This window comes from Dryas octopetala, chromosome 2 (genome assembly GCF_963921425.1).
Source record: "Dryas octopetala chromosome 2, drDryOcto1.1, whole genome shotgun sequence".
NCBI classification, from domain to species: Eukaryota; Viridiplantae; Streptophyta; class Magnoliopsida; order Rosales; family Rosaceae; genus Dryas; species Dryas octopetala.
Genome location: NC_141367.1, coordinates 9,390,366 through 9,451,313, shown reverse-complemented (window position 1 = coordinate 9,451,313; position 60,948 = coordinate 9,390,366). Strand labels below are relative to the sequence as shown.

The following is a 60,948-nucleotide window of genomic DNA, read 5'->3' as shown; positions in this document are numbered from 1 at the left end:
AAAATGTCACGTGGACAAAAAAATAATAAAAAATGAAATAATTATTTTAAAAAATTAAAAACACAATAATTAAATTAAAAAAGAAAAAGAAAAAATGTAGTTGTAGGCTTGCAGCCCTCCTCTCTGCTCCTCCCACCCCTCCCTCCGAGACCCACCCAACCCAGCCACCCACCCCTCCTACCCCAGCCACCTTGCCGCCAACCCCACCCACCACGCCGCCGACCCACCCCCTCTCTTCTCTCTCTCTCTAACTCTCTCTTTCTCCCCAAAACCCCAGCCCCGAACCCTCCTCCCTCCGCCTCCCTCCGCCTCCCTCGTGTCGGCCACCCAACCTAGTGACCCACCCACCTCTCTCCCCTCTCCGGCTACCAGCTCCATCTTTCTTTCTCTCTCTCTCTCTCAGATCTGGATGAGGAGGGTGGAGCTCGGGGCAGGGTGGGTCAGGGCTGGTGTTTCGGGGAGATAGAGAGAGAGTGAGGCAAAGAGAGAAAGTAAGGGGCAAGGAGAGAGAGAGGAGAGAGGCGGGGCGGGGAGAGAAAGGGGGTGGGTGACCGGGTGGGTCGGCGGCGTGGTGGGTGGGGTTGGCGGCAGGGTGGCTGGGGTCGGAGGGGTGGGTGGCTAGGTTGGTGGGTCTCAGAGGGAGGGGTGGGAGGCGGAGGGAGGAGGGCTGCAAGCCTGCAAATGCATTTTTTTCTTTATTTTTTTGTTTTTTTTAATTTAATTATTGTGTTTTTAGTTTTTTTAAATAATTATTTCATTTTTAAAGTTTATTTAATTTTTTATTTTATTATTTTTTCGTTCACGTGGCATTTTTTTAAAGTCATGTCAGTTTGCTACGTAGGCAGTTAACGGCCTTCCCGACGAAAAAGTTGACGGAAGTACCTGGGTGTGCAAAATCAATAGTTGAGGTACCTATGAGGAACTTTTTTTTATTGGGGTATTCAAGTGAAAAACGGTGTATACATGAGGTACCTGCGTGTAATTTGCCCCTATTTTTATATCGTAATACATTTCATTGGGGTATTCAAGTGAAAAACGGTGTATACATGAGGTACCTGCGTGTAATTTGCCCCTATTTTTATATCGTAATACATTTCATTGATGACTATTTGTATGTCATGATTTATTGTATATGGTTATGGATGACTGATTGATCGGCATGCATACTTAAGACTTAATTAGAGCCCTATTAAGAACAATTGGAGATATATGTATATAGATCTCATGTGCGAGAAATTTTTTTATATGTTTATCTTTAGAATTCGTTTTGAGATTTTTGAGACTAAACATTATTTGGTCATCAAATATTCATGACATGAATATAGAGTTTGAAGAACAGTTGAAGATAACCCAGAATACAGTAATGTCTTATATATCTTGATGAGCAAAGAGCAGATTGGTAAGCAATTGAGACGCAACACTGTTTTCTCTCTTGGCGATGGTGGTTTTAATTACAATTAATTAATGCTGTCTACCTTATATATTATTATTACTGTGAATTAACTAACCACAGTCTGGGCACTAGATTTGAGAAATTAAGTCTGAAAACTCTTTATTTTTTTTGGGCTTATTATGATTTTTGCCCCCTGAACTATGATCCCATTCCTAATGTGCCCCCTGACTTTTTAATTTTATCAATTTACCCCCTAACAGTTACAACGTTAGTCTAATGTGCCCCTTCGTCCAATTTTCGTCTCAACTTCCGTCTATTTTGCTGATGTGGCAGGGTAAATTGGTCATTTCGACCTCCCTGGACCATTCAGCATCCCAGCCTTTTCCACCTAGACAGCCCCCAAATGCCACATACCCACATGTGGGACCCACCCGCTGCCAGCTCAGCTCACGTAGGGACCCAGTCTTATTGGGTCAACTGGATCGATCTCCATCAAACAACTCATCGCATCCCCTCCGTTTTCAGAAGATTCTCTGCAATTAGGGTTCCATCATCGCATCGCCCATCGCCTCCTTTCTTCAGAAGTGAAGCCGAGATTCTCTGTGGGATTTTGAGCTGATTTGGTGAAGTGAGGTCTGAAGATTCGTTTGCCAGACAAAAGTAAGTTTTTTTGAACTTTTGGAACTGTTAGGGTTTTCGACTTTTGGAACTTTTGGAACTGTTTGGTTTGTTTTATTGTGTATCGATGAGTGGTGTGCCATGTGCAAGATTCTTTGCATTTTAAAGCTTTTTTGAACTTTTGGAAGTGTTAGGAATTGTTTATTGCTTTAGACCCCAGTTTTCAACGATTGTGGTCCATGGTTGGTGTGGTGTCGTGTACTTGTGTAATAGTGGGTTGGGGGTTTAATTGGGGGTTGTTATCTGCCATTCAATATTGGAAACAAAATTTGTCTTTTACCTGGTGTTGCAACTTTATGGTTTTAGATTGGTTGGTGTCGTGTCTTTTAGTGCATAAATGAGGAGGGTGGTGGAACATACTTGCAGTGAAAAAAACTTAATATATGCTGCCAAGGGTTGTTACACACTTACATGCTGCCAAGGGTTGTTACACACTTACACCTAATAAATTTCATTAAACATACTTGCAGTGAAAAAAACTAAGAGGAGGGTGGTGGAACCTGCTGATGGCGAAAGGGAGAATGTGATTGAGGTGGAAAGTGAGTCTGAAGATGATAATGTAGATGATGGTGAGTCTGAAGATTATAATGCTGAGGAGAGTGAGCCTGAAGATGAAGATGATAATGCTGAGGAGGGTGAGTCTGAAGATGAAGATGCTAATGCTGAGGAGGGTGAGTCTGAAGATGATGAGGAAGATGATGCAGATGATCCTTTGTTTGAGGATGAATTTTATGGGGTTAGTGATGAAGAGATTAGGCTAGTGAGGGATGATGATAGGCTATTTGAGGGATACATAGACCCCACTGCTGATGACAGAGACCCTAATGCTGAATTGGATGATAATGTGGTTTCGGATGAGGAAATTGATGATGAGGTGAGGACACCAGACAACTCATCAGATGAAGATCTTCCTCAGCAGGGCACTGCACTTAAAAGACCAAAGAGGAGCTGCCCAAGTTTCATGAATTCAATGAGGATGTAGACCTAAAGGACCCTCATTTTAAGTTGGGAGACAAGTTTGCCACTGCTAATTTGTTTAGAAGGGCTGTTAAAGAGTTCTCACTGAAATGTGGTAGACAAATTGATTTTGTGAAAAATGATAAAAATGCAGTAAGGGCAGTTTGTAAGAAGAAGTGTGGGTTTGTTGTGTTTGCATCCTCACAGAATGGTAGTTCTGAGTTGTATGTGAAGACCTTGGTGGGCAATCATGTTTGCAATAAGGAAACAGTGAGCAAGCATCTCACTGCAGATTGGCTTGCAAAGAGGTATATGACTCAACTTGCTTACAACCCGAGATGGGAGCTGAATTCTTTCAAGGAACAGGTCCTAAATGAGACAGGGATAAATGCACAAGCCTCATTGATCTACAGAGCAAAGGCTAAGGCCACTGTGTTACTTGAGGGAACATATATGCAACAATATGGACAAATGTGGGACTATTGTGCTGAGTTGTTGAGGAGAAATAGGGGAAGCACAGTGATATTGAAGACATCTGGTGGTGAGCAAGATGCTATTAGGTTCCAGAGGGTGTACATTTGTCTTGGTGCCTTGAAGAGAGGTTTTTTAGAGGGATGTAGGCAAGTAGTTGGGCTGGATGGGTGTCACATCAAAGGACCTCATCCTGGACAGATTCTAAGTGCTGTTGGGATAGATGCCAACAATGGCATGTACCCAATAGCATATGCTGTGGTTGAGGTGGAGAATTATGAGACATGGTACTGGTTTCTGGAGCTGCTGGGGGGTGACTTGCACATTGAAAATTCGCATCATTGGGCATTTTTAAGTGACAAGCAGAAGGGACTTATAGATGCCATCAAGGATCAGTACCCCGAGTCAGAGCATAGACATTGCCTTAAGCATTTATATGCTAATTTCAGTCAAAAGCACAAAGGTTTGGCATTGAAGAAGCAAATGGAGAAAATAGCAAGGGCCACCACACTGGAGTGGTTTGATGCTGAAATGAAGAAGATGCTTGAATTGGATGAGGCTGCTTTTAAGTGGTTGCATGAAAAGGATCCTAAGAATTGGGCTCTTTCTCATTACAGTACCCAATTCAAGTGTGACAAGATGCTTAACAACTACTGTGAGGCCTTCAACATGGCTATATTGGAGGCTAGAGATAAGCCCATTCTGACTTTGTTGGAAAGGATTAGAATGTACTTGATGTTGTTAACAGCCACTAGAAGGGCAGGTGTTGAGAGATGGCATCATGAGGTAGGTCCTAGGGTGGTTAAGAAATTGAATGACATTAGAGATGAGGCAAGGTGGTGCATTCCAAGACCAGCAGACAAGCACAAATACCAGGTTATCCAGCATGGTGGCAACAGGAGCTTTGTGGTTGATTTGGTCCAGCATACTTGTTCATGTAAAGCTTGGGACCTAAGTGGGCTGCCATGTGTTCATGCTTGCTCAGCTATAAGCTAATTAAATGGGGATCCCCTTCAGTATGTGGACAATTGTTACAAGAAAGATGCTTACATAAGAACCTACAGGGAGCTGATTGAGCCAATGCCAAGTAGTGATCAGTGGAAAAAGACTGGAAAAGCCCCAATGCTAGCACCACTTTACCACAAGCAGCCAGGTAGACCTAAAAAGTCAAGGGTTAAAGCACCAAATGAAAGCCCCAAAAGGCCAAGTCAAGCTCACAAGCTGCAAAAGTTTAACTTCCACACAAAGTGTGGTAATTGTGGAGAGATTGGGCATAATGTTAGGAGTTGTAAAGCAAGTGTTGGGACTCGGGGCAAAAAGCAGGTAAATAATGGCCTTCTCATTTTTTCATATGTATATGCAATCTATTGTTGGGATTTGGTTCTCATTTTATCATGTGTACATGCAGGCTGCTAAGAGTGCAAGGACCACTACAGATGGAAGTGCACGCAGGCCCACCAAACTACCAGTGAGTGGACTTGCCCCTTTAGTGTTGTCCTGTTACTTGACACTTTAGCATTTAACTTTGGCTGTTTTTTTTGTATGTTTCATGTAGTTCAATAGACAGACCCAAAACAATGGAGAGGGACCATCAAAGAGAACAAATCCATTGAGGAAGGCAAGATGTGTATCACATATGAGCCATCAGGAGGGTGAAGGGCCTTCAAATAATGTCCAAAAAGAAGGGCCATCTCAGCAGGACAACTTTGAGGGTCTATATGAATATGACAACTTTGAAGGTCCATCTCAGCAAGCCACTCAAGGTCCATCCCAGCCTCAGCCATCCCAATCTTGTGGAGACCCCCAACAACAAGCCCAACCTTATGGAGACCCCCAGCCTCAGCAAGCCCAACCTGGCACCAAGAAGGGCAAGAATAAGAAGCCCAAGACTGCAAACCAGCTATTCAGGGAGAAGTGTTTGAACTTGCAGAGGGCCACATTTGGATGGTTGGATTGATGATGTTAAGACAACCAGTCATTTTTTGAGAACTTTGATATGGGTGGCAGACAATTGTCAAGATGATGTTGGTTTTAGGCTCATTTTGTAAAACTTGCATATTGCCATGTTTTGTGTACTTTGTAAGCAGGTGTAGATGTTTGGATGTCTTGTGTTGGTTTTAGGCACATTTTGTAAAACTTGCATATTGCCATGTTTTGTGTACTTTGTAAGCAGGTGTAGATGTTTGGATGTTTGGTTTTAGGCACATTTTGTGAACCTTGGAAGGCTTGTGTTGCTTTTCGGATGATTGTATGCAGGGTATGCAGGGGTTGCAATATATAATGTCATATTACTGCAAAATTCATGTCCATTTATTTTCACAGAAAATCTATGTCAATTTATTTCAAATAGGATCAACCATTAATTCATGTCAATTTACTGTCCAAACCCATGCCAATTCACCTTAGTTTTTCATACTATTCATTATCATATTCATGTCGTTTTCATACCATTCCTAATCAAATTCATTGCATAATATGGAAAGAAAATCTAAATAATATATACATTGTCAATTTCAGTAAGTAATCTGAACTGCAGTTTGATTTCCAATTGGCATTTGATTTCCAATTGACATTTGACTGCTTAGTAATTGCCATATGAGATGTCAATAATCTGAACTGCAGTTTGATTTCCAATTGGCATTTGATTTCCAATTGACATTTGAATACTTAGTAATTGCCATATGAGATGTCAACTATCTGAACTGCAGTTTGATTTCCAATTGGCATTTGATTCTCAATTGACATTTGAGTGCTTAGTAATTGCCATATGAGATGTCAACTGTTACATTACGGAATGTAAATTACTGCATTGATATAAATAATTCTTACACCCTTAATAGCATAATAACCAACAAAATTCCCCAGGAGACAACCATACATTGTCAATTTCATTACAAACCCAGTTGGATATTTTCCATACTTATGCCCTTAATAGCATATAGCCAAGAAAATTGCCCAGGACACAACCAGGGCAACCCACAAGCGCTTTTCTCTAGCATTCTCTCTTTCAACCATTACTCTAGGACCCTCAATACCATTAAGCCTTCTCCGCAGCCCATTGATCACATCCCTTGAACGATCGCACATCTTTGGATCCAGCCACACGAAAAAACCACAACCCGTGTTTTTCTGCAAACCCAACCATTATTATCTCTAACTAAATTATTAAACATAAACCATGAACCAGAATCAACCCATAAATCTCACCCCACTCCACTTTGGACACCCATGAAACCTCCTCCCTGGATTCAAATCTGTCCAGGAGGTGGATATTCGTGCAACCAATCCACAGTGGCAGCGCAGTGATGATTCACCATCAGCATCTTCGTTGTGCGTCCTGCTCTGGTAGCTTCGATGGCTGCTGCTTCGACTCATTTTGAAGAGAAGAGAAAATTGATGAGGGAGAGAGGTAAGCTCGAGCTGAGATAAAGAGATGGGGATTGAGGAGATAAAGAGGGCCAGCTGAGCTGAGCTGGCAGCGGGTGGGTCCCACATGTGGGTATGTGGCATTTGGGGGCTGTCTAGGTGGAAAAGGCTGGGATGCTGAATGGTCCAGGGAGGTCGAAATGACCAATTTACCCTGCCACATCAGCAAAATAGACGGAAGTTGAGACGGAAATTGGACGAAGGGGCACATTAGACTAACGTTGTAACTGTTAGGGGGTAAATTGATAAAATTAAAAAGTCAGGGGGCACATTAGGAATGGGATCATAGTTCAGGGGGCAAAAATCATAATAAGCCTTTTTTTTGTTAATTAATTCATATGGTTTAATTATATCATAATCATCGAACATCTAAGAGTTAACATTTCTTTACTTACTTTTATTGTTATTAATCTTGAAATCACATGGGTCGTGACTCTCAAGCAATATTTGGTAATAATATAAACAATGATCACTGCACAAGGGAAGGTAACTGGTAAGTTCTGCACGCATTTTCAATCGATCTATATATATAAACAACGACCACCCATAGCGTTTATTATTGCAATGTCCATTAAATAATAATAACCAACTGGTGAACTAGAAAACAACGTGGGTGTGTTGGCTGGGCATCTTATCCAACTCCTTGTGCATGTGTTTCCAGGATCGATGCATCTCTATTGGCCAAGCGTGAACCATTTGCTGTACCAAAATAAAATAACCAACTGGGTGGTGGTTTGAGAAATGTTGGAATTTTGAGTGAGTATTTCAAAATACATTTAGTTGTTAGCTTCACCTTTTGTGCCGTTTGATTATTCTTAAACATCCAAAGTTATTCACATCTTTTCTGTACGTTACCACTTGTTGGTGGAATTGCAAAGTTGAATTAATGTTTGCAACAGCCACCTTAATGACCCAATTAAACGTCCTTAATTGCCAATGTCTCTTTAAGCTCAAGCTATTTACACATTCAATCATCTCTTTTCTAGTGTCACATACACATGGTTTATATCGATCTATCCTTGGATATGACGCTAGTGTGTGTGCATTGTGACCTACAATGGCAAGTTGGCACTGGATCGGACTTGGTCTTGGCTAGCTCGATAGATGATATTTGTTACTACAGTTTGATAATCCAACAGACATATTTTCCTTGTATGCATTTTGGTGGAAAGTGTGTCACTCCTAATCCTTGCTATTGAGTCAATGGGTTTTTGGAGCTGCGTAGGTTTCCAGCTTTGCATGTTGAAATTTGGACAATGTTGATCAATTTGTCGTGGATAGTAGCTCCACAAGTCATATAGTACCAAGAAACTGTTATTAACTCTGCTAACCAGTTGAATTTTAATCTAGCATATTAACATATGCATGTGCACTCTAAGAGGTTAATCCATCGAATTAGTATTTGCAGACACACTATTTTTAGGGCAAATTACACGCAGGTATCTCAAGTATACACAATTTTTCACTTGAGTATCCCAATAAAAAAAAGTTTCTCAGAGGTACCTCAACTAGCTACTGATTTTGCACACCCAGATATCTCCGTCAACTATTCCGTCGAGGAGGCCGTTAACTGCCTACGTGGCACACTGATATAGCTTTTAGAAAATGCCACGTGGACAAAAAAATAATAAAAAATTAAATAAACTTTAAATAATTAAATAATTATTTAAAAAAATTTAAAACACAACAATTAAATAAAAAAAAAAACAAAAAAATAAAGAAAAAATGTAGTTGCAGGCTTGTAGCCCTTTTCCCTCCTTCTCCCGCCCCTCCCTCCGAGACCCACCCAACCCAGCCACCCACCCTAGCTTCGACCCCAGCCACCCTGCCGCCGACCCCACCCACCACGCCGCCGACCCACCCCCTCTCTTTCCTCGCCCCTCTCCTCTCTCTCTCTCTCTCTCTCTCTCTCTCTCTCTCCTCAAAACCCCAGCCCCGAACGCTCCTCCCTCACGTCGGCCACCCAATCTAGTGACCCACCTACCTTCCTCCCTTCTCCGGCCACCAGCTCCATCTCTCTCTTTCTGTCATCTCTCTCTTTCTCTCTCTCTCTCTCTCTCTCTCTTTTTCTCAGATCTAAACAATTGAGGAGGGTGGTGCTCGGGGTGGGGCGGGGCGGGTCGGGGCTGGGGTTTCGGGGGGGGGGGAGAGAGAGAGAGAGAGAGAGAGAGAGAGAGAGAGAGAGAGAGAGAGAGAGAGAGAGAGAGAGAGAGAGAGTGAGGTAGAGAGAGAGGAGAGGGACGGAGAGAGAGAGAGAGAGAGAGCGAGGCATTGAGAGAAAGTGAAGGGCGGGGAGAGAGATCGAGTGAGGTAGAGAGAGGAGAGAGAGGGGGTGGGTAGCCGGGTGGGGCGGCGGAGTGGTGGGTGGGGTTGGCAGCAGGGTGGCTGGGGTAGGAGGGGTGGGTGGCTGGGTGGTGGGTCACGCTCTAAATTAACCATTCGACACTTAATGGCCCAAGGTTTACTTTTCAATTTATTCCTTCTTAAAATTTCAAAATCCCCTTAACTAACTTAAATAAAATCCAACAACTGAATTTAACTTTAATTCCACTAAAACTAAAGGTTGGGTCGTTACATCTCATCACAAGCATGAGAAAGAAAGCGGTATTCAGACTCAGCACTAGAGCGAGAAACAGTCAGTTGTTTCTTTGGAGCACCATGAAACCATATTGGAACCAAGAAAGATCAAATAGCCAGTTGTGGAACGGAAAGAAAACCTACATCTGTGATACCATGTGAGTTTAATTTCCTACTCTTCTCATTAATCACAAAGGTATTTATACAAGTCAAGTAAAGCCCTAAGGCTTGAGGCTCAAGTAATGACATATAAAACCTATATACAATTGGTCTAGGCCCAAATACAAATATCATTCTAACAGACACAGGTGAGCAAAGTGATATTAGGTAGAGAGGGACGGAGAAGTAAGCAAAGAGCAGAGAACAAAACACAGGTGAGCAAAGTGTGAGCAAAGATGAGAGGCGCACAATTTGTGTTTCTGTTCTGATAATTGAGAGACTTACAGCTAGACTTCATTATTGGTGGCCCCACTCCTACTTTTGCTTTCTGCAAACCTTGACCATCTGCAAACTCTACAAGTTTTGCTTTACCGGTTTTCCATATGGGTGGCTCCACCTCTACAAACTCTACAACTAGTTTTCCACATTTAGGTCCCATCCGCAAAAACAAAATGATTAATGGCATTGGACATGGGTCCGTGAGTTTTGACGTCAGCTTCGACCATTGTAATGGGCATATCACTTGCTAGACGTCACCTTCTCCTCATTACTCCTTATACTCATTCCGCTTTACATCCGAACCGTTTATTTTTTAGATCATTTAACTATAAAAAAATCAACTCAATTGAAAATCATTTGATTTTATAACTGTTATCAAATAAATATAATAAATAGATGGTTTAATCAAGAAACCACTCTTTAAATACAAACTGTTCATTTATCTTATTTACTCAATAACAGTTATATAACCAAACGATTTCCGATTGAGTTGATTTTTTTTCAAAGATGATCTTTAATTAGTGATTTAAAAAATGAACGGTTCTGATCCTGAATCTGCACTGCCGAACAAGAATTTTTGGGGGGTGGGGTGACCCAAGCATTGCCCTTTTTTAAGCTTTTTTTTTTTTTTTCCGTAAGTTCAGTTGAAAAATAAGGCTAAAAACTCAGCCCATGAGCTACTATGTGCTCTCAGTCCGGCCCACTTTAATGAGACGCGTGCAACACATAATTTACTGAGTGCTCGGTGAACAATATTGAGTGCTCGACACTATTCACCGAGTGCTCGGCAATTGTTTGTGTCTAACAGTATTAATTATTGTGCAACAGTAGCTATTTGAAACTGCATAAAAATAATACTTATAGATATACCTTATGTTTTTTCATACATAAACATGTCAAAAACTAATTAAACCAACATAAAACGCAAAATTCAAGCTTATAAAGTCACATCCACTCGCATTATAACGTAAACATGACGATTACTAATTGTCATTGTTTGATAGTGGCAATAATTACTACTGATCGACAGTGGCAATCTGCCTAGGTTTAAAAAAAAAAAAAAAAACTCGCCAAGCACTCGACACCAAAAACACGAAACTTGTTATAACGTGAGTTTATTTATTAAAAAGTAGACTTATTTGTCATTGCAACATTTTAGGTGAGTTTATTTATGATTAAGGACTTTAAATCATTTACTTATTTTTTTATGGAAAATATTTCAAAATGACTTAAAACTTTGACTCATGTGTCAATTCAGGATGCGTATTATATGTTGTATTAATGTGCCCCCCCTTACCTTTAATTTTGAAGCCAATTTGCTCTTTTTGTTAGTGTAGTTACATTTTTCGTCCAAAATATGGTCATGTGAGTGAAGTGATTTGACTTCTATGGACTTGTCTTACAAGTGGCCGAAATGACGAATTTACCCGTAAAAAAGTGATCACATGCGTGGTACGTAATAACTTTTAGACGAAATTTGCAACTGAGTTACCAAAAGTGGCATATTGGCATCCAAAGTAAAGTTGATGGGGGCAGATTGGTTAATTCATGTCCTTAATTGATACATGAGATCATGAGGCAAAGTTTAAGTGTGAGACCCCGTATTTTTTCAAAATATTTATTTGGGATTTTATTTTGATTATTTTGGGAATTTATTTGAGAAGTAAAAAGGTTTTGACTTAATTTTAATGCTTATCTGTGGACCAAGCATGAGATAATCATTATTGAACAAAAACTGACTTCTTTATGGGATTTTTTTTTTATGTGGAATTCTTTTATCATACATAGAGGCAAGGAGTAAAATTTCGGTTTCGAGGAAATTTTCGATGGAAATTTCGACGGAAATTTTCGTGGAAATTTCGATTAAAATTTCGATTTCGACAAAATTAGATAAAAACGACGGAAATTGCTATCAAAACACGGAAATTTTGAATGAAACTTGACCATATATTTATTTAACATATTATCTAATGTATTGATAAAAAACATTGAAAAAACTAAATTATATAGTAGGTTTTATGTAATATAAGATAAATATAATGCGCGCTGATGGTAAATACTGTTAAAAAAATAGGTCACGAATTAATAATTATATAAATAACACCTCACATTTGCTCAATCTGACCTATGTACCCCATTGTAAACTCTATTATTTTATTAATCTTCAGATCCAAATACTAACTTGCTGTGTAGCCTGTGTTATGTCTTTTTTCGTTTTTTTACTAATATACCATATTATGTCTTTTTCATAATTTATGTTTACAATTAAACGAAACACCAAAATGACCAAATCAAACCCCAAATAAAATCTTAAATTTTTTTTTTCTTTCCAATTGTCTAAAGACTCCAAATCTCAATCTACCTTAAAAAAAAAAAAAAAAATTTCTTTCCTTTTTTTTTTTCTCTTCTTTTTTTTTTTCTTTCCTTTTTTTTCTTTTTTTTTTCCTTTTCTTTTCTTTTTTTTTTCCTTTTCCTTTCTTTTTCTCTTCTTTTTTTTCTTTCCCTTTTCTTCTCTTCCCCCGTGATTCACGCCTACCCCCCTACCCCACTCATTCTCTCTCTTCTCTCTCCTCCCTCTCTCTTTCTTTTTCTTTTTCTTCTTTTTTTTCTTCTTTCCTTCTTCTGTTCTTCACTTCTTCCTCCCTGCCCCCGTGATTAACCAGACGGTCCAGACTCCAGACCTCTTCTTTTTTTTTTTTTTTTCTTTCCTTCTTCAGTTCTCATCTTCTCTTTCTCTCTCCTAGTCCCTCAGTCCCTCCTTCTCCATGTTCTCTTCTCTTTGCTCCATCTCCCTCTCCCTTCCCGATCTCCCTCTCTCCCTCCCCGGATCTCTTCTCTCCCTCCTTCGACGGCGCGCGCGGCTCTGTCTCTCCCTCCGGCGATGGTGACGGCGCGGCTCTGCCTTTTTCCCTCCGGTCTCAGCCTCCCCTCTCTCTCCGATCTCTATATCGAAAATTTCGGCGAAATTTTTTGAAATTTTTCGAAATTAATTTGGTATGGTGTTAAAATTTCCATACCCCTAAAAAACGAAATTTTCGGCGAAATTTCGCCGAAAATTTCGAAATTTGACTCCTTGCATAGAGGGGAAAGCAACACATAAAGGCAGATATAAAGCCTATACTGCTTGTAACAACGTGTAAATAAACAATCACATATTATATATATGTATATATATATTATATATATTAGTGGCAACTTGTGTAAACAAAACAATAAAAAAAACAATCACATATTATATATATGTATATTAGTATATATATATTAGTTGCAATTTGTGTTTCTGTTCTGATAATTGAGAGACTTACAGCTAGACTTCATTATTGGTGGCCCCACTCCTACTTTTGCTTTCTGCAAACCTTGACCATCTGCAAACTCTACAAGTTTTGCTTTACCAGTTTTCCATATGGGTGGCTCCACCTCTACAAACTCTACAACTAGTTTTCCACATTTGGGTCCCATCCGCAAAAGCAATATGATTAATGGCATTGGACATGGGTCCGTGAGTTTTGGCGTCAGCATCGACCATTGTAACTGTTGTAATGGGCATATCACTTGCTAGACGTCACCTTCTCCTCATTAGAGCAGTACTCCTAAGACCCAATCCGCTTATGTATTGCCGCCCCCCCTCCCTCTCTTTTCCAAACAAATGCTTGTTCAAAAGTGCAAAATTAGCATCGAAAATATTCATTTTTTAGATTATTTAACTGCAAAAATTAACTTAATCGAAAATCGTTTAGTTTTATAATTGTTATCAAATAAATATAATAAATAGATGGTTTAATCAATAAACTACTCTTTAATGCAAACTGTCCATTTATCTTATTTATTCAATAATAATTATATAACCAAAAGATTTTCGATTGAATTGATTTTTTTGCAGAGATGATTTTTAATTGGTGATTTAAAAAATGAACAGTTCTGATCCTGAGTCTGCACTGCCGAACAAGAATTTTTGGGGGGTGGGGTGACCCAAGCATTGCCCTTTTTTTAGGCTTTTTTTGTTTCCCTTAAGTTAAGTTGGAAAATAAGGCTAAAAACTCAGCCCACATATGCGCTCTCAGTCCTGCCCATTTTAATGAGACGCGTGCAACATAGAATTCACCGAGTGCTCGGTGAACAATATTGAGCGCTTGACACTATTCACCGAGTACTCGACAATTGTTTATGTCTAACCGTATCAATTACTGTGCAATAGTAGCTATTTGAAACTGCATAAAAATAATACTTATAAATATACTTTATGTTTTTTCTTACATAAACATGTCAAAAACTAATTAAACCAACATAAAACAAAAAAAAATGCATTTGGTTGTGTTAGTTTCTAGGATTTGTTAATGTTGGCTATTTTCCGTGTCAAAACAATTGTATTAATTTGTATTTATTCACTCACAAGCTCTAGACTAGATTTAGGACAAGGTCTGCTGCTTTGAAGAAGTCAAGAATGAACAAGTCACAAGGTATACTGCACTTCATTCATTTCATGAAATTAACAGATTTTTGTCTATTTGACTAGTCATTCACTGATCATAATGAACACTGTTTTTCACGTACAGTGACTGTTACTGACTGTTACTGACTGTTACTTAAATTACAGTTGCTACAGTGGGTCATTTCGGGTTTTGCTTTTTAAGCCCAATTCTTTGAAAGCCCATATTCTATTTAGTATTAGACATGCATGTGCATTGCACAAGACTTGTTTTCTCCACTGTAGCATTCAGATCTGATTTCCTCTTTCCCATTCACGCACACACACTATTCATCATCTTCTACATTCTGATTTTTAAATGCAAAATTCCTTTTGACAGCTGCTTATTTCTATCCTTAGTAAATACTAGGATACCCCTCTAGGACAAAGGGAATATGCCCTTAATCCGTCTCTTGTGGACAGCCATTGATTGGCTTCCACGTGGCATGGGCGAACATGCCTCTTGCGTGAGTGTGTACGGGTATATGGGCTGTTTTGGTTCAGATCTTTTGGTACGTTGATGAGCGAATTTTAGAGCGTGAATTCTTGGGTTTTCACTGCTGGGTATTTTCCATGTGAGGTGCTCATCTTCATAAATTTTCAGAAAATGATTTTTAATTCTTGAAAAATCACTTAAAGATTTTCTGAAATTGTTTTTGTTAAATCTGAAATTCTATATGGGTTTGAGTGCTTAAATGTCTTCATACATACTTCAAACACATTCATTTTAGATTTAAGTTGAAGGATTCAATATTGATCTTTTCATGCCGATAGCTTGAGAAGATTAATCTTTGTTTGTGAATCCTATATTTGCATATCATGTTCATGCATTGATGAAACCACTGAGCTTGGTGCGGATTGGTGCCATGGGTTGATGAGCTTGGAGTGGAGCTGCCTTCTTCATGAATGACCATCTGCCTTGCGTATGGAAGTTGCACAAAATGGGTAAGATAGCTGCCACTTAGTCTAGGACTTAGTGATTGAGCTTGTGTGCTGAGTACCCTCTTTTGTATTGAACTTCTGATTTAGTGGATTGCCTGGTCAGCTGGATAGACCCCCAGTTTTTACCCTTTGTGGTTTTTCTGGGTGAACATTTTGTGTGTTTCTGTCTTCCCTATTTGTGTTGTTTTGATTACTGACTCACTCATCTTTTAAACACAAATCTGTACTGGAGCTATTTGCATAAAATTGATATATGCTTTATATAACTGTTTAGATAATCACACACCACTGTAGTTGTGGATAACACTGGGATGCCTATTGTGATGGGTCCTCTGAGTGTATAGGATGTCACTTGATCCTTGGTGTGTTTGATTTGTGTTGTTTTTACTGAAGTGATTTTTTTTGGTTTTTCAAAGTCAATGTGGAGTTTCACATTTTGTTACTGGACCGTCAGAGTTGTGTTTGGTTGACTAGTTCGTGAGTGATCACATAAACCAAAAATTGGGGTCCGATCACTGAAAGTGAAATTAATCAAGTTAATTGAGTGAATAGATCACCTAAATTAAACTTTCAATTGGTATCAGAGCGCTACTCTAAAAGCAAATAGAGAGATCCTAGGGTGTTGTTTGTTTTCTAGGTGTGTCTAGATGGAAAGAGATCGCGTTGCAGGATCTTGCAACTCTCCTCCATTTTTTGATGGCAGCAACTACGCTGCTTGGAGAGAAAAATTTGAAATTTTTCTTGATGCCTATGATGAGTTGGCATATGAGTATCTCAATGTTGAGTGGATTCCTCCCACACGGATTGTTGATGGGATTGAAACTCCTAAGCCTAGGTCCGAATGGTCTTTTGCCGAAGTCACGGCCTCTAGCTCCAACAAGAAGGCTAGAAATGCTATTGTCACTGCACTGTCTTCCTCACAATTTGCACACATACAACATTGTGTCACGGCTAGGCAAGCTTGGAACAAACTTAGGGTTGTTCATGAGGGGGACAAACAAGTTAGGTCACTTAAGCTTCAAATGGTACATGCCAAATTTGAAGAAATTAGGATGAAAGAGTCCGAGTCATTTTCCGAGTTCTATGAAAGGTTGGAAGCCCTCACAAATGAAGCCATGTCCCTAGGTAAACCTTATGAGGAGTCTACCATTGTCCAAAAGGTTCTTAGATCTCTACCTAAGAGATTTCAATCTAAGAAGCATGCAATACAAGAAGTCCAAAATTTGGATGAACTCAAAATTGGTAAATTGGTAGGAAAGCTTAAAACCTTTGAGATGGAACTTGAAATGGATGAAAGGGATAGCAAGAAGTCAAAAGATATTGCTTTGCAAAGTGTCAAAGAGATGAGTGAAAACTTGAGTGAAAAATCATCCATGTCCGATGATGAGGTTGCCCTTTTTGTCAAAAGATTTAGACGAATTCTTAGAAATAAAGGGAGAGAAGCTAGAACTAGTGGTAACAACTTTAAGGAGTTCAAATTCAAACCTCAAGGAGAGAATTCATTTGAGAGAAAACAAGAGAGGAAGCCTAACTTTAAAGAGGGAAGATCAACCAAGAGAGATGTGAAATGTTACACTTGTGGTGGAATAGGTCACATAGCAATTGAATGTGCAAACAATAGAAAGAATCATTCTTCAAGTAAGAATAAAGCCATGAAAATCACTTGGAGTGATAGTGAGAGTGATGACTCAAATGATTGTGAGTCTTCTTCCGATGTTGAGGGAGATGAAGTTGCATTTGTTGCATCAATCAAGGAGATTGACCAAGTAGATGGTGGGTCTGACTCAGAATCTGTTCCTGATGATGAGTCTTACACTGCACTTTGTGATAAGTATGACTTACTTTTCACCGAAACTCTTAGCATAAAGGAAGAAAATCAGAAACTAAAGAATGCTAAATTGAAATTGTGTGAGAAGATTGAGTCATTAGAGAGTGAATTAGAAAGTGTGGCTATCTTGAAACAAAATTTTGAGAGTCAAGTCAAAGTGCTCAAGGAGAGCAACATCTACTTTAAATCTTTGAATGAAAAGCTTGAAAAAGAAGTTCATGAAGCAAATGAGAGCATTGTTGAGCTCACCATTGGGGCTGAAAAGGTGGATAGGATGCTTAGGATTGGAAAGCATCATGGTGATAAAACCGGTTTGGGTTTTAGTGAAAATAGTCCTAGTGTATCCAACACAAAGACCATTTTTGTCAAGTCAGAATCTGATCATAGTGTTAAAAAGGGTCTAGGTTTCATTGACATTGGTCAAAATGCATCTCATTCTAAGTCAAGTCAAGCCACATCAAGTGTCACACAAATTGATTGTTCTACTTCACTTAGAAAAACAAAGTTTGTCCCGGTTTGTCATCATTGTCATGTCAAGGGTCACATTAGACCAAATTGCAACAAACTTAGAGGAAAGAAATCAAGTGAACCAAAGAGAAATGTTTCTCTACAAGAGCAAGTGAACAATCTACTCAAGGAGGTAACCAAAATTGCCTTACTTGTCACCCCACTTCCCAAAAATAAGCCATGTCCATATCAAAGATGGGTTGTGAAGAGCTCCACTAAATGTCTAGTAACCTTGAATGCTTTTTCAGCCACTAAGAGGAACATTTGGTACCTAGATAGTGGGTGTTCCAAACATATGACGGGAGATAAGGAGGTCTTTACCTCTCTTGCTCCTTATGATGGTGGTAGTGTGACTTTTGGAGGAGGAGAGAAGTCATATGTGAGTGGAAAGGGGGTTGTACACATACCCGGTATACCCGAATTGAAAAATGTGAGATTTGTTGATGGGCTAAATTCTAATTTGCTTAGTATTAGCCAACTTTGTGATGAATGGGGTGGTGAAGTGTGTATGTCCAAAAGTGGATGTAGAATTGTTGACTCCCAAGGAAGGGAGATCTTGAATGCCCCTAGGTCTAGGGATGATTGCTATGTGTTTGATGGCAATGTTGAAAAAATTGAGAATACTTGCAATAGAGCTATTGATGACACTAGCTCTCTTTGGCATCAAAGACTTGGTCACATTAATGTTCATGACCTTTATAAGTTGTCTAAGCATGAGGTTGTTAGAGGTCTTCCAAAGATAGGAAAGCCCGAAACTTTTGTTTGTGGTCCATGTCAAATGGGGAAACAAACCAAAGAACCACACAAAAGAGTCAAAGACATAGGCACCTCTAGGACACTTGAACTAATTCACTTGGATTTAGTTGGTCCGGTCCAAACCTTGTCAATAGGTGGAAAGAAATACATTCTAGTCATGGTAGATGATTTTTCTAGGTACACTTGGGTGTCATTTCTTAAGGACAAGTCGGAGACATTTCATCATTTTGTCAAGATTGTGAAACTGCAGAAAAGTGAAGGTATGTCGAGTCTGTCAACCCTGTCCAGAATCAGATCAGACCATGGTACTGAGTTTGAAAACTCTCAATTCGATGAGTTTTGTTGTCAAATGGGTATTAAACATGAATTCTCAGCTCCAATAACACCCCAACAAAATGGAATCGTTGAGAGAAAGAATAGGGTTTTGATTGAAATGGCTAGAGTAATGTTGAATAGCAAAAATCTTGCTAAACATTTCTGGGCTGAGGCGGTAAACACGGCATGTTACACCATAAATAGAGTCTATCTTAGGCCGGGAACCAAAAAGACTCCCTATGAACTGTGGAAGGGTAGGAAACCTAAGGTTACACACTTTAGAGTGTTTGGGAGTGCATGTTACATCCTTAGGGATAGAGAACATTTGGGGAAATTTGATTCCAAGAGTGATGAGGGTCTGTTTCTAGGCTATTCATCCAATAGTAGAGCTTTTAGAGTCTTCAATTTGCGAACAAATTCTATGTTGGAATCCATAAATGTGAAAATAGATGATCATGATGCATCTATTGAAATGGCTGCAGATAAGGATGGATTGTTCCCACAATCTGATCCGAAAGAGGTTAGTTTGGTTAAAGAAGAGTCCAAGTCAGGTAGTGATGAAGCTACTGATGACTCAAAAATTGTTGAGTTTGACAAGTCAGAGAGCGAACAAACTGACAAAACTCTGAGTCACAGATCTGAAAAACCAAGATGGGTGAGGTGTAACCATGGTGAAGATGTAATTCTAGGTTCCTTAGACCAGCCAGTTAGGACTAGAAAACAAATGGCCAATGAACTTGCTCATGTGTGCTATGTTTCCATTGTTGAACCTAAAAATGTCAAAGAAGCACTCAATCATGAGGAATGGGTGAGTGCAATGCATGAGGAATTGAACCAATTTGAGAGAAACCAAGTGTGGACTCTTGTAGAGAGACCAGCCAACACAAATGTCATTGGAACCAAATGGATATTCAAAAATAAATCCGATGAATTTGGGAATGTAGTTAGAAACAAGGCTAGGCTTGTTGCTCAAGGGTACTCTCAATTAGAGGGCATTGATTTTGATGAGACTTTTGCACCCGTTGCTAGACTTGAGTCCGTTAGGTTGCTTTGTGCCATTGCATGTCATCTTAAGTTCAAATTGTATCAAATGGATGTCAAAACAGCGTTTTTAAATGGGTACTTGAATGAGGAAGTTTTTGTAGAACAACCAAAAGGTTTTGAGGATCCTCACATGAGAGATGGTGTCTATAAATTGAGGAAAGCCTTGTATGGGCTGAAGCAAGCTCCAAGAGCTTGGTATGAGAGACTCTCTCATCACTTGTTGTCCAATGGGTATCAAAGAGGGTCGGTTGACAAGACCCTATTTGTAAAAAGGTTGAAAAATGATGTCTTGATTGCTCAAGTTTATGTGGATGATATTGTTTTTGGTTCAACTTCAGATTTTCATGTTAAGAGATTCATTGATGTAATGTCTAGTGAATTTGAAATGAGTCTAGTTGGTGAAATGAATTTCTTTTTAGGGCTTCAAGTCAAGCAAGTAGATAGTGGGATATTTATCTCCCAATCTAAGTATGCTAGAAACTTGGTCAAAAAGTTTGGGCTTGAGTCTTCCAAAGTGGCTACTACTCCAATGAGTAAAAGCTCCAAACTTCATAGGGATCCAAGTGGTAAGCAAGTGGACCAAACCTTGTATAGAAGCATGATAGGAAGTCTCCTCTACCTCACAGCTAGTAGACCGGACATATCATTTGCGGTAGGTGTTTGTGCTAGGTTCCAAAGTGATCCCAAAGACTCCCATTTGTTTGCAACAAAAAGAATCATCAAATATGTAAGTGGGACTCTTGACTATGGGTTGTGGTATACCCATGATACCAACACTAAATTGGTTGGATTTAGTGACTCCGATTGGGCTGGGTGTAGTGATGATTTGAAGAGCACCTCGGGTGGTGCTTTCTATGTTGGGAATAACCTAGTGTCTTGGCATAGCAAGAAGCAGAATTCTGTCTCTTTGTCGACTGCTGAAGCTGAATACATAGCAGCAGGGAGTTGTTGTACACAACTCATTTGGATGAGACAAATGTTAGCCGATTATGGAATTGATGAGAAAACTTTTCTCATCTATTGTGATAACATGAGTGCTATAGATATCTCCAAGAACCCGGTGCAACATACTAGAACCAAGCATATTGACATAAGACATCATTTCATTCGAGATCTTGTGGAGAGTGGCACTCTTACTTTGACTTTTGTTCCTTCCGAACAACAACTTGCAGACATCTTTACAAAAGCTCTAGAGAATCCAAAGCACATTAGTCTTCGGAAGTCAATTGGCATTTGTACACATGCATGAGTCTTTGTAGTTAATTGTGCTTCATTGTTTAAGTTTCTTTTATTTGGTTAAGTAGTTTTTCTTTTAAAGAAAATAACCACCTTGAAAGGTCTTAACATTATGTGTCACACTCTCATTGATATTCAAAAAGGTTTTTGCATAACATGAGTCATGTCAATAAGCATAATCCCTCCTTCTTGTCAAATGTTAGCCTTGAGATTTTTTTTTAACACTTTGTCATAATCAATCAAACTTGCTAAATGCTTTTCAATGACAATTTGTTTGAGGATGCAATTTAGCCTTTCAATATAATTTCTCCTTTGTGACCCATCTTTAGCTAAAATTTTCCTCATTTGAACAAATGTGCACCATACAAAAACAACACAAAAAAAAAAAAAGGAAGTGTGACCAAAGAAGTCACGGCCCTAGGGAGAAACAAGGTGTTTTGATGGTGTTCTAGGGTAAAGAGTCGCAAAATTGGACCAATTCATTGCACTTAACTTGGGATGTGCTTAAACAAAACAAATGAAAATAATTTTTGAAAAGCCATTGTCATGAGTTGAAAATCTTTGCTTTCAAGATTTGTTCCCAAATTAGAAATTCTCTTGAGTGGTTAAATTCCAATCTCTTGTAGTGGATGAAACTTATTTAACCTCTTTGATTGTCATTGACATTGTTTTACCATCTTGAACAAGTCTTGCATGCTAGCATTGACCTCCCTATATCCCAAATATGCTTATTCTCTTGCACAAAATTTGCAATCTTCATTTTCCATATCTATTAGAGTGTTGACATTGGTGGTTAAATTCTTTTCAAGTGTGTTTGTTGTTTTGTCAAATTTGTTTTGTCAAAAATAAAATCCCTGAAGCACATCTAACTCATAGATTTTCCTTGTGTGTCATTGCTTCCAATTTTCTAAGGATTCCTCTATCTTTTTTGTTTTATGTTCCAGTACGCAGTTTGTTCATTTTGACTAGTCTAACAATCGTCAAATACAGTCAATTTTCACAGGACCATTATGCACCTTGGATTACTGTTCATTAAAGGGCATTTCAGACTTTTCTGCATTCCTATGTTCTTCTCTAGCTGTCCCTCATATTACATGTCTATATTCTGCAAGCCCGGTATCGAGATGTTGCATTTAGGGGGAGTTTGTCTTTAGGGGAGTTAGCATTTAGGGGGAGTTAGAATTTTATGGAATTTTCTCTTTCGGCATGTATTTTTCTTGCATATCTCTCCATTTTTCTGTGCTTCTGAACTGAATTGTCTTTTATGACTGACCTTTTGTCTTTCCATGACAAAAAGGGGGAGAATGTATTGGTTGATGTACCTTGGCTGTTGTTTAATCTCCATTGCTTGCTGCGTTTAAACTGCATACTATCATACTTTGTGTTGTGCAAGTATTTCTTCTTGCAGGTACATTATAACAAGTGTTGGGCTGTGTGTTGAGAGTCTTGTGAGGTGATTGGGTTATTGTTTTGTCAAGGAAAGCCAAAGGGGGAGATTGTTAGTTTCTAGGATTTGTTAATGTTGGCTATTTTCCGTGTCAAAACAATTGTATTAATTTGTATTTATTCACTCACAAGCTCTAGACTAGATTTAGGACAAGGTCTGCTGCTTTGAAGAAGTCAAGAATGAACAAGTCACAAGGTATACTGCACTTCATTCATTTCATGAAATTAACAGATTTTTGTCTATTTGACTAGTCATTCACTGATCATAATGAACACTGTTTTTCACGTACAGTGACTGTTACTGACTGTTACTGACTGTTACTTAAATTACAGTTGCTACAGTGGGTCATTTCGGGTTTTGCTTTTTAAGCCCAATTCTTTGAAAGCCCATATTCTATTTAGTATTAGACATGCATGTGCATTGCACAAGACTTGTTTTCTCCACTGTAGCATTCAGATCTGATTTCCTCTTTCCCATTCACGCACACACACTATTCATCATCTTCTACATTCTGATTTTTAAATGCAAAATTCCTTTTGACAGCTGCTTATTTCTATCCTTAGTAAATACTAGGATACCCCTCTAGGACAAAGGGAATATGCCCTTAATCCGTCTCTTGTGGACAGCCATTGATTGGCTTCCACGTGGCATGGGCGAACATGCCTCTTGCGTGAGTGTGTACGGGTATATGGGCTGTTTTGGTTCAGATCTTTTGGTACGTTGATGAGCGAATTTTAGAGCGTGAATTCTTGGGTTTTCACTGCTGGGTATTTTCCATGTGAGGTGCTCATCTTCATAAATTTTCAGAAAATGATTTTTAATTCTTGAAAAATCACTTAAAGATTTTCTGAAATTGTTTTTGTTAAATCTGAAATTCTATATGGGTTTGAGTGCTTAAATGTCTTCATACATACTTCAAACACATTCATTTTAGATTTAAGTTGAAGGATTCAATATTGATCTTTTCATGCCGATAGCTTGAGAAGATTAATCTTTGTTTGTGAATCCTATATTTGCATATCATGTTCATGCATTGATGAAACCACTGAGCTTGGTGCGGATTGGTGCCATGGGTTGATGAGCTTGGAGTGGAGCTGCCTTCTTCATGAATGACCATCTGCCTTGCGTATGGAAGTTGCACAAAATGGGTAAGATAGCTGCCACTTAGTCTAGGACTTAGTGATTGAGCTTGTGTGCTGAGTACCCTCTTTTGTATTGAACTTCTGATTTAGTGGATTGCCTGGTCAGCTGGATAGACCCCCAGTTTTTACCCTTTGTGGTTTTTCTGGGTGAACATTTTGTGTGTTTCTGTCTTCCCTATTTGTGTTGTTTTGATTACTGACTCACTCATCTTTTAAACACAAATCTGTACTGGAGCTATTTGCATAAAATTGATATATGCTTTATATAACTGTTTAGATAATCACACACCACTGTAGTTGTGGATAACACTGGGATGCCTATTGTGATGGGTCCTCTGAGTGTATAGGATGTCACTTGATCCTTGGTGTGTTTGATTTGTGTTGTTTTTACTGAAGTGATTTTTTTTGGTTTTTCAAAGTCAATGTGGAGTTTCACATTTTGTTACTGGACCGTCAGAGTTGTGTTTGGTTGACTAGTTCGTGAGTGATCACATAAACCAAAAATTGGGGTCCGATCACTGAAAGTGAAATTAATCAAGTTAATTGAGTGAATAGATCACCTAAATTAAACTTTCAGGTTGGGTCCAGCCTATTCTTGAAATAAACAACTCGCAGGAATGACAAAATTCAAGCTTATAGAGTCACATTCACCCACATTATAACGTTAAAATGACGATTACTAATTGCCATTGTTTGATAGTGGCAATAATTACTACTGATCGACAGTGGCAATCTGCCCAGGTAAAAAAACAAAAACAAACAAACAAACTTGCCAAGCGCTCGACACCAAAAACACAAAACTTGTTATAACGTGGGTTTATTTATTAAAAAATGGACTTATTTGTCATTGAAACATTTTAGGTGGGTTTATTTATGATTAAGGACTTTAAAATCATTTACTTATTTTTTTATAGAAAAACATTTCTAAATGACTTAAAACTTTGACTCATGTGTCAATTCAGAATGCGTATCATATGTTGTATTAATGTACCCCTCTTACCTTTAATTTTCAAGCCAATTTGCTCTTTCCGTTAGTCCAGTTATATATTTTTCGTCCAAAATACGGTCACGTGAGTGAAATGATTTGACTTCTATGGACTTGTATTACAAGTGGCCGAAATGACGAATTTACCCATAAAAAAGTGATCACATGCGTGGTACGTAATAACTTTTGGACGAAATTGGCATTCAAAGTAAAGTTGATGGGGCAGATTGGTTAATTCATGTCCTGAATTGATACATGAGGTCATGAGGCAAAGTTTAAGTGTGAGACCCCGTATTTTTCAAAATATTTATTTGGGATTTTATTTTGATTATTTTGGGAATTTATTTGAGAAGTAAAAAGGTTTTGACTTAATTTTAATTTTTGTTTTAAATATGGCTTGACCCGAAAGTTGACTTTTGTTTCTAATAGGTTTTCATTTTTGACTTTGGGTCCGTTGATTAGGTTTCGAGTCCACGAGTTCGTAGACACGAAGCACGCGTAAATCGAAGTTACGATTTAGGTTTTACGGACATTCAAAGTGAGGGGCAATTTTGTAAAATTTCATTTAACGATTTTAAAAACCAAAAATTAGTTTTAAATTTCATTTTCAGCTCTCTCTCTCTCTCTCTCTCTCTCTCTCTCTCTCTCTCTCTCTCTCTCTCTCTCTCTCTCTCTCTCTCTCTCTCTCTCTCTCTCTCCGCGTTTCACTCTCTCACGCTGCACAGTGCAGCCGCTGCCATCAACGGCGCGTGAGGGCGCGTCCGGCGACGACTGCCGAAGGTCGAAGCCCAGACGAGCTCGTCTCCCTCTCGTCTTCTTCCCAATGGCCGCCATCAACCTAGAAAACCCAAGACTCGAAACACCCAGCCCCGAATCCGATCAAACCCTCCTTCGGCAATCTGCATTTTCCGGCCAAATCGCGACGCACGACCACCTAGGTTCTCTTCCCCAGGTCACAATGAGTTCAGCCATGACTTCCCTTTGCTCCGACGATCACCCACAATGGAGACTGTAATATATATATAATTAACTTTCATCTTAATTTTCATCTACAATTACAAGTGAAGATTCTTTTACCTCATTTCTGCAATACAATAATGCTAGGGATCCCAAATTTATATCCCAAATTTGAATCCCAAATACACATGTCAGTGTTTTACTTGTTGAAAAATTTATAATCTTTAGGGTGGGCCATGTATGAATCAATGAAGTACTGACACATCATTTGAGATATAAATTTGGGATCCTAGCACTTCTCCACTCACTTGGGCCACTCCGACAGCTCTTCTTGGTGCATCTTTCCTTTCAAAGGCAGAAATAAAAAATCGTCAAAAGTTTATATTTGGTGGTGTTGCATAGCATCTGCAATGTAGAGAGATAGATACTTCAAATTCTCACAATTACAAATGCAGTTCTTCAACAGATGATAGGTTCCCTGACAGGCAACACTAGTAAATCCTCCAATCCATTAAATGCATACTTGCAATGGACAGTAGCCCCCTAAACCTGCAAAAGAGTACGTATCACCAAGTTCACAAATTAACTGTGGCGCTTATGTCGTATACAACTCAGTTTCTTCAAATTAACAACAGGTATACAATCAGTGAAATTAAAAGATGTGCAAGAATCTAGCCCGGAAGATAAAATATTATGTATGGGATGCATCACTCTCTTTCTTACCCCATCTAATAGTATATTTAGAATATCCCCTTTACTTAATTGGAAATGCTAATTGAAAACTAACCCAAAAAGTAAAAAAGTTTCCATGAGAACCAAACTTATGAATGACCATACCAAATTTGGTATATATTATAAATTTGTACAAGCTTCAACTTAAAGTCTACCACTAAGATGATAGTATATCCAATATAATTCTTACTAAAACAAAAGGAATATTATAAAATAGAAACAAAAGGACTTTCACTAAGTTCCTTGCAGAGTCTACCACTAAGATGCGTCAACCAACCATGCTAATCCAACAATTCAAATATCTGTGAATAAAATTCGAAAATTCGTTCATGATAAAATATAGTAGGCAAACATCCATAAAATGTGAAGTACATTAACTTCATGGTACACGAGACATGCAAAAAATTGAACAAATCATGAATAATGGATTTGAGAAAACAAAATACCTTGAATATTTGGTATGTGAGAAATCTTGTGCCATTCTGGGCCACTTCCCTTGGTGCATCTTTCCTTTAGACGGGGACAATTATAAATCCATAGATTTTCTAACTTGGTGAGGTGTTTCAATGCTTTGGGTAGATACATCATATTCTCACAATTCTCAATACTCAGGTAGGTAAGAGATGTAAGTCTACCCAACCACTCTGGAAAAGCCTCCACTCCTTCAAAAGATTCTATAGACAACACTGTTAGAGAAGTGAAGTGTTGAATTTGTTGAGGCAGAGACTTGAGCTTAGGCCACCCCACAACGTTAAGTCTTTAAGTTGTGGTATAACCTGAAAATCGAGGAAAGAATCCAGCTCCTCCCAGAACCCACCAATAGACATATATTCCAGATGAGTGAGACAGTGTAGCCCTGTTGGCAAATCTTGTAATTTCGCACACTTGTTTATAGTGAGAGAGGAAAGAAAGTGCAACTTGGATACATCTGCCACATATATGAAATTGCTGCAAGAGTCGATTGACAACCTCTGAAGAGATATGCAGGATGGTAGTCCACTCGGCAGACTAGCTTGTCGATCCATCACAATTTTCAATATGCAACTGACGAAGGGATGTGAGGTTTTCTAAATTGGGAATACTCTCTGGAGTAAGGAAACCACCTATATATTGACAGTTAGCATGAGATGTGAGACTTTGAATTGAAATGCATGAAATTAGCTTTGGGCGCTTAATTATGGTCAAATCATGAAGGACAGGGGCATAGTATTCAAGCCCACTCGGTAGGCTTGACAATTCCTCACAATCTCCAATTCATCACTATGCATGATTCAGGTCATCTATCTTGTGAGAAAACTAATAAAAAAAGATGTTTGGTCAAGTGATGAAGAATAAAAAATTAAGAAAATATTAAAATGCTTCGAAATGCGTTTAAACAACAATAATTGCACACTGGTTTGAACTATTTTGTAGTGGGGAATGATATTCCTGCCATGATAAGAATCTGCTAGTTATAGTAAATGAGACCATTTTTTTTTTAACAAAATGGAATTAATTTTGCAAGCCTTTTACATTATATAACAAACTCTCTTCCACTGGGCAGCACACATCAGAGTGCTTTCACAGCTCAAAATAGTCAAACTACACAAATATCTACCAGTTAGCAAGGGTTCCATCTGAAAACAGCCAATGAAAAAGGTAGGTTGGTGTCTTTCCAATTGTAAGAGACATTATCTCTTGTACTTTAGGATGCTAATAAACCTAGAACTAAAGCTTTTGTCTGGAAGAAACTATCTCTCTATTATCCATGCACGTATCCCCGAGTAAGATCGATCGACCAACACTTATCATCTTTTGAAGGTTCTAAGGACATGAAACGCAGCAGGTATTAATCCACATCCATTCCCTCATCCTTCTCATTGGTACTGCTGGACCATAGTTTGATGGTTCGGTCGTGTGATACAGTAGCAATGTGATTTAATTGATTTTTTCAATTTTTTGCTTGTTTTAATTGATTTAATTAATCCTCAACCACATCCATTCCCTTATCCTTTTTTTTTTTTTTTTCAATTTTTTAATTGATTTTTATTTTTTTTAACCTATAAAATTTTAGCTGGCTAAAAAGTTTTGTTTTTTCTTTCCACGTAGCGTAAATTTAATGTCCTCATCAGTGTAAATAAATCTCACGCATGCTATATGCAGTCAAAATTAACAGAAATGTTAACGGAAGTGGCACATTGAAATTTTCATAAACTTTATGTTCCATATTGAAACGTTTTGAACATCAAGTACCAAAGAGAAAAATGACTTATTCTTGAAGGATATAAAGTGTAAATGACCCTTAAACAAATTTTCATAGCATTGACTTTAGGTAGATATATCACAATTCTCAATACACATGTGCGTCAGAGATGTAAAGCTACTACACCAAATTTGGAAAAGCCTACACTCCATTAAAATTTTGTATGGTTAACAAGGTCTTAAATTTCGGTCTTGACAGAAATATCATGGGTCTAAAAACATAAAAATTTTGACAAGATATAATTATCAATAAAAATTATGCAAAATTGTGAGAAGAATAAGAAAATTGTGAATATAACTTTAAGAGATCTTTATTTAATCAATTATCTACTTTTAAGAGATGCACGTTTCTATGAAAATAGAATTATTAAGTGACTTGCTACTTATACACCTCATTTGAGCATCTTATTTACTGTTACAGTGGAGATGTAGATTAATTTACAACTTTGAAACTAATAATTTCTACTTTTCACATTTCTACGTCGGTGGCTCCATTCTGGTGGCCCCATTAATTACTCTTGACTTTCTGCAAACATTTCCATACACAAAATAAGCAAAGCGCGCAAACTAAGTTACAACTTCTAACCCAAAAAAAAAAAAAAGAAAGCCAAGTTACAATACAACTTAGTTGTGCAGCTATAATGTATTATTGGTGGCTCCATTAGTGTGAATTCATACATATGAGTATATGACATCCCTTAAGTCAAAAACTTGAATTAAGGAATGAAATATCTAATTCAAACATAAAAAGTCAAAACAGAAATCAACAACTTAGGATCATGGGAATAGAATAAGTGAACAAGAAGGTTACAAAAGTGTTGCACTAAACATTGGGGTGAAATCAATCATCAATGTAACCACACAAATTGCAGGTCTTAAAAAGAAATATTCAAACACAGAGGGACGTGATTAATGGATTCCAGCCAAAAGTGAATCAAATTAATTCTCATGAAAATTAACATGAATCCTGATGGCCTAATATGTCAACTTCAAGTAGGAAATTTGACCCAATCATATGATCTAATTTCTAAAAGATAGGCGTGGCCCAGCCATAAATCCTCAGCCTCGTTGATGCATAGGATTAGTTTGGATATCTAAGTAACACCGACACTCCTGGGGGGTGGAGTGTCAGGTGTTCGACATGACACGCTCCAACATGCCTACCATACGTGTCCGAAACGAAGGTAGAAGTGTCAATTGACTTTCTTACAAATTTGACTTTCTGATATGCCGATGACATGCCAAGACACGGGAGGGACATAGACAAGGACACGGCAGGGGTAGATTTTCAATTTTTTAAACAAAACTCAGGCGCCCAATTGTTAAACGGCTAGATTCATATATATTCAAGGAAAAAATGAAGGGTGTCTTTTAATTTAAAGGAAGAAGATGGGAAGAAAATGCATTAGCCATAAGGGGAAACTTATCCCTACTAATCCCACCATTCACTACAAGAAATATTGGCTATAGTGATGAAATTTTTAGTGACGAATGTGAAATTCATCACTAAACATGTAGATTTAGTGACCAAATATATTAGTTCATCCCTAAATGGTTTGGCTCCAAAAAAATTCATTTTGCCTCCTAAATTTTGATTATTAGTGACCAAATATTTGGGCTTTAGTGATCTATTTTTGACTTGGTCACTAAAGCCCAAAATAAAAATAAAAATGGCTAAGTTACTTTCTGTTAACTCGGTCACTAAAGCCCATGAAAAAAAAATATATATATATATATACAGTATTCTATTAAATTAATAAAACAAACAGAGAACCACAAACGTTAACACACTCCACTCACAACATAAACCCACACAATTGCCAGGACCAAAATATCTCACTTCTCGATCTCAACTCCCTTAGTTTTCCCGTTCACTAATTTTCTCTCTACAATTTGCCAAAATCTTTTCCCTCTCTAGATTATCCCTAATTTCTTATTCGATTAGCTCTGTTCTTCAGTCAAGTGCGTTTTTCTCTGGCACTCATCATTGTAGGTTCACAAAATTTTGGCATTTGGTGGCGGTAATTTGGTGGAAAGACTAGATTTTCTATATCTTGCCATGGATTCTTCCTAGTAGGCTTTCTATTTTTTCTATTCTATTTTCATTTTTTCCCTTTGTTAAACTCAAATAGTTAATGGGTTTCAATTTTGATATAGAGAATTTTATGAAGTCTCGTCTTTGATCAAGATAACTAAACAAGCGTCTTCATAGTGTGGGTATAGGTGAGGTTGTTCAATTAGGTAAGTTTGTAGATTTTTTACTATGCCTTTTCTGTTTTGTTTTGGAGTCTCCCATTTTTTACTCTAACTCTGTGTTTGGATGGGGGAAAAGAACTCGATATTTAGAGAAAAGTTGGAATTTGAGGAATGACAAACTCTAAGTACCGTGTTTGGCATCTTACACTTGGAAAATTAGAAATTTTTTGCTTGAAAATTTGATGAAATTGGGGCTCTTAATTTGTTTGTCATGGCCGGGTTTATTTTGGGATTGGGTCTTTTGTTTTCCTTTTTACTTTTTTATTTATAAATATGTATGACTAATTTGTATAAAATTGACATGGGTCTTTGTATTTTTGTTGCTATGGATGAGTTTTGATTGTTAACTTGTACGTGGCCTTATGGTTTTGTTGTGCTTGTGCTACTGCAAAATTTTTGGCATGTTGAATCCGCAAATTGACTCCACTAATTCATAGCGCATCCCCACCCCCAACCTTTCATTAAATGAAATTACTCTGTTGAGGGCCTTTATGTTAAACAAAAAGGCTAATAAGTTTGAATAATTCTTAGATAGAAGTCGTTGTGATATAGCGTATATAGATAGAGATAGATGATTGGACTTGGTTGCGCCTAAGCCAAGTTGCACTACATAGCCCCTCTAAAACCATTACCTATCCCGTCCAAAACAACATATACCTCAACAACAGAAGAAGGAAGTCACCCTCAATGCCCAGTTTGAGTCTCTAGAACTTTTAAGTTGCAACTTTGCCTTTCTTCTCAATTGTTACAAATTAGATGATTATATGAGAGCGGGATACTTGTTCTTTCCTTCTCTTGGGTGGTTCAGCTGCTATGTTATTGACCATGCAGCTGCTTGAGCTTTTCAACCTAGTTGCAACCTATATTTTATAATATATTGTGTACCACTTAATTTTAAATAATATGAAGTTAATTAGTACTACTTTCAATTTTTACCGACAGTTAATGGAGTTATCCAAACAATAGAAATTATAATTTCTGTCACTTTCTAGTTCTGGACACATGACATCCAAATGACTGTTATTGACTTGCTATGAATGGTTGTATCATGTATCGACTATGACCATAAAATATTATATGGTTTCTTAATTTTGGGCAGGAATTAGGTAATTCAAATTATAAGTAGAATTGAATGATATCTTTTTTCTTTTTGGTGTTTCTCTCTGCAAAAGTGCATTTGATCAATCTATATCTTGAAGTACTATGCATCTAGTTTTTTTTTTATTATCTTGCTGTTTTGCCACAATATTGTATGGACTGTATATGTAGTCACCATCTTCTTCTAAGTGACAATTTCATGCTCTACTAAACTATATGTTAGGATAATTATTCTCTTTTAAATGCCTTTATCTAACTGAAAAATATGATATAAAATCTTAAGGTGTAAAAGCAAGAATTAGATACTGAAGGTGTTAAAAAAAAAAAACAAGAAAGAAGAATCTCTACATTCTAAATTTGGTCGGTTATTTTTTCTAAACTCAAAAGGCCTTTGGATGCATTATATTTGGACAGATTTTTTGCCTATATGAAAATTTTTTGACTAATGCTTTCTTTCTTTACTGCAAGCTGATTCTTGGCAGTAGTTGCATTGAGTTGTTCTTCTCTTTGTACTCAAATATTGCGTCTTGATTTCTCTATACTGGTATGTTTATGTTGATTTCCACTCTTTCATATCTATTGCTTTTATGCTGGATTTGTTGTTATTAAGTGATCAAAGTCGAAAGAACCTCTTGGCATAACCTTGTTGCTAATAAGTATTTTGGATATGATAAATGCATGCTACCGTCTCCTTTCTCCCTGTTCTCTCCAAGATTATTTTACACAAGCATTTAATGCATTGACAACATAAGTTCTTTGTTTTCTAATTCAACCCTTACTAAATGCCTTCATTTAGCTGTTTACAAAAAGAAAAAGTACATTTTAGCAACACTATTGATATATATATATATATTTGTACGTATATTTTAAATTCTTGCATTGTTTTTAAATCTTTTTCAAATTTTAGCAAAATCATTTAATTATATTGGGTCAAACTCTTTTATTTTTCATTTATTTTAGTTTAATAAAAGTGTGATACAATATATCAAGCTCAATTAAATAAAAAATAAAAGAAGATATCAAACAAGCAAGCAAGAAAAAAAATATATCAGACAGAGGGAAAAAAAAACTTTTCAATTATTATAATTTTTTTTTGCATGCAGTAGTCAGTGTCATTCAAAGTGTTTTCATAAAAAAAAGAGTTGATAAAGACGTTTATTAATGTCATAAGTAGGAGAAATTTGGCAAAGTGATGAGTTTATGGTGAGCTTAAGCCGATTAATAATTAATTAGTTGGTGTCTACGTACTCTTTTTATGGTTTAGATTTATTTATAATTATTAAACTACTCATTCCTTTATTAAATGCTTGATTAAAAAAATTCTAACTTAATATTTTCCTTTTAATCAAGTTAAAGAGCACAAAAAACATAGAGAACAGGGAAAACTTAACGATAACTCATTGTGCTGGGACAAAGGCATTCAATCATCTTCAAGAAGAAAATGTAAGCTCTCTTTTGAAAATTTTATTGTTTTTCTTATTGTCTGTTTATGGTATATGCAAGTTGTATATATATCACCTTTGCATGGTGGTCTATATATGGTTGTCAAATTATATAGAAAAATCATGAGAGCGGAGAGGAGCCTAGTCGAATTGAAATGTTCAAGCTCACTCGGCTTAGCACAAAAAAACATCTTGGGTTGGTGAAGATGATAGGACTGCCCATGTAAGTCTTTGTTATATATATAATTAAGTTTATATATTGTATTACTGTTGTAATAATTGAATCAATTACTCTTAATTTATACTATCTTATGTGTAGGCTAATATGGAGAAGCTACAAAATCAGCCACAAACGGATGAAAATACTGAAGTTATGACTGATGATCAAGTCTATGATAAAGTTCTTGATACAATTATTGGCCATCCACCTCGGCCAGGTTATATACGTGGGCTAGGAACAGGTCCTAAGCCAAAAAAGTCCAGAGTGGAACAATCTAGTCATGCACAACTTGAGGAGGCTGCAAGGACAGCTGAGGAGGCTACAAGGAGGGCCGAGGAGGCTACTCAGAGGGCTGAAGTTGCAGAGAGACGAGCTATGCAACTAGCTGAAGACTTAGGGTCAATGAAGGCAACTACTGAGGATGCAGAGAGGCGCTCTAATCAGCAAGAAAATGAGTTGCAGACATTAAAGTTAAAGACTAGTGAGATGGACAACATGCTAAAGTTGATAGTGCAAAGTTTGGCACCATCCACAACTTAAAGGTTTGTCTATATATATTTCTTTTCTATACTTCTTTATTTTTAGGGTAAAATGCAATTTTTAGAGCTTTGATCGCTGGTTATGGTTTCTATACAATAATGTAGATCTAACTCACCCATTAGCAATAATAAATGGGTTTTGATTTGTAAGGGTCGAGCTTGGCCACTCCCTATAAATGGGTTTTAGTTTGGTGGGTGCAACAAATGAGATTGTCCTCATGACTTTAATTCTTTAATTCTTGTTTTGTTTTTTCTCTTTCTATTTGAGCTGCAAATGGATTCCAAAAGTAATTGTTCCTTCCACTGTAGATTTGTTTGGGTGCTGAGAAAATAGAACAATGAAAAGATGAGATTTTTTATTTTCTTTTGGTTGATTTTTCTTATTTGGTGCATGAGAAAATAAGTTGTAGTGGAGGGATAGGAAAGTTGGGGAAGAAAGGGAGGGGAGTGGTGAGGTGGGGCAATGGTAAGGAGGAGGTGAAGGGTGGGGCCATTGATTGAGGCGGGGTAGAAAGGGAGGGGAAGAGGAAACACTTTTTGTGATTCTCTATCGTCTTGTGGCAGTGGTAGTGTCTTCTTTTGTGTCTTATTGATGTTTTTCTCTTTGATGTGGATCTTGCTATTTTCTTTTTTCTAGCTTCATGTTGCTCTGGTTCTGTTTCTTTGTATTGGTCATGGACTGGGTGTGATCCCCATGACCATTTATTTCGAGCATTGGCCAATGTCGGGACCCCAAGCATTGGTCGGGAGTCCAACCTTGAGTTAGAAGTCCGAGCACAAACAGAGTCCAAGCAGAATTCGGGACTTTGAGCATAAGTTGGGTCGACTCCGAGGATAGAGTAGGAGTTCAACTATAAGTCGGGGGTTTAAGCATAAGGTAAGGACTCCAAGCTTTTGTCAGAAGTCATAGCATCAATCTAGACTCTGACCATGAGTTAAGGCTTTGAGCTCCTATCGACAGTGGCGTAGCAAAAAATTAATCATGATGGGGACATGATAACAATAGAAAATTTTCTTCTTCCCACTATAATCCAATAGAAAATTGTTCAGCTGTTGTATCTACTTATCTTAGCTTCTTGATGATAATTGTTGTAAGAGCCAACTACAATTAATAAAAAGATATTTGCAATTTGTGCCATCTTCATTTATTTAGTAGACATAAAATAAGTATTCAAATAAGAAACTAATTAAACTAATCCAAAGAAACAAACACAACAAGCCAATAGCCAAAAGCACACACATAAACTAAAGTAACACACTATTTATATTCAAATAAGAAACTCGTCTTCTATTGTTCATAAGAAATAAGGTCTAATTTTTTTTTTGTCTAAAAGGATAATGGGATCAGACTCAAAATTATAAGAGTGAAACAACCTGACTATTGGGGTCATGTGACCCCAATGCCCCCACCGTGCATGGCTCCGCCACTGCCTGTCGAGAGTCCAAGTATGAGTCGGGACCTCGTGCACGAGTCAAGACGCTAAGCATATATGAGTCGGGAGTCTAAGCATAAGTTGGGACTCTGCTTATTGGTTTTGAGCCTTGGTTATGAAACGGGTCGGCGTCGTTTCAGTCATATATGACTTGTCATCTAAGTCTATACAAACTTATTGTTCTACTTAATAGAGACTAGGTAGGAACAATTATATCAGAAGCTTTAGACTACAATATTTCGAACAAATTAATTCCTTTGGAAGTAATAAATGCTTCACAACAAATCAAAGTTTGAACAAATCCAAGACTTACATTGGAAGAATAGAAATGATCATCCTAATCCTATTTATTATATGGATTATACTGGACAGGGCTAGTCAAATGCCCACATCAAAAGTTAAAATTCAATAGTACGTAACTACAAGATTAAGCCACAGTACAATTCAAGATTAACCTACAAAATTTAAATTGTCGTCGAAGTAGCGTAAGCATGCGTTGCAAAACGAGAGCATAGTAATACAGAAAAACAGATTAAAATAAAACAATATACACACATGAATAAATGTTCTCTATTTTCCTTTTGGTTTATAAAAGATCAATTTAATTTCTTTGAAGTTATACAGGAGCTACTTCCAATATTTGAAAACCAACTTCAATATCAGAAAAACATACGCAATACGACTTTCCCTATGTTGATGCCTGACTTTCCAACTGATCGATGAATTCAAATAGACAAAGTATCATATCCAGTGTTCTCAGAAGAGCAATATTCAAAGTAAAACAGAAAAACAAAAAGAAGAGCAATATTCAACCATGACAGAGGGCAGATTAACGACATGTGTAACGACCCGACCCAAAGTTGACTTTTAAAACTAAGGGACTTTCGTCTTTGACCTTGGGTCCGTTTGATAGATCTCGAGCCTACGAGTTCGTAAACACGAAGCACGTATAAAACAGAGTTATAGTTTGAGAGATACGAGCATTTGAAGGGAAGGGCAATTTTGTAATTTGGTAGGAGTGGGTTTTAAATACCCAAAAATCCAGAAATTTCTGGACACTCTCTCTCTTCTCTCCCCGCTGGTTTTCTCTCTCTCGGCGGGCTCTCTCTCTCTCTCCCCCGCGACCTCTCTCCTCGACCCTCGGTCGTCCGGCGCCGGATTTCAGTGATTCGGCCGGCGTTGGACTCGCCTCCACGCCGCCGACCTTCCAGTGGGGTTCGATCAGCCAACCAAGCCGCAACGGCGGCGCAGCGACGCCGTTTTTGAACGAAGCTCTCGACGGCGACTCAATTTTTCCGGCGAGTTCGAGGCCGACGACCACTTGGGTTCTCTTCCCCAGACTCCGGCGAGTCCAGAAGCGTCACCCCCTTGCTCCGGTGATCGCTCACGGTGGCGAATCGACGATGCAAAAGCCGGCGGCTTCCGCCGCCGATTTCGGCCATTTCCGGCGAGATTTGGCCGTCGGTCCAGTTGTCAAAATGATCTTCGAGGTACGGGCTATCTTTCCCCTAAGGTGTGTTTTCCCAATTTTGAGAAGTTGAAAATTTGATTTTAGGGTGTTTGTTATATTTCGAATTTCTTGAAATTGGACTTGAATTTGAATTGTTTTCGTGCAATTGAAGGTTTTATTATGCAATTAGGATTATTTGAAGCTGAATTTGGGTATTTCTAGGTTGTGCCGCCGCTGCCACCGACGGCTCCGCCACTTGTGGCGGCGAGTTAGGTGGTTTTTTCTTGTTAATCAGCCTCCCCAGGACTCTTAGAGGCCAACCCTAGGGTCTGTCTACGTGTTGGTGAGTATTGTGTGTAATTTGAGGCTGGGCAGCCACCGTGTGTGGTGGTTACCGTCCATTTCGGTCGTTGAATGGCCAAATTGTGAACCCTGGATATTTATAAGTTGGTTGTCTGGTCTTAACAGGTACATAGGCTCGGGAAATCTCATTCACGATGCCGTTATGCTGCCGGATTTGGTATCCGAGCAATGGCACCGTGAAGGGTATTCCGGACTTTTACGTAGTTAAATTTTAAGTGAAACTTATCTGCTTATATTGTTGAGTACCGTGGTTTCATTGTCTGTTTTAAAGATTTGCTGTTTTACGTTAGAGAAGATTAGGTGTAGGATTTGAATTAGGAGAATGAATTGACGAGGATTTGAGGCGAAGGAATTAATTGGGAATTATAGCGTTGCTTAGAGGAGAGTCACCAAATTAGAGAAGGATTATTTATAGTCGAGGTTAATGATTGATGATTAGGCAGTTATTATATACAAATGATCAAACTAATTATTGAGGAAAAGTCAGTATGTTTCGAGTGACAGACAAGTGATGGTTTATAAGCGGGGATCAAATTCGGAAGGATTCGGCAGAGTTCAGAGAAATTTTGGGAAAAATGTTGCGAGTTGGAAATGCGAGTACGAATTGGACGAGCCTGCTCGTACGGAGAGACCCCTCCGTATGAGATTGTGGCTAGGATACGAGCCTGCTCGTACGGAGAGACCCCTCCGTATGAGATTGTGGCTAGGATACGAGCCTGCTCGTACGGAGAGACCCCTCCGTATGAGATTGTGGCTAGGATACGAGCCTGCTCGTACGGAGAGACCCCTCCGTATGAGATTGTGGCTAGGATATGAGCCTGCTCGTATGGAGTGACCCCTCCGTACGAGATTGTGGCCAGGATACGAGCCTGCTCGTGCGGAAGGGTCATCCGTACGAGATTGTGGCCAGGATACGAGCCTGCTCGTGCGGAAGGGTCATCTGTACGAGATTGTGGCTAGGATTTGAGCCTGCCCGAGCGCGGGATTGTGGCCAGGACATTGTCTACAGTACAGGTACGAGGATGATGTGAGTTTTAAGAATAAGTGTTTCGAGATATCAGTTTCCAAGGATAAATTCAGTTCAGAGCTTGATTTACGGTTAAGGGGATTTAAAAATGATTTTGAAAGGAGATTTTTGAGAGTAGTTATAAAGCTGGAGGATCTCCAAGAAACGAAGTGTGTGAAATTAGATAGATGGTTGTTGGGTTGCTTGTATTGCATTTGTTTACTAGGATTTAGTGAAATCTAAGCTTGAATCGTGAGGACGGAAATGATGGTGTCTATGCATTGAGGATATTAATTAGGATGTGAATGATTGAGGTTGAGGTTAATGGTTTATGATTATGCAATTGATTTGTCAGAGTACAATTATTATTATGTCATTTCACTTATACGAGCTCTAGTGAGCTTACCGGGTTGTTTGTTTAAATGATCCGGTGTACCATGTGTATGGTGCAGTGTGGTTGTTAGTGTTTTGCAGGTTAAGCAGGCTGAGGAGGCAGTGAGGAGAAGAAGAGGCAGTGGGACCCACTTTAATTTGATTTAACTGATTTTATACAGAAAATTTTACATAAATGTTTTGGGATTATTATGTTAAGTGCATGGCTCATTCTTTGAAAAGAGGTTTAAAAGACAAAGTTTCAGTGTATTTTTGGGCCCTAGGATCGGGGTGTTACAACATGTGTACAACGTACTGATCAATGCTTGTAAGTAAATAGACAGAGGGCTCTTTATTCCTCACAGTCGCTTGAAAAGGTTTCGACCCCTCCCATGGAACTGATGACTAAGCATCCGAAAGGCTTCCTTTGGTGTCAACTGGTGAAAAAAAGGTAATATGTCAGCACATATAGCAGAAATAATGCAACATAATCATTAATTAAGCAAACATGAAAATGTGTAATACAATTCTAGGACCATAATCACTCTCATGTAACAATGTTAAACCATATAAACATGTAACATATTGTAAAGGAACTGGACTGGAGAACTTACAGTTTGGCCAAATTCAACAGTTCTCTCAATGCTATCCACTTCTTGATAGACATTAGGTGGACGAGCAATACCTTTTCTGAGGGCTGCTCGCTCTTCAAGCAGATTCAGAACGCATAATAAGCCTTCATGGATAGTTCCATCGGAAACTATCTCGTCCTTATCTTCAGTAGCAGGGTGTTTGTGCTCATCCACATCTTTAACTTCAGTCCATCCACCAGGCTCATCCATTCTTTCTTTGAGGTATCCTCGTTCTTTAAACAGCTTCAGCACACCTGCTAAGCCTTTTCTGACTGCAACTTCATGGACCATTTCATTTGCAATATCAACAGTAAGTTCAGCTTTCTCGTCTTCAGAATTCATTTTCTCCTTGAGCTCTGGACTGCTACTAACCCATGCTAAAACCTCAGAGACGCCTTGTGCTTTCTTCTCCAATCTCTGTTCCTTTGTTCTGAATAAGAAAATTAATTACAAAATACAATCAGTATCAATTAAGGTTGTAAAATAATAAACTGACAGTTGATTCCCAGAAGAAGAATGATCACATACTATCAATACCATCATCTCTGTCTTCCATTCAAATCATGTAATTCAGTTTAAAACAAAAATGATGTTGATTGAAAATAATCAACAACCAGAGCCCAAGCATATTATGCATATTGTATATGAAATACACGTTCTGAGCCAAAAATTGCACAAATTAGAACATAAAGGAAGATTTACTTACTTCAGAATGCGTGTAGATTCGATGTCTCTTTGTTTTACAACATCATCACTAGTATTGGTCCTGGAGCGCTTCAAGTCATCAATATTTCTAGTATCCTTTCCCTCGACTCCTCTTCTTGTTGCTTGATTCGCACCCTTCCATGTCCATTTGCTCCAATCCTGGAATTTCAGAATGAAAATATCAATTTCCGTTTATTTTACTAAAATTCAGGAGAACCAAACACAAACTGACCTTAAAGGCAACATCTGCAGACTCAGAAACCCTAAACAAAATGGAATTTTATAAAAAAATTAAATGCTTCGGAAGAGACTGATACCTAAATCTCAACCTTCTAACGACGAGGGACAAATCTTCTCAACCTTCTAAATCTCATGAATTGCCGAGTTATTTATTCGATAGATAAAAGCCCTAAATCTAATTAAATTAACACCTATGCTAATTCTAAAGGGAATTGATTAATTGAACCATACATTTTTCCTAATTCTAAATTACCCCTCTACTTTTAGACATTCTGCCATTTTGAACCTTTATAAAAATCTTGGCCACCTGATTAATCTACTCTTGCCACTCTGTTGGAAGCCTGTCATGCACTTCTTAAGTGCAGATGGTGCTGATGGTGTTGTGAGAATCATATTTATCGAGGGAGGAACAAGGTTCCTGATGGGGTTGTTTCCTTTGCTCTGTTTTTGAATTTGGGTTTATCCATTTTTGATGCTCTCTCTCTCTCTCTCTCTCTCTCTCTCTCTCTCTCTAAATTGTGGCCACCACGCACACCATGTTGGTCCACATTGCACCAAATTCTGGGTATTTTTCGTGCCCTTTAAAGGGCTCTCAAAAGGAGCAATGCAATTATGCATTTGATGCAAAGTTGAAAACCCATAAGAATATAACTGGATTTGGTGATGCAGTGTTAACATAAGTTTGTGTTGCAATTAAAGGGATCTAGCTTGCCAGTTTGTCCAAATCAATATGAGAACCAAACATGAATGGAAGTGCTAGGCATGACACATGCATAGGAATTTCTCATGATTCCTGACTCTGCCTGGTCAAAAATAACATCAAAACAACTAAACAAGAGATGTATAGAATAACTTTTAATTTTTCAAATGATGGTGAAAAGCTTGGAACTGCAGATTGTTGTACCTGATTTCTTGCACTACTACAAGTACACGACGTAGGACCAAATTAGACTCGGTAATAATGCTGGTGAAGGTATAAACTGTAGGCCTAGGGGCCATTATTCTGTAACCTGCAACCAAGACCATAAAACCTTCTATAAAAGGAACACTGAAACTAGGGCCCAAATAGTGATTGCATATAGTGTACCTGCAGTGCACTATGTATTGCACAGTTCTTCCTTTCAAGTTACCTACAAATCATGTCCAACATAATAATTAAAGCCAATTGAAAAAACAAAATGCATATTGGATATTAACACACAAAAAAATGTTAAATAGAGACTAGAGAAGAACAGAATGCAACCAGAAAGTACAAATAAAAACTAAATTAACTAATCAAACAGAAACACCAAAAGAAAAGTGGAGGTGCAAGTGATCGAAAGTTTACAAATGATTTGAATAAGAAGTTTTCAGCAACTGAGACACTCCCCTCAGCACATCTTCACATAGGTTGAGTGATAAAATCATGATAGATTCTCTGGCCACACTGCCAAATCAATGAGGTCCTGAAGTTGTTCAAAATATCTCCAAGAGCTGCAAAATGTTTCAAATTACAAGGCATGAGTTAACACAAACACACACATGCACTAATAGAGAGTCGGTGAGAACAGTGATGCTTAAGATGTATATATCTGTTGATTGTTGCAACTTGCAAGCATACAAATACCAACAAAGTTTGTAGGAAACCACTTTTATGCTTGGACATGATGAAGGCCCTGGTGGGTTCAAAATGCTGCATGTTTGCATCAATCGAATTGTGCAACAGAGACTGCTGACTGCATTCCTTAAATTCCTTTTTCTTTGTCACTTCCAATTCTTTGTTCTATTCAATTTTACAACAGCTCATGCGCCCTTACAGTGTAATTTCCTTGCTCTCTCTCTCTCTCTCTCTCTCTCTTGCATACACACACACTCTCTCCCTCTCTGTCTCTCTCACACATACACACACACACACACTCTCTCTCTCTCTCTCTCTCTCTCTCTCTCTCTCTCTCTCTCTCCAGCCCACCTAACCAAAAAACCAAAAATAGAAATAATGAAATTAACAGTTAAAAATATTTTCCATATAGACAATAGATTACCTTAAACAAGTGGTCTACCAAGAAGTGTAATAAAGAACCCACAGATACCGACAAGCATTGCCTTGTAACAATCTGTGCCATAAAAACATGTCCAACATGCCTTAGAACATATTCATATGCATTGTAATAACACATATAATTCTAAGCATCATGCAAGAGCTTAATTTAAAAAGGAACATGATATCAAAATAGGTGGCTAGCCAACTTGAGAACGACAGAAACAAATGTCTATTATTTAACAAAATCAACACAACATATCTTAGAAAAAAAAATCTCAAATGATAAGGACTCGAGCTAAACCTGTGGATACAAATATAAAACCTGTGAATACAAGTCAAGTACATATGGAAATGATATAAGTTAAGTATATAAATATGTGAATACAAGTCAACTATAAAAATACGGAAATGATTATATGGAAATGTATAATATGATGATTATATGCAGTGAGATGCAGGGGAAAGGGAACTGAAGTACCTAGAAGGAGTTTGCACTTAGTGCTCATCACATGTTCTTCCAATTGAGTAAGAGGCTGCTGAAAACCAAAAAATTATGGCAAAATAATAGTAGATGCTATCTGGAAAAAAAATCCTAGGAAGTACATACACAAGTAAAAGATAGAGCAAAGGCAAGAGAAGAGTACAAAGCACTGAAAAACTAGTGGTTTGGAAATCTTACTTTGTGCTACCATATATGCGGAGCTTCAAGCAATTGTGACCTGGGCTGCTCTCCTTGGTGCTGATAGGGACGGTCAAAAATCAGAAGCTCTTCTATAGACTCAGTTTGCACCTATTGAACATGAACTTTTTTTTCAATTGAGTAAGAGCCTCCTGAAAACCTACAAATTATGCTGAAACAAATATTTATTTCATTGGGAGAACAAGATATATTATAAGTATATGGATAAGGAAAAGATAGAGCAAAGTATAATGCATTGAAGACCTGATCGAATCAAACAACAGAGGAACATCAGAAGAGAATAGGAGGTGGTGGTTCAAAAAGCTTACATTTCTTCAATGCAAAACTTGGAGAAATTAGGAATTTGTTGTACTTATAACTAGAATGAAAGCAATGGATATCCAACTAATGTGGTTTGTTCTTTGCTATGCATCCCATAGCTTCAATCATCTGTCTCAGGAAATTCCTGATTTAAGATGTTAAATTTGGTCAATGCCAAGGAAAAGAGAAAATATAATTAAGGATAACCAAGTTTTATTCTTTTTAAAAGATTCAAAGAGCTTTTTCACAACAACAATCACACACTACTTTGAATTGTTTAGTTGCAGGGAATGAAATTCCTATCATGAAATTATTTTGTAGTTAAAAACAAAAAAATAAAGAAGAAGAAAACATGACAGGCAGCTAAAGATAAATGGTTTCAGTCACCAGTGGGTAAGCTAATTAAACAAGACAAACGAGATAAACAATAAGATAGCCAATAAGTTGAATAACTAGATGAAAATGGGAGAGATCAGAACAAATCATATATTATTAATTTGAGGAAGAATTAAACTTACACTTCATTCTTGGAATATGAGAAATTTTGGGCCACCCGGACGCTGATCTCATTGGTGCATCTAATCAATTAAATGTTTGTAAATCCTCCAAGACCGCGTGCGCATACTTAGAATGGATGCAGTCCAATCTCCAAAAAATAATTTGTAAATAACTTATCATCAACTTTTCAAACTGTGGAGCTTATCTTGTAAATAACTCAGGTTTCTTAACTCTGGATGCTGTTAAGATTAAGAATAATTAAATATGGTTTATTTTATTTAAAAGAAAAGATAATTCCTTGATGGGAACATATTGTGTAATTAATTGCACAAAAAAAGCACTATAAATTTATGCTCAAAACATAAAATCAGCACAGAATGAATACATTTGATTGCAAAGATATCAATGGAGGAATTTGACTGTTAAATCCCTTTAGAACTAAGAGGACTCAAGCTAGCTTGAGAACAACACAAGTACATATGTATATTATTTACAAAAATCAATGCAATATTTCTTGAGAAAGTAAATATCTAAAATTATAAGGACCCCAGCTAAACCTGTGAATAATTGGAATAAATGATTCCAGTAAGTGATCAATGTTTTTTTTTTTTGTTGGAATCAATTAATGTTATAATTTTATAGAAATGTATAATATGATTATTAGGGAAATTCTCATGACTTACTGTCACCAATTAACTTGTACAACTATGCAGTGACGGAGGGGAAAGGGAACTCAAGTACCTGCACTTAGTTTGCGTCTACGCACATCACATGTTCTTCCAATTGAGTAAGAGCCACCTGAAAACCAACAAATTAGGAACATCAGAAGAGTACAAAACATTGAAAAGCTAGTTAAATCTAATCAAAGAGGAACATCAAAAAAGAAGAGGAGGTAGTGGTTTGGAAATCTTACTTCGTGCAACAACGCAAAACTTCAAGCAATTAGGATGAAAGTAATCTTGCACATGCCACTGGGGCACATACTCTCCCTGGGCGCATCTTTCTGATGAAAGATGAAAGCACGAGTATTCAACAATGGTAGAAGATGGTTTGTGAGGTATCTGCAGAAGATGTTTGGTCAAATGCTGTAATAAAGAAAAAAGATACGGACCCATAAACAAGTTTCTTTCTAAAATGCTTCAAAAACCATTTTCTCAACAATAATCGCACACTGCTTTGAAATGTTTTGTAGTGGAGAATGAAAATCATTTCATGAGAATCTGTATTTAAAGTAAAACGTGACACGCACAAAATTGAACAAATCATGAATAATTAATTGATTTGAGAAAAAACAAAATACCTAGAATATTTGGAATGTGAGAAATCTAGTTTATTTGGTCTAAAAGAAAGGTTAATCTCATCATGTGGTTTATCGGGCCAGAAGTACCTGGACTAAGTTTGCACCTATTGCACATCACTTGCTCTTTCCACTTGACAGTACTCCCCGGTACGTACATCTTGCAGATTGTCTAATTGTCGTCCAAACCTGTTAAGGTTTAGTCATAAGGTTTAGTCAAGTGCTGAAGAAAGGAAATAAAATATAAAGATAACAATCGCATACTGCTTTTAAATGTTTTGTAGTGGGGAATGACATTTCTGTCAAGAGAATCATGAATAATTGATTTGAGAAAAAAAAAAATTACCAATGATTGTCGGAATGTGAGAAATCTTGTGCCATTCTGGGCCGCTCCCTTGGGTGCATCTTTCCTTTAGACGGGGACATCGTTCAATCTTTAGCACTTCTAAGTTGGTGAGGCGTTTCATAGCTTTGGCTGTAGGTAGGTACATCAGATTTTTACAATTCTCAAATCTCAGGTAGGCAAGAGATGTAAGTCTGCCCAACCAGTCTGGAAAAGCCTCCACTCCGTCAAAAGATTTTATCCACAAAAATGTTAGAGAAGTGAAGTGTTGAATTTGTTGGGGCAGAGACTTGAGCTTAGGCCACCCCCGCAACGTTAATTGTTTTAGTTGTGGTATAACCTCAAAATTGGGGAAAGAATCCAGCTCCTCCCAGAACATTCCAATGTCCATATCTTTCAAACGAGTGAGACAATGTAGGCCCAATGGCAAATATTGTAATTTCCCACAACCGTATATTGTGAGAGAGGAAAGAGATTGCAACTTGGATACGTCTTCTGCCACTGATATCAGATTGCCGCAGGACACGATTGACAACCTCTCAAGAGAAGTACAGGATTCAAGCCCACTCGGTAATCCATCACAATTTCCAATACACAACACACGAAGGGATGTGAGATTGTGAATTGACGTCAAATTAGCGCAACTAGATATATTCAATGTCAGATTAGCGCAACTAGATATATTCAATGTCTGAAGAGAGGTGCAGTCTTGTAACCCACTCGGCAGGCTTGATAATTTCTCACAACCCCAAATATCAAATATGCGGAGAGATGGGATGCCCTGTGTAATTGGAATCGACTCTAGCCTACGACAGTCATATATAGTCAGCTCCTCAAGAAGGACTGTGTCTAGCCCATCAGGTAAATGCCTCAGCTTCTGACAACGACCAATATACAGCCACTGAAGATTCTGGTTGTTTTCAAACATCCTTTCCGGCAAAGAAATAAGCTCCTCAACATTTCTTATTTTGAGGGAAGTGAGAGTGGTTAGTTGACTGCTCATAATATTTTCTATTGGCCTTGCATTGTGAATACCATCTATCTTCAACTTCTTGAGAGATGGAAAATGGCTGGGAGCATTTCTCAATTGCCAACAACCGTATAGAGTCAACTTCTCAAGGCAGGGAAACACAACTACTTTTTCTGTAGGCATCACTACCACTTCCATCCATTCACTTAGCATCCCACACTCACGAATTTTCAAGGTTTTCAATGCTGGAAACAAAGCCCTTGTCTCATTCCTTGTCGTACTAGTTGTACCGGAAACACTGTTATACCCATAAAATTCAACTCCCAGGCATTTTAGCTTAGCCATATTGTAAATCTCAACATGTATAAGATTTGGCAAATGACCAAGCATTGGGATTTCTTCACATTCCCCGCAATTCCTTAAGTTAATCTTTTTCAAATTGAGTGGCAGCCCACTCATCATCCATGATGCAAATTTAGCACCCATAAAGTTGTCAATCCTTAAGCTTTCCAGATTACAGGGCGGTTGGAGGCCTTCTAATACATCCTTGTCATTGTTGCTGCGTTGCCTGTCATCCGTCCATTCAAATCTGAACTGGCGTATGCTTGCTTTCCCCACTAAATTAGCTTTCTTCGCTTCTTCTCCATTTCTCACAAGTTGCAAATTTCTTATAATTAATTCACCTTTCAATTGGTCTAAGTCACCCAGCTCCTCAATTCCATAACTTGTCGCCCCACCCAGAGTATAATGAGATAATGTTTGCAGATGAGTCAATCGCCTCATCCGAAATGGAACTTCAACATACTTTTTAAAATAAACATGCCTCAAGTTGATCAAATTTTCCAGTTCCTTGGGAAACTTTTTGAGATTGTCACAATCCATTCTTAATGTCTGCAGCTTATAGAGCTTTCCAATAGATTTGGGGAGTGCTTTGATTCTTGTTCTCGCGACGTCCAAATTCCTCAAGTGTCTCAATTCACCAATTGAAATTGGCAACTCATCAATATCAACCTTATATAAATTTAAAACACGCAAAGCTCTAAACCTTGGGAAGATGCTTTTAAGGACCTTGTCATCATTCAAAAACAATGAGCGCAACTTTCTCACACTTCTTCTTGGCATCCCTTCTAGCGTTGAAGTAGGAATCCATGCAACATGTCGAATCTCATACTCATTGAGGTCCCGTGTCAGGATCTCAGAGTTGGATACTTCATTCTCATTGAAGTCCTGCACCGCCAAGATCTCAGATTTTGATACTTGTTTGGCAAGATCGTGCACAAGATCATGCATCTTGCAACTGATAATAACGCCAAACTCATCTTTTGTAACATCTTGAAATAAGGAGTTTTCCAATAGAATATTAAAATATTCATTGCCTATGTCTTCCATCACTAGTTTGCTTTTGTCAGGAGAAGGGTGAAGTAATTCATGAGCCATCCAAAGTTGGATCAACTTTTCTCTTTCTATTTCGAAATCTTTCATAAACATTGAGCAATATGCAAAACACTGTTTCACAGATGGTGATTTCAAATTATCAAAACTCAACTTTAAAACCGACATGATTTTCTCCTCTTCTTTTGGCAAGTCCCATATTCTACTTTCTTTAATTGACAACCATTCATCTGTAGTGTGTTTAGAACGCAACATGCTTCCCAAAACCTGTTAATAATGAATAGGGTAAAATCTTTAATTAATAGTAACAAAAGAAAAAAATAGTAGATTAATCAAAGTTGACAATATTTCAACCTTCTTTTGGATACTACGTGTAACATATACTGCTGCACTCCATTTTTTCTGTTAGAGCTGCTTTTTTTTTTTTGGTTATGTTTTCTTTTTTACAAACTTTGTTAGAGTCATACATGTGTTTATGAAACAATTTATGACTATATATGTACGGCTTATTAATTAGTAGTAATATTGCACTTAAAATGATGTTGGAATAAATATTTTTCCTTCATCGATTGTTATAAAATGAGGAAAGAACTCCTTGCCCAATTTTTGTTTAGAAAACCCAAAGTAAAAAAAGGAATAGAAAATTAGAATTAAATACTAAATCCCAATAATTTTTTGGTATAGCATGAAGACCATATAATATTTCAATTGGACTACTAAATTTAAATATAGTTTTTTAGATTAGGTCACAAATATGTTTGCCCCTTTGATTTAAGCCTTTTCCATTTGACATTTTTGTCCTTTGGCCCACATATGATGAGTGTTAGTTAAAATTTATAATGTTTTGACAAAATTGCCCTTGAGGCTTTTATATTATCTTGAAAATTTGCTAATGTAGTCTCAACTTCACATTTAGTTGTGACTGTACAACACTCACAACTTCAAATTTAGTTGTGACTGAACGACAGTCACATCTAAGTTGTGAAACAGTCACAGTTAAGTTGTGACTTAATTGAATTTTTTTTAGAGAAATTATAATACAATATAGTATAAATAGAGGTCAAAACAATATTTTTACTCAAAATAATACATAGTATAGTGGTGTGAGTTCTCTTTTTCAATTTACCAAGACAGTCACAGTTAAGTTGTAACTGGATTGATTTTTTTTTTTTAATACAATATAGTATAAATTAATGTAATATTTGTGATGTAATATTATTTTTATTTTTTTATTGTAGTGGCATGTGATGTAATATTTGTAAATTCTAATACCTTTTACTTTATTATTTTGTTTGACTTTTCAATTAGTACCTAATCTAAAATGTTATATAATTTTGGTACCTAAACTAAAAAATAATTGAAATTTAATAATTAAAATCAATGGACCTAAAAAGGAAACAAAGAATTTCACAAGTTATTTGTGGGTTGGAACTTTATTAATAACAAATAAGAATCGAAAGCAATTAAAAAGCCTAAATTAACTTCAAATCTATAATATAATAAAGGGTCATTTACACTTTACGCCTCTCAAGTATAGGTTATTTTTCACTTTGGAACCCGATGTTCAAAACGTTTCAATGTAGAACCTAAAATTTATAAAAATTACAATGTGCGCCTTCCGTTAAATATTCTGTTAATTTTGATTGCATATAGCATGTGTGTGATTCATTTACACTAATGAGGACAATAAATTTACGCTATGTGGGAAAAAAAACAAATTAAAAAAGCCAACTAAAATTTTATAGGTTAAAAAAATAAAATTTTAAAATTTTAAAAACAAAAACGGGGAACGAAAGAGATGAGGGAGAGGTAGGAATGAATGAGATAATTTTTTATATTTAGTTTCAATGTTATCTTTTAATTTTTTTAATATATAATAATTGAAATACCTTTTTCTAATTTCTTTATTGTTTATTTGGTTTATTTTATTTGTTCATGTGGCGTAAATTTACTGTCTACATCAATGTAAATGAATCTCACACATGCTATATACAGTCAAAATAACAGAAAAGTTAACGTAAATATCACATTGCAATTTTCATAAACTTTAGGTTTCACATTGATATGTTTTAAATATCGGATACCAAAGTGAAAAACGATCTATACTTGAGAGGTGTAAAGTATAATTCACCGTATAATAAATAATAGTATACATACCTTTGCCACCAATGGTACTCCTGCACACTTTTTGGCAATCTCTTCTCCAATTTGCTGTATATGCGAGTCTATTGGAGCACTACCATTTGGAAATGCTCTATCCATTATTATGGACCGACATTCATCAACAGATAGATTTTCCAATTCACACTTATAGTTACCAGGCGTTTCTGTGATTGATGCAACTTTGGCACTGCGGGTAGTGACAATGATGCTGCTTCCTCGAGTAGAATTAAGTTTTGACAAACAACTCATGACCAAAGTGTTCCATTTATCCTCATCTTCATTCCATACGTCATCGAGTATGAGAAGATATTTTTTCCCAGTCAACTCTTCTTGGAGGGTTTTGATCAATGCATCTTGACTTTCTCGTATCGCTGCTTTTGTTGGGTTGAGTGATTCCAACATCTGAATGAGAATCGACTTGACATGAAAGGGGTCAGATACACACACCCAAATTTTTTTATCAAAATATTTATCCACATCAGGCTTATTGTATACGGCCTTGGCCAAAGTTGTCTTGCCTAGGCCTGCAATTCCAACAATGGCCATAATCGAAAGATTTTCTTGATTATTGGCGTTGATCAAGGTGTCAATTATGTTTGACACAGCTCCCTCCCTTCCAACCATGTTTTCATCTGTGTCAATGAAAGAGTTGGTTTCTCTGTCCTCTCTAATTCCATGAGGGGTTGCATGGTCTTGTACATTTGAAACTAGTCCAACCAAAGCTGCCTTTCTCTCGAGAACCTCGAAAGATTTTTTGATTTTCTGAATTTGATGTGCCATTTGAAGACGAACTAAAAAGGGATTGGAGAGAGAGAAGAAGTTGAGCACCTTTCTCTTGGTATGGTTTTGCAGCTCCACTTTACGGCGGAGAAATTCATATTCGATTTCCTCCAACACATCCTCTGCATCATCAGCGACGGCTTTGAGCTTCTTGAGCCAGTCTTCCACTAACTTGGCACGATCTTGTGGTGGGTGGGAAGCAGCATCTAAGAAACCTTGAATGGTGGACAATGATTGGCGGAGCTCTGTTAGCTCTGTTTTGAATCCCCAGGCAAGACTGAGTTCTTGAGCAGCAAGTGAAGCCACCTTCCCCAGTATTCCCTCCACAGAAAAAGTAAAGAGAGCATCCAACATATTTCCTTCCATACTCAAACAGACACAAGGAGCTAGCAGTAGCAGAGATATTAGATAGAGGGACGGAGAAGTAAGCAAAGAGCAGTCTGAGCAGAGAACAATGCACAAGTGAGGAAAGTGAGGAGAGATGGAAGACGCACAAGTAGTTCTCATAATTGAGAGACTTACAGCTAGACTTCATTATTGGTGGCCCCACTCCTTCTTTTTCTTTCTGCAAACCTTTTTTTATTGGCCATTTGCTTTCTGCAAACCTTGACCATATAGGGTCTCCTCTCTTAAGTACCCCATATAGCCTATATTAGAATTCCTTCTTCACCTTAAGTACCAGGCTGTACAAGTTAGTCTCTCACTTGTATTCTTAGTTGTATAAGTGATTAAATAGGTTGCAAACTCAAATAGGTTTTTACAATTGGTTGGCCAATCCCTTAGACCCTTTTTAATTGAGTGTTTAGCCTAAGGCTCTAGGTTAAACAGCTCAATAACCAATCAAAGACTTTTACTTAACCCAAGTCCATTAATTAAAAATCATCATGACTTTTATTGGTTTTCTTTCCTTATTGCCGAAAATACACACAAGGTCCAGCCCTAGTCATGACCTCCATGCCATGCATTAGCCATCATTTTAATCTCTTGCCCAAGTAATCTAAGTTTCTAGCCTTAGTGATCTAGGTTGGTCAAAGAAAATAGGGTTTTAAAGTCAATTTGCAACCCTTGGTATTCCTAGTTGTCAAGTCCTATTTCTTAAACCAATTATAAGTCACAAAGATAATTGTACAAGTAAGAATGTGTGTGTGTGTCTGTGTCTGTGTGTGATCCGAAAATGTCACCTAAGTAACCAAATAATTAATTAAAATCATGTTACTTAAATTAGGTACCTTAAAACAATTTTTGGATAAAATAGAAACATACAAATTCTCGGACATTCTTTTGGAATTTCAACATTACCAAATTAGTGAACAAAGTTATGTTTATCATCCAATTAACCAAGTGTAAGTAATAAATCAACTTAGGCAAATATAAGTGTGTTTTTGCCTTAAATCCGAAATCACCATAAATATATGAAAATAAATATGGCTCAAACAAGTGACATAATTTCAAGTAAAGCATTTAGATAAATGAAATTCCATAAATTTGTCTATGTGGAATATATCCACATTTTTGTTTCAAAAGAAGTAACTATTAGTTTTTAATTAATTTCAATTAACCTAGTAACACCCATAACCTAAAATCAATAAAATTTGGAGTGTTACAATTTCAAAGGCCGAGAAATCAGTGCCTTGCATTAATCACTCAGCTCATTAAAAAGTGGGTCGGCTTATTACCACATTAGGTGAGCAAAGTGATATTAGGTAGAGAGGGACGGAGAAGTAAGCAAAGAGCAGAGAACAAAACACAGGTGAGCAAAGTGTGAGCAAAGATGAGAGGCGCACAATTTGTGTTTCTGTTCTCATAATTGAGAGACTTACAGCTAGACTTCATTATTGGTGGCCCCACTCCTACTTTTGCTTTCTGCAAACCTTGACCATCTGCAAACTCTACAAGTTTTGCTTTACCAGTTTTCCATATGGGTGGCTCCACCTCTACAAACTCTACAACTAGTTTTCCACATTTGGGTCCCATCCGCAAAAGCAATATGATTAATGGCATTGGACATGGGTCCGTGAGTTTTGGCGTCAGCATCGACCATTGTAACTGTTGTAATGGGCATATCACTTGCTAGACGCTTATGTAGCCCCCCCCCCCCGCCCCCCCCCCCTCCCTCTCTTTTCCAAACAAATGCTTGTTCAAAAGTGCAAAATTAGCATCGAAAATATTCATTTTTTAGATTATTTAACTGCAAAAAAATTAACTTAATCGAAAATCGTTTAGTTTTATAATTGTTATCAAATAAATATAATAAATAGATGGTTTAATCAAGAAACTACTCTTTAATGCAAACTGTCCATTTATCTTATTTATTCAATAATAATTATATAACCAAAAGATTTTCGATTGAATTGATTTTTTTGCAGAGATGATTTTTAATTGGTGATTTAAAAAATGAACAGTTCTGATCCTGAGTCTGCACTGCCGAACAAGAATTTTTGGGGGGTGGAGTGACCCAAGCATTGCCCTTTTTTTAGGCTTTTTTTGTTTCCCTTAAGTTCAGTTGGAAAATAAGGCTAAAAACTCAGCCCACATATGCGCTCTCAGTCCTGCCCATTTTAATGAGACGCGTGCAACATAGAATTCACCGAGTGCTCGGTGAACAATATTGAGCGCTTGACACTATTCACCGAGTACTCGACAATTGTTTATGTCTAACCGTATCAATTACTGTGCAATAGTAGCTATTTGAAACTGCATAAAAATAATACTTATAGATATACTTTATGTTTTTTCTTACATAAACATGTCAAAAACTAATTAAACCAACATAAAAAACAAAAAAAAATGCATTTGGTTGGGTCCAGCCTATTCTTGAAATAAACAACTCGCAGGAATGACAAAATTCAAGCTTATAGAGTCACATTCACCCACATTATAACGTTAAAATGACGATTACTAATTGCCATTGTTTGATAGTGGCAATAATTACTACTGATCGACAGTGGCAATCTGCCCAGGTAAAAAAACAAAAACAAACAAACAAACTTGCCAAGCGCTCGACATCAAAAACACAAAACTTGTTATAACGTGGGTTTATTTATTAAAAAATGGACTTTTTTGTCATTGAAACATTTTAGGTGGGTTTATTTATGATTAAGGACTTTAAAATCATTTACTTATTTTTTTTATAGAAAAACATTTCTAAATGACTTAAAACTTTGACTTATGTGTCAATTCAGAATGCATATCATATGTTGTATTAATGTACCCCCCTTACCTTTAATTTTCAAGCCAATTTGCTCTTTCCGTTAGTCCAGTTATATATTTTTCGTCCAAAATACGGTCACATGAGTGAAATGATTTGACTTCTATGGACTTGTATTACAAGTGGCCGAAATGACGAATTTACCCATAAAAAAGTGATCACATGCGTGGTACGTAATAACTTTTGGACGAAATTGGCATTCAAAGTAAAGTTGATGGGGCAAATTGGTTAATTCATGTCCTGAATTGATACATGAGGTCATGAGGCAAAGTTTAAGTGTGAGACCCCGTATTTTTCAAAATATTTATTTGGGATTTTATTTTGATTATTTTGGGAATTTATTTGAGAAGTAAAAAGGTTTTGACTTGATTTTAATTTTTGTTTTAAATATGGCTTGACCCGAAAGTTGACTTTTGTTTCTAATAGGTTTTCATTTTTGACTTTGGGTCCGTTGATTAGGTTTCGAGTCCACGAGTTCGTAGACACGAAGCACGCGTAAATCGAAGTTACGATTTAGGTTTTACGGACATTCAAAGTGAGGGGCAATTTTGTAAAATTTCATTTAACGATTTTAAAAACCAAAAATTAGTTTTAAATTTCATTTTCAGCTCTCTCTCTCTCTCTCTCTCTCTCTCTCTCTCTCTCTCTCTCTCTCTCTCTCTCTCTCTCTCTCTCTCTCTCTCTCCGCGTTTCACTCTCTCACGCTGCACAGTGCAGCCGCTGCCATCCACGGCGCGTGAGGGCGCGTCCGGCGACGACTGCCGAAGGTCGAAGCCCAGACGAGCTCGTCTCCCTCGTCTTCTTCCTAATGGCCGCCATCAACCTAGAAAACCCAAGACTCGAAACACCCAGCCCCGAATCCGATCAAACCCTCCTTCGGCAATCTGCAATTTCCGGCCAAATCGCGACGCACGACCACCTAGGTTCTCTTCCCCAGGTCACAATGAGTTCAGCCATGACTTCCCTTTGCTCCGACGATCACCCACGATGGAGACTATAATATATATATAATTAACTTTCATCTTAATTTTCATCTACAATTACAAGTGAAGATTCTTTTACCTCATTTCTGCAATACAATAATGCTAGGGATCCCAAATTTATATCCCAAATTTGAATCCCAAATACACATGTCAGTGTTTTACTTGTTGAAAAATTTATAATCTTTAGGGTGGGCCATGTATGAATCAATGAAGTACTGACACATCATTTGAGATATAAATTTGGGATCCTAGCACTTCTCCACTCACTTGGGCCACTCCGACAGCTCTTCTTGGTGCATCTTTCCTTTCAAAGGCAGAAATAAAAATCGTCCAAAGTTTATATTTGGTGGTGTTGCATAGCATCTGCAATGTAGAGAGATAGATACTTCAAATTCTCACAATTACAAATGCAGTTCTTCAACAGATGATAGGTTCCCTGACAGGCAACACTAGTAAATCCTCCAATCCATTAAATGCATACTTGCAATGGACAGTAGCCCCCTAAACCTGCAAAAGAGTACGTATCACCAAGTTCACAAATTAACTGTGGCGCTTATGTCGTATACAACTCAGTTTCTTCAAATTAACAACAGTTATACAATCAGTGAAATTAAAAGATGGCAAGAATCTAGCCCGGAAGATAAAATATTATGTATGGGATGCATCACTCTCTTTCTTACCCAATCTAATAGGTATATTTAGAATATCCCCTTTACTTAATTGGAAATGCTAATTGAAAACTAACCCAAAAAGTAAAAAAGTTTCCATGAGAACCAAACTCATGAATGACCATAACAAATTTGGTATATATTATAAATTTGTACAAGCTTCAAACTTAAAGTCTACCACTAAGATGATAGTATATCCAATATAATCTTACTAAAACAAAAGGAATATTATAAAATAGAAAACAAAAGGACTTTCACTAAGTTCCTTGCAGAGTCTACCACTAAGATGCGTCAACCAACCATGCTAATCCAACAATCAAATATCTGTGAATAAAATTCGAAAATTCGTTCATGATAAAATATAGTAGGCAAACATCCATAAAATGTGAAGTACACTAACTTCATGGTACACGAGAACATGCAAAAAATTGAAACAAATCATGAATAATGGATTTGAGAAAACAAAATACCTTGAATATTTGGTATGTGAGAAATCTTGTGCCATTCTGGGCCACTTCCCTTGGTGCATCTTTCCTTTAGACGGGGACAATTATAAATCCATAGATTTTCTAACTTGGTGAGGTGTTTCAATGCTTTGGGTAGATACATCATATTCTCACAATTCTCAATACTCAGGTAGGTAAGAGATGTAAGTCTACCCAACCACTCTGGAAAAGCCTCCACTCCTTCAAAAGATTCTATAGACAACACTGTTAGAGAAGTGAAGTGTTGAATTTGTTGAGGCAGAGACTTGAGCTTAGGCCACCCCACAACGTTAAGTCTTTAAGTTGTGGTATAACCTGAAAATCGAGGAAATAATCCAGCTCCTCCCAGAACCCACCAATAGACATATATTCCAGATGAGTGAGACAGTGTAGCCCTGTTGGCAAATCTTGTAATTTCGCACACTTGTTTATAGTGAGAGAGGAAAGAAAGTGCAACTTGGATACATCTGCCACATATATCAAATTGCTGCAAGAGTCGATTGACAACCTCTGAAGAGATATGCAGGATGGTAGTCCACTCGGCAGACTAGCTTGTCGATCCATCACAATTTTCAATATGCAACTGACGAAGGGATGTGAGGTTTTCTAAATTGGGAATACTGTCCGGAGTAAGGAAACCACCTATATATTGACAGTTAGCATGAGATGTGAGACTTTGAATTGAAATGCATGAAATTAGCTTTGGGCGCTTAACTATGGTCAAATCATGAAGGACAGGGGCATAGTATTCAAGCCCATTCGGTAGGCTTAACAATTCATCACAATCTCCAATTCATCACTATGCATGATTCAGGTCATCTATCTTGTGAGAAAACTAATAAAAAAAGATGTTTGGTCAAGTGATGAAGAATAAAAAATTAAGAAAGAAAATATTAAAATGCTTCGAAATGAGTTTAAACAACAATAATTGCACACTGGTTTGAACTATTTTGTAGTGGGGAATGATATTCCTGCCATGATAAGAATCTGCTAGTTATATTAAATGAGACCATTTTTTTTTTTTTTTACAAAATGGAATTAAATTTGCAAGCCTTTTACATTATATAACAAACTCTCTTCCACTGGGCAGCACACATCAGAGTGCTTTCACATCTCAAAATAGTCAAACTACACAAATATCTACCAGTTAGCAAGGGTTCCATCTGAAAACAGCCAATGAAAAAGGCAGGTTGTTGTCTTTCCAACTGTAAGAGACATTATCTCTTGTACCTTAGGATGCTAGCTAATAAACCTAGAACTAAAGCTTTTGTCTGGAAGAAACTATCTCTCTATAATCCATGTATCCCCGAGTAAGATCGACCAACACTTATCATCTTTTGGAGGTTCTAAGGACAACCCAGCAGGTATTAATCCACATCCATTCCCTCATCTTTCTCATTGGTACTGCTGGACCATAGTTTGATGGTTCGGTCGTGTGATGCAGTAGCAATGTGATTTAATTGATTTTTTCAATTTTTTGCTTGTTTTAATTGATTTAATTAATCCTCATCCACATCCATTCCCTCATCCTTGTTTTTTTTTTCAATTTTTTAATTGATTTTTATTTTTTTTAACCTATAAAATTTTACCTGGCTTTTTTAATTTGTTTTTTCTTTTTATGTGGCGTAAATTTAATGTCCTCATCAGTATAAATAAATCTAACACATGCTATATGCAATATATCAAAATTAACAGAAAAGTTAACGGAAGTGGCATATTGAAATTTTCATAAACTTTATGTTTCATATTGAAACGTTTTAAACATTAAGTATCAAAGAGAAAAATGACTTATACTTGAAGGATATAAAGTGTAAATGACCCTTAAATAAATTTTCATAGCTTTGACTTTAAGTAGATATATCACAATTCTCAATACACATGTGCGTCAGAGATGTAAAGCTACTACACCAAATTTGGAAAAGCCTACTCTCCATTAAAATTTTGTATGGTCAACAAGGTCTTAAATTTTGGTATTGACAGAAATATCAGGGGTCTAAAAAAATAGAAATTTTGACAAGATATAATTATCAATAAAAATTATGAAAATTGTGAGAAGAATAAGAAAATTGTGAATATAACTTTAAGAGATCTTTATTTAACCAATTATCTACTTTTAAGAGATGCACGTTTCTATGAAAATAGAATTATTAAGTGACTTGCTACATATACACCTCATTTGAGCATCTTATTTACTGTTACAGTGGAGATGTAGATTAATTTTCAACTTTGAAACTAATAATTTCTACTTTTCACATTTCTACGTCGGTGGTTCCATTCTGGTAGCCCCATTAATTTCTCTTGACTTCCTGCAAACATTTCCATACACAAAATAAGCAAAGCATGCAAACTAAGTTACAACTTCTAACCAAAAAAAAAAAAAGCCAAGTTACAATACAACTTAGCTGTGTAGCTATAATGTATTATTGGTGGCTCCATTAGTGTGAATTCATACATATGAGTATATGATATCCCTTAAGTCAAAAACTTGAATTAAGGAATGAAATATCTAATTCAAACATAAAATGTCAAAACAGAAATCAACAACTTAGGATCATGGGAATAGAATAAGTGAACAAGAAGGTTACAAAAGTGTTGCACTAAACATGAGTTAATTACACTTACACCCCCTGAGGTTTATCGTCTTTTCACATACACCTCCTGGGGTTTCAATAATTACACATACACCCCTTGAGGTTTTAAAACTGTTGCATATAACCCCCTATAGTGAAACGAAAATGATGAGAAATTATGCAAAAAAGCATGCTAAGAGATTAAATAGCCTAATAAGATTATTCAAGGTGTAAGGTCCAACCTGAATACAAATATTTTCTTTTTTATTTATTTATTTATTTTTCTTGTAGGGGGTTATATGCAACAGTTTTAAAATCTCAGAGGGTGTATGTGTAATTATTGAAACCCCAGGGGGTGTATGTGAAAAGGCGATAAACCTCAGGGGGTGTAAGTGTAATTAACTCCACTAAACATTGGGGTGAAATCAATCATCAATGTAACCACACAAATTGCAGGTCTTAAAAAGAAATATTCAAACACAGAGGGATGTGATTAATGGATTCCAGCCAAAAGTGAATCAAATTCTCATGAAAATTAACATGAAACCTGATGGCCTAATATGTCAACTTCAAGTAGGAAATTTGACCCAATCATATGATCTAATTTCTAAAACATAGGCGTGGCCCAGCCATAAATCCTCAGCCTCGTTGATGCATAGGATTAGATTGGATATCTAAGTAACACCAACACTCCTGGGGAGTGGAGTGTCAGGTGTCCGACATGACATGCTCCAACATGCCTACCATACGTGTCCGAAACGAAGGTAGAAGTGTCAGTTGACTTTCTTACAAATTTGAATTTCCGATATGCCGATGACATGCCAGGACATGGGAGGGACACAGACAAGGACACGGCAGGGGTAGATTTTCAATTTTTTAAACAAAACTCAGGCGCCCAATTGTTAAACGGCTAGATTCATATATATTCAAGGAAAAAATGGAGGGTGTCTTTTAATTTAAAGGAAGAAGATGGTAAGAAAATGCATTAGCCATAAGGGGAAACTTATCCCTACTAATCCCACCATTTTTGTGGGGATTGAAAGGGATAAGTCTCCCCCTATGACTAAGCTATCTTCTTCCTTCAAGTTAACCTATTCACTCTAATCCTATGCATTAAACCCAACCATTTAACCTATCCAATCTTCAAGTTAACTTATCTAATCCAATCCTATGCATTTTCTTCCCATCTTCTTCTTCTTTCAAGATGAATACACATGAATCTAGGGCTGACATTTTTTACCGAATTACCGAAAAAAATCGCTTACCGAGCCGATCGATTCGGTTATGTTTGTGTCTTTTCAGTTCGATTGGCGAAATGAAACGAACCGAACTGCCACCATTGGTGGTTGGAAACAGTATGCAAAACCACCCACTCGAAACAACAAAACCCCGAACCGCACCTCCAATACCGCCGACCAAACCCGAAAATGTTGGTAACCAATAGCGTTCGGTTCGGCGGCGGTTGCGTTCTGTGGCATCCGACAAATGTCAGTTTGGTAGTCGATCGGTCATGGGATTTCGGTTTGGTAACCGAACCGATTCCACCCCTAATTTAATTTATTTAATCCAATCATATGCATCGAATGAAGCTTCAAGATCACTGCAAACATTCTTTTAACACAACACACGAATCACTGGTGCAATTTTATATAAAGAGTTAAATGCACCGTTGGTCCACTTACTTTCACATTTTTCCCAAGTTGATCCACGATCTTTTTTTTTGTATCAAATTAAACCACTTTCTTTTCGACGTTTACCTATTTAGTCCATTCCGTCAATTTTGCTATAAATTCTGTTAAAAAAAAGGATAAAATGGTCTTTTCATATTAAATACATTTTTAATTCTATTTCTAATTTTAAAATATTAAAACTAAAAAAGAAAAAATAAATTTAAAATGCTTATTTTCTTTTTATTTCTTCTCTCTTCCTTTATTTTTTCTTATTTCTTCTCCTTCTTCTTGTCTGCAACTCTCTCCTCCCTTTTTTTTTTCTTTCTTCTTCTTCCTTTTTGTTTTTCCTTAATCCACTTCTTTTTTCCTTTTCGTACAAGAATCATAAAGAGAGATATTTTATCTACAAAAGATTGATTTGCAACATAAGAGGACTCAAATTGGAACTTACGTTTCTAGAAACATGTTTCTAGATTTTGACAGAATATGTAAACTAACATATATCTTTCTTCAAGCTTTCACTTAAAATTGGGAAGTTGATGATTGTAACTTTTCAATTTGCAATCTATGTTGCTTTGAAGCTTTCTTTAGATGGGAGAAAATTTCAT

General features: G+C 37.2%; 1 protein-coding gene and 3 pseudogenes across 2 annotated transcripts; 1 reads left to right on the top strand and 3 right to left on the bottom strand.

The window, feature by feature from the left end:
* Positions 1-2,250: 2,250 nt before the first annotated feature.
* On the top strand, positions 2,251-4,495 carry LOC147292927 (uncharacterized). Its single transcript, XM_086230971.1, has 3 exons — positions 2,251-2,269; positions 2,542-2,945; positions 3,077-4,495. Exons 1-3 carry the CDS (start codon positions 2,251-2,253, stop codon positions 4,493-4,495), a joined length of 1,842 nt encoding a protein of 613 aa, XP_086087097.1.
* A 1,932-nt stretch (positions 4,496-6,427) lies between these two features.
* On the bottom strand, positions 6,428-27,564 carry LOC147292926 (uncharacterized; annotated as a pseudogene).
* Positions 27,565-47,171: 19,607 nt separating this feature from the next.
* On the bottom strand, positions 47,172-51,356 carry LOC147292925 (putative disease resistance protein RGA3; annotated as a pseudogene). Its single transcript, XR_015120193.1, has 3 exons — positions 51,279-51,356; positions 49,971-51,196; positions 47,172-48,080 (listed from the first exon to the last, which is right to left on the bottom strand). The product of XR_015120193.1 is annotated as a putative disease resistance protein RGA3 (transcript).
* A 3,795-nt stretch (positions 51,357-55,151) lies between these two features.
* Positions 55,152-57,318, bottom strand: LOC147292924 (uncharacterized; annotated as a pseudogene).
* Between the last annotated feature and the right edge of the window lie 3,630 nt (positions 57,319-60,948).

Bases quoted from the DNA above. Each gene is read 5' to 3' on its own strand.
- LOC147292927 (XM_086230971.1), top strand. The intron at 2,946-3,076 runs GTGAGGACACCA...CCTCATTTTAAG, and splicing joins ATGAGGAAATTGATGATGAG to TTGGGAGACAAGTTTGCCAC.